The sequence below is a fragment of the Triturus cristatus genome, chromosome 4_1 (assembly GCF_964204655.1).
Source record: "Triturus cristatus chromosome 4_1, aTriCri1.1, whole genome shotgun sequence".
Taxonomy (NCBI): Eukaryota; Metazoa; Chordata; class Amphibia; order Caudata; family Salamandridae; genus Triturus; species Triturus cristatus.
Window position 1 is genome coordinate 603,360,644 of NC_140585.1, and position 72,089 is coordinate 603,432,732.

Below are 72,089 nucleotides of genomic sequence, written 5' to 3' on the forward strand. Positions count from 1 at the left end.
GTGCTCATGCAATCAAGGAGGCACTACCTATACACACATATTATCACTCAGGCACTACCCATGCACTCATGTAATCACCTAGACACTACTCTTCCACTCAAACATTCACTCATGCACTACCCATGCACTCATCCATTCACTCAGGCACTACCCATGCATAATGCAATGCCCCAGGCATTACCCTTGCACTCATACTTTCACTCAGGTATTACTCATCCAATCACCGAAGCACTAGCGCTGCACTCATACAATCACCCAGGGGCTACCCATGTACTCATGCAATCACTCAGGCACACCTCTTGCACCCATTCACTCAGGCACTACCCATGCACTCATTCATTCTCTTAGGCACTACCCATGCACTCATCCAATGACCCAGGCATTACTCTTGCAGTCATCCTTTTACTCAGGCACTACTCATGCACTGATCTAAGCACCCAGACATTACTCTTGCAGTACCTCTGCACTTATGCAATCACCCAGGCACTGCCTATGTACTCATGCAGTCACTCAGAAACTATTCTTGCACTCAACCATTCACTCAGGCACTACCCACGTACTCATGCAATCAAGGAGGCACTACCTATACACACATATAATCACTCAACATTACCCATACAGTCATGCAATCATTCATGGACTACTCTTCCACTCAGCCATTCACTCAGGCACTACCCATGTACTCATCCATTCACTCAGGGACTACCCATGCACTCATGCAATGACCTAGGCATTATCCTTGCACTCATACTAGCACTCACATACTTCTCAAATACTCATGCAATCACCCAGGCACTACCCTTGCACTCATGTAATCACCCAGGCACTACCCATGTACTCAAGCAATCACTCAGGCACTACTCTTGCACTCAACCTTCACTTTCACTCAGGCACTACTCATGCACTCATCCATTCTCTCAGGCACTACCCATGCACTCATCCAATATTCTAGGCATTACTCTTGCAGTCTTCATTTTACTCAGACACTACTCATGCACTCATCCAATTACCCAGACAGTCCACCTGCACTTATGCAATCACCCAGGCACTACCCATGCAATCATACAATCAGTCAGGCACTACTCATGTACTCAACCATTCACTCAGGCACTACCCATCCAGTCATTGATTCACTTAGGCACTACCCATGTGCTCCTCAAATGACCCAGGCATTATTCTTGCACCCATCCTTCCACTCAGGCACTACCTTTGCACTCATTGCAATCATCCAGGCTCTACCCATGCACTCATAAATAACCCAAGCACTACTGTTGATGTCATCAGTGATGTCACTGACCATGTCATGAGTAATGTGATATGTGACGTGATCAGAATAAATTGCATGGGCGCAAGTTATAACGGCTTAATTTGTCTGGTTTTATATGAGTGAATTGTCACCCTAACTATACTCTGAAACCTGTGTTTTTTTAATTGAATATCTAAGGTTTTTTAAATGCTAATTCCTAACTATAACGTCCCTGAAACCTGTGTTTTTTTTCACAGAATATATCATCATCATCATCATCATCAAATAACTTTATTTTCTATCACAAGGATCTTATAAAGTGCGTAGTGCAACACAATATAAAAATAGTACAAGCAATAAAAATCATTTTACAATGTGCAAAGTGCAAAAATAGTTAAAACAGTGCAGAATTAAAAGTCATTATTCAGGAAGTGGCCCAGGATTTGATATGCATAGATTGTAAAACTTGGGAAACAACTCATATAATTCATTTAAAACATTTGATCCATAACGCGTGCCAAAATCTGGTCAATCCAAAAACTACCACCCTGCGAGTGTCAGTAGCTAAAATTCTTATAACCTTGAGGTAATGGCCAGGTCCAAACAGTTTACACAATGGAACAATCCACTTACCCCTCATGCTTCTATAATCAGGACAAAATAATAACAAGTTGACCATTGATTCGAAGCAAGCCTCACATGCGAGACACTGATCATCAGAGGGGGCTTTATTGCACCACTTTTTGCAGAACAGTTTCGTAGGTAGATTTTTAAAACGCAATTGTAGAAATAGTTTCCGTGCCAGTGGTGGAACAATTTTATCGATAGTTTCCTCATAAAATGGAACTAATTTTAAACTCATAAAATCCTGAGTCAGTGTACCCACCAGTTTAGCCATCTCCTTTACCATGATAGCAACCCAATATATCTCTTGGATCCTGCATTTTGGAAAATGGGACAATCTTTCAGGAGTGGACCAATATTCCTCCATCCCAAGTCTCATGAGCAGATTCTTCAAGGAGCTAAACCATGGAATAGAGTTTACCTGGGATTGCTTCAGGAGATCAATCATCACTGCTTTGTAGGGGGAGAGCTCATTAACTGTCCACAGACAGCGGCAAAACATTAACTGCTTGTAGTCCAACTTGTGGGCTAGCAGTTTTTGGCCCAGGTCCAAGAATATAGGAACCAAGGGGTTCAAGTTGGGAGGTTTATAAGTGATCGAAGAAAACGATTTTCTACAGAAGTAAGAGTGTTTGTGTTCCCAATGCCCCACAATTCGTCCCCATAAAGAACCCGCCCCCAATATTTTGGTATTATAAATTTCCAATGCTGGGTACTTTTTCCTAGGCACTGTATTTTTATGGATTTTACCTAAATGAGCAGTTTGTTGAATTAGTGGCAGTTGGACTTTTTCAATGTGTGACTCCCAATTTAGCTTTGAGGTTAAATGGATACCCAAATAATCAAAAGCAGAAACTTGCTCCAGGGGGCCACTTTCTATGTACATAGGTCATTTGATGGCTTGGTATTCCCCTTTGAGAAGATCATATATTTTGTTTTAGCCTCATTTAATACCAGGCCATACTCCTTACAGAACCAAATAGAGTCAATCAACGATAGGTGCAGTCCATGGGGGGATTTAGAGATTAATGGGGCATCAACCGCAAAGAGTAGGGCTGGTAATCTTCTCTCTCCCACCTTCGGAGCATCACATTCACAATACTGACCTCCCACCAGTAGATGCACAAAATGTGGAAAACCTGGTCCAATGTGCTGATGTTAGCACGGAAGCCTGCTTGAAAGTCACTCAGAATATGATGCTCTGAGATTCAATCGCGGACTCATCGCAACACCTGCTTGCAGAAAATGTTCTACAATGAGTCAATTAGGCTTAAAGGCCTATAACTGGCTGAATTGGCTCTATCCTCCATCTTGTAAATAGGGATTATTTCCGCTATGTTCGACGAGGGGGGAATATTCAAGCCTGCTGTGATGGCATTTGTCATCTTAATAATATATGTGACCCAGACGATTAAATCCTCTTTATACAGATCGTTTGGGATTCAGTCAGGGCCACCTGGGTTTCTTCCATGGAGAACACCAGGTCCGCTGCAGCATCGTTCGAGTTTTCCCCCCACACTCCAAGTGGAGCTCCAACCTCAGTACTACGTAGCGCATAGAGACCTCCAAAATGGGTCACCCACTCCTCTGGCTGAACTGTGAACTCCACTTTCGGCTTCCTACTGTTCAGCCAGTAAGCTGCTTGTTTCCAAAAGGATTTAGAGTACTTGGCTATTAATTCCTTCTGTAGGGAGGACCAAAGTGAACCTTCCCATCTCTTCTTGGCTAACTGTAGCACTTTCCTATAGCTTTTTCTACAAGCCACCAAAACAGGGTCATGGGTAGTTTTTGTTGCTCGTACAAGGTTGGCCTTGGCTTTCCTGCAGTCCTGATTGTACTGAACTGCCTGAGGTTCTTGTTTAAGCTGGATCTGACTGTACTCCGGTTTCTGCTCCCTACACGGTTTAGCCAACAGATCCCTGATATCATTGAATAGAGTTTCATGCCTGTTAGTCAGCTTCTCAACTATCATATCTTTAAGGAGTTTTAGCATCTCTTCCACATTCAGGGGTACTATACCTTTAGATAATTCCAGGGCCTATGGATGTTCCTCCACCCAATCCCCTCTAATCGTTCTCAAATTGTTTGTGATGGACAATTCTCCCAGATCCTTCTTTTCCCTGCTGCCCATTTCGGTTGTGTTGTCACCCTGGTTTATCAGGGACAAGATCAGGGCTTTATGGTCGCTATCTAAGCGATTGGCCATTGCCATATCATGAACCAATGGCCAAAGACTAAGAACAACCAGGCAATAATCGATCCTGCTGGCATAGCCATGTCTATTAAAAGTTAGCTTCCCATTTTGGTCGGATTTTGGTCTCCCATCAGTCATTCTCAGGTTGTGTTGCAATGAAAGGGCCAGCACCTGACTATCTCTCTTTGTCCACATAACTGGGGAGAGATCTAACTGTGAGACCTGCCAGACACTGTCCTACTCCTCGGTCAGGCTTTGGGGGGTCAGGGCTAAAGGTTCAAATGTGCAATTAAAATCTCCTGCTACCAGGAAAGGGGCACTATCAATTGATTCGGATAGTACATGATCTAAAACATTGATAGTTTTAGAAACTTCAGAGCCCCAAACCACTCTGTTGTAAACATTATAAATCCTGATTCAGATCTATAGCTAAACTATTGGGGGAATCTACATCGACTGACTTTATTTTTAGGCCAAGAGCATTTCTGACCCAAATCACCAATCCTCCCGATGACCGCCCTTTCTCTTTCCTAGTAGGGTTTAGGCCATAGGTGGAGAACCCACTCCTATAGGGGGTGTGCAGACTCCACGTTTCTTAAAGAGTATTACATTGTGAGAGTCCACAAAGGAGCCCCAATCAGGGTCAGCTAAAAGCATTGTAATCCATGTCACATTCCAGAACAAAATGTTTAATTGTCTTGGGTAAACATTGATATGTATTGGTTGGTACTACTCTCAGCAGGCCCTGCTCAATATTGGGGAGACCGCTGCCCTCCTCTCCTGATAAATCCACATTCAAATGCTTACAATTTCACTTAGTGCTAACAGACACCACCATCCCTCCAGGTACTTGTGCTAGAGACCCAGCCAAATTTTGACCGGGGTGGCTACCCATTCATCTAGGGGCGGCAATCCTCCTCTCTGCAGTCATACCTGTGCTCCTACACCACTTATTTTAGTTGAGGGCCCCTTACTCATTGCAAACCTGGGTAGCCTTAATTGCTCTTTGTCCATTCATGCTGGCGGTCTTTCTCTAATTGTAATGAATGTATTAACAATGGGGATAGGGCGAGAATCAATTGACATTAAAGCATCAACATTGGCCATACAAAATAACGAGACTTTCACTACATCCTTTAATTACCCCAGGACTGTTATTCATTCAGCATATTTAATATCATCTCTTATGATTGAGTAACAGTGCCGGATGTCCCTGAAAAAGTGGGTAGTCTTAGTTATGAGTGAGTCACAGTCTTCATAACCATCTTTGGCAGTCTGGGTACCTCTGTTAGATATATTACATGATTGTTGTCCTGGTGCTGAGACCTAGAATAAACTCTGTCCATTATTATCCTCTTCCCTAATAACCCCCGGACCCAAATATAGTAGGTCCCCCTTCTAATGGTGGGGTTTTACCCTCAACTGTCACCCATACCTTTCCCCTTCCCTGAGATATGTGCTGGGGGGCCATCTGCTTATTGAAATACATGTAACTTCTAGAGCTGTTTTTCTGGCAGATGGGGCGATTTGGAATAGACCTTGGGGGTTGTAGTTGGTCATGTGTGGACTAGGGTAAGTAAATATGCCTCCCACCACCCTTGTTGACCTCGGGCATATAAATGTTGGGTTCTTACAGACTGTAGGCGGAAATTTAAGGCATTCAAATGCACTCAAGGGCAGAGCATTTGTCAATCTTGCCCTTTTCTGCTAGTTCTTTAACTTTCATCTTCAAAACGACTACCTCATCTCTCAGGGACTCAATAGTGGTTTTTAAAGCCTGCAGTACACCAACCAATGCATTTTTTCCATCACCTTGAACAACCATCCCACCTGCATTTCTCTATTGGCCACCGCTGAGAATACCTCAAATCTATGATGGCACTCTATTTGGTGTGCATACACCTCCTCACCGGGGTCCTGCGGGCCACTAGTGGGTAGGGTTGGTTTTGATTGTGTCATATGGTCAGGGGTACTGCTTCTGGTCCTCTTCCCTTTCTTAAGATTCTTAAACATCAAAAGAATTTGTATGGCCAACTTTTTTGCGGTAGGAGGCATGGGAGGGGGTTCAGGCAGGGTTCCAGGGTTGATGTCAAAACTAGTGGAATTTCCATATTGGGCAGGGGACAAGGGAAATTCTGAGCTAACTATCTTATGGCAGTCGGTGAAAAGGGACTCAATCCTATCCATCCATCCACAGACTTACGACAGACAGCACCTGTATCCCTCTTTTTAGAGCGTGGCACACCCTGGACTTTGTCTTGGCCCTTCCTTTTGCCCATAGCCTTCTGAACCCTCAAGGGACACCACTTGTTACAACAGAAGCAAGAACGGAAGTTAAGAAAGAAAACACTTCTGGTATGTATCGGCTCCACACAGTATCAACACAGAATCACAGTATCTTAATGTGTAACCCCGTAGTACTCGTGCCCTCCCTCCACAGATACCCCTCTAGTTCCACAAGTGTCAATTTCCAGTCAGATCAGCGAGGCAAACAATAAAAACAATGCTTGAGGGAGGAACAATGAGTCTACAGCAGGCTCTAGGTGATTGAAACAGTACCTTATTATCAGTTGGCTCCTCCGTGTAGTGAGCAGAAAGTTTGAAGGGTACACAACATCCACATCCACACAACCAAGGGGTGTGGCCCTGCCCTACCTCTTCCTACTCTGATGGGCGCAGACAGTCCCGCCCTTAGCCTGGCCTTAGCCTGGATGGGGTTTGGGCATGGCCACATGCGTCCTGCAGTGCGGGAGCCCCGAGCTGCTTAAGTAGCGCCTCCTGCAGTGCTGGCGACTTGCGGCAATGTTAGCGGCATGAAAGCCGCGAAGTAGGCTCTGGGTTGTGGTTTCCAGCAAGCCCGAGTGGCAATGACAGACTCCCGCACTGCGGAAGCCCAGAGCTGCTTAAGAAGCACCCCCTGGCACGCTGGCAACTTGCGGTAATGTTGACGGTGTGAGAGCCGCGAGGTAGGTTGGGGGTTGTGGTTTATGGCAACCCTGAGTGGCAATGACGGGCTCCGACACTGCAGGAGCCTCGAGCTGCTTAAGAAGCGCCTCTTCGCGAGCTTGCAACTTGCAGCAACGTTGGCGGCATGAGAGCCACTCGGTAGGCTTGTGGATTGTGGTTTCTAGCAACCCCGAGTGGCAATGACTGGTTGAATAAAAATAAATATATATATATATATATATATATATATATATATATATATATTACCTACTGGCGATCGCCAGTAGGTAGTTATAGTTAGGACCTATTTTCCTTAGGAAATCCACAACATTCCATTCCCAATAAGTCTGGCGCCGGTTGACGAATCTTCGCAAAATTTTCAAAACTTTTGGCCAGCTCCGGTCCGCTACTATCCTGCAAGTTTCGTGGTGATTCGTCAAGCGGGGGCTGAGAAAAAAGGTGAGTCCCAAAACGCATTTTCCCCATGCAATTTCCCATAGGACCTGTTGACGCAGCTACAGCCCGAACTGCTGAATGGAATTACACCAAATTTGGCAGAAAGGTAGACCTTGGTTCAGAGTCATGCCTTTTGCTTAAATGGTGTAAATCCGTTCAGTAGTTCCTGAGAAAATCAAAAGTAAAATCACATATATATCTGGGCGGAGCCTAACCACACATCTCATCGTGAGATCTGATTGGCTGTCAGCACTTCATCCAAGAAGTGTTGGCAGCCATCTTGGGACCAATATACATGATAGCACCTCATTAAAAAGCATTGCAGTTAATAGAAGGTTTTAAGACTTTAGTTACATTATAAAGCATTTGTTGATGGTACCATACTCATTTTAGGAATTGTGGTTTGTTCTAAGGTGATTTTACCATGTGAAAAAGCCTTCTGCTGGGATATCATGAATCATGTTTGAGAGAAAACTATTTTCACATGCTTTTCCCACAGAGGTTTGGAAGGTGATCTATAAGCTAAACTGAGAGCATATGTTCTGTAAATTCACATTATCTTTCTTAGTCATGTAAAAAATTAATTCTGACATTCTCAGTAAAACATGTACATCCAACAAGGGCAGAGACTGTCAGTTGATTCCTTTGTGTTCTACTGCAGCTTCCCAGAGTGTTCCAAAGAACAACTAGAGCGCTAACACTCCTACTTATGATAAACGTATGGCACACCTGAAGCCATCTTGATTGGAATAAAGTGGTAACTCTTAAAACATTTAATTTAAAAAGGAACAAAATGAGGGGGTTCATTTTGCCATAAAATGTATGATTAGTGCTGCAGAAAGAAAAATTAGGGTACATTTTGAGTGACTTCTCAAATCCTCTTCTATTTCATTAAAGAATTCTGACATGCAGACTGAAACATGCACTTTCAATACCAGCAGCAGACTTCCCTGGTGAGCAGTAGCTTTACTACAGTGATCTAATGAGGAACTAGAGTGCTACCATTCAAAATTTATGGCACATGTGTCACATCTGAATGCCTTCTTGATGGAACCAAAGTAAACAAGCATTGAAAATGCAATAGGTCTCGCCCTCGTTTAAGTTAAAGCAATTCTGTTTGTAATTAGGTGGCTTTTTAGCTTTGCTTTTATTAGTGTTTTTCAAAATTTCATGTACATAACATGCATATATGTATATGTATGCATGCATTTATATTTGTATTTATATAGATATGCAGATTATATATATGTTTATATATGTATGTATATATATATATATGTAGTAGAGAGTGAGTAGTAGAGAGTAGTAGAGAGTGAGAAGTAGAGAGTAGTTGAGAGTAGTAAAGAGTGAGTAGTAGAGTGAGTAGTAGAGAGTAGTAGAGAGTGAGTTGTAGAGAGTAGTAGAGAGTGAGTATTAGAGAGTGAGTAGTAGAGAGTAGTAGAGAATGAGTAGTAGAGAATGAGTAGTAGAGTGAGTAGTAGAGAGTAGTAGAGAGAGAGTAGTGGAGAGTAAACAACTGAAAGCATTTCCTACTGAGGAGCCTGCAGAAAATGAGGAAATTACTAAACTTCATAACAAATAAATCTCCCAAAATGGCCACCTGAGACAAAAGAGCCCAAATACAGCACAAATATCACCCAGATGTAGCCCACATGTAGCCTAATGACAGAAGTGTGCAAAACACTTATTTTTTGTGTATTTGCAGTTTTATATAGTGCAGACTTGTCTGGTATTGGAGTGCTTTACATGAGCATTGGTTACATCACACAAGAACAAATTCATTTTGGCTTTAGACATGGGGAGATTAAGTGATTTGACCAGAATCACAGAATGTTGAGCTGAAGCAGAAACTCCAACCTGGTTCCCCAGTTGCAAAGTCTACAGCTCTGGAAGTAACACCACATCCTCTCCCCTAGGTGCAACATTTAATCAAGTGGTCAAATTGATAAAAAAAAAAAAATATAACAAATAATTTAAAAGTGCTTTGTCGCTATTTGAAAACTCAGAAAATATATCCTCATTTAAATTTTTTATTAGGCCTGGGCGGTAAAATCTGCTCCGCTTGCTGAATGTGCGGATTTCCGGCAATTCCGTGTTCAGCGGAGAGCGCGGAATTACTGCAAATTTTGCGATCCACGACATAGCCTACGTTTTTTCTTTGTTCGTGCTTTAAAATATGTTTTCGCGCGCGCTGTAGCGACTTACCGGGATCCCGGCGTGTGCCATGAGATTTTGGGAGCCGGCTGCGCGATCCCGCGAGAGTGTGCGATCACCAACATGTCATTTGGACACGCCATCAGACACCCCAAGAGTGTGCGATCGCGAACACGTCATTCGGGCGCGCCATCGGACACCCTGCGGAAGTTTTGTGAAGCTCTCGATGCTGAACACGCAAAATTTGGAGAAGGATAATATCTCAAGCAGCATAAAACCTTCTCGAAAATGATGATTTGGATGGAAAAAACTCCTCAAACTGACATTTTGCTGTGCTTTTTTGTGCAAGAAGTCCTTTTTTTATTACTGTTTTTTTTGGAGAGGAAGGAAGGGCCCCAAAGTCTCCAGCTTCCTGTTCCTGTCCAGCAGGGTCCTCCCAGTGCTTTGTACATGTCTTGTTCACTTTTCAATTGGATTTGGAACTGGAAGGATCACTCTTTGTGTCTGCTGCATCATATATAATTGGATTTGAGGACTTTTGGATTAGAGGTTTTACAAGTAAATTGGTGTTGTTTGATTGAGGCATTTCAGTTACTTCAACTACAATTTTCATACTTTTCATCATTTAAAAATTATTGTGGGTAGCCAGTAGGCCCAGAGGTAGTCCTGGGAGCATGATGAAACAACTGTTCCTTTGGGGTGTGTTGAATTTATTGTAAACATCATGTAGGGCATAGATGGCATGGGTTGAATTGCAAAATTTGTTTTTTGGGGGTATTTCACTTTTTTGGTGTGTGTTAAATAAATGCCTTTGTTGTGTGTGTGTGTGTGGTGTGTTTGTTGTGTAACTTGCACATCTTGTTTAGCCCTGTGGATTTTTGTTTTTGCATTTTATTGGATTAAAGCTGTGTTGTTTAACATGCCTCCTTTGCCTGGCTATTATAGGCCTATTTCAGTTAATTGTTTTCCAGGCCTCATGCTTGTTGCTTGTGACTGTGAGTGTCCATGTGGCTGGTGGCCATTTCTGGTGGTAGTTATATAAGTGTGCTGCTTTTGCCATATAGGCCTGCATGTGTTTCCTTTGTTCCTTTTTGGCCTAGGATTCTTGTTGTTGTGGGCCTGGCCATGTGGCTGGCGGCAATTTTGAAGCCAGGCAGTGTGCTTTTGCCATAGGCCTGCATTGTCTGTCTTCTTTTTTTTGTTGTTGTGGGCCTGGCCGTGTGGCTGGCGGCCATTTTGAAGCCAGGCAGTGTGCTTTTGCCATAGGCCTGCATTGTCTGAGTTGTGGGCCTGGCCATGTGGTTGGTGGCCATCTTGAGGCCATGCAATATGCTTTTGCCATAGGCCTGCAAGCTTGTGGCCTAGTCTGCCAATAGGTCTTTCATCCAGTAGGCCCAGAGGTAGTCAAGGATGCATGATGAAACAACTGTTTCTGTGGGGTCTGTTGATAAACATCATTTAGGGCATGGCTGGCATTGGATTGAATTGCAAAATGTGTTTTTTTGGGGTATTTCACTTTTTTGGTGTGTGTTAAATAAATGCCTTTGTTGTGTGTGTGTGTGGTGTGGTTGTTATGTAGCCCTTTGGATTTCCGTTTTTGCATTTTATTGCATTAAAGCTATGTTGTTTAGCATACCTCATTTGCCTGGCTACTATTATAGGCCTGTTTCAGTCCAGGCCTCCTGCTTGTTGCTTGTGACTGTGAGTGTCCAAGTGGCCATTTCTGGTGGTAGTTATATAAGTGTGCTGCTTTGCCATATAGCTCTGCATGTGTTTCCTTTGTTCCTTTTTGGCCTAGGCTTCTTGTTGTTGTGGGCCTGGCCATGTGGCTGGTGGCCATTTTGAAGTGAGCTGCTTTGGCTATATAGGCCTGCATGTGTTTCTTTTGTTCCTCTTGGCTTACTGCTTCCATCCCCTTTGCCAGATAGAGCTCCCTGAATGACGTGATGCCCAAATTAAAGCCAAACTGGTTCCACTTCCATTCCATTTGTATTTTTGTTTTTCTTCTTCTTCTTTACTATCCTTCCTGACTGTGCACAGTATACCATGAAAGCCCTTGTTTTTATAACTTAAACTGAGTTAAAAAATGTGTTTATTTGTACCAGTATTAATTGAACCACAACAACAAATGCAACATTTCACTGATGTTCCTCTGGCTTTTTTGCATTTAGGTGCACAAAAGACTGAGTAGGAGGTGTCACTGTCATCATCATCACCCATTGTACTGCCAGACAGAAGTCCTGCTGCACACAAAGTCATGTGATGTGTGGCCACAGACATCTCTGCAACTTGTGCAACTGCGTCCTGCTGACATCTGAAGAAGATGGCCCCAAAGAAAGATACCCGGTCCTCCAGTACCAAGAAAGTTGCCAGTGAGAAGAAAGAACTGAAGAAGGAAGTGGCACTTTCCAAGACTGGTGTGCCGCCCTCAAAATCTTTGGGGAAATAAAAAACTACATCTGCATCAGCGGTGTCCGGGGACCAAGCTGGGAGCAGCACCTCCGCATCAGTGGGCCCACCCCACCTACAAAGGCCCAAGCCCATGAGTGTCGCAGAGGTAGCCAGTCTACTTGTGAAAATGCCAACAAGCAGTGATGTTGAAATATCATTATCGCAAAGTAGTACCCAATCAACGCAGGTGGAAACTTAGCAGATAAGTGGTCAACAACAGCCAGAACAACAGATGGAACAACAGCCGCAACAACAGCCTACTATAGTAGTTGTTCCTCCCGAAGTAGGGGCAGTTCAGGAAATCGAGCTTCATGCAGAGGAAGAAGAGCAAGCCACTCCTTCAGAAGATCCATTGTCTTCCAGATCCCCAGCAAGGAAAAGGAGGGTTAGTCCATCAACATCTTCTTCAAGCCCCCTTTCTGATGATCTAGATACCACTTGGAAGCCAGCAGCTCAGTCTGAGAGTGAGGCACACCACCCAACAAGGCTAAGGAAAAGGAAGGTTCCAGAAAGCCTTAGAGTTATGGAGGAAGATATAGAAGAGGAGGATGATGACAAGCCAGTCATCATGAAGATCACTCTCGCCCCAGTGGAGATGGAGCCAGACATTATTATTACCCAATTCCAAATTGCTGTGAGGGAGGTGGCACGGATACCACCAACACAGGTAACACTGACACGACCTCTAGCTTCCATATTTGCATTTGCTAAGGCCCGGCAGGGACCTACATCCAGCTCAACCACCACCTCAGTAGGTAGTGGTACTGTAAGTGCACAGGGTCAAATTCCACGCCCACCCTCCAGTTCATCTGGCATTGAAAGTGGCACCTCCAGCAGCGCCAGAAAGTACACCTCCCCAGTTTGAGACTTCTTTTTGGTTAGCAGTAAGGAGGAGAACGTTGCTATATGCTCAATTTCTCGACATGCTGTTAGTCGGGGTAAACTTGGTACAAACTATGGTACCGGAGGCCAAACAAGTCATCTCAAAAAACATCACATGATCCAGTGCGAGGCGCGTCTACTTAGCGTACAAAAAAATAAAACTGCACCCATTGCTGTTGGTGGGGATGAAGAAGTAGAAGAAGATATGATTGCGGTGGAAGGTGAACAAGAGGGAGACATTTCTAGCCTTGTCCCCAGCAGTGTAGCGGTACCGCCCACATCCTCAGCAACATCTCAGTGGCACCGTAGTAAGAAGACTCAGAGTCAGACTGAGATACCAAGGCAACAGAGTACTGCAATGAAAAAAAGTGTGTTGTTAAGCCTAACTGGGTTCAAGACGTCACCTGCATCAGCTGCACCACAAAGAAAATAATCCAGCCTACCATTGACAGCATGCTTAGGTCGGAGGGGCAGTATGAATGCAACCACCCAACGGCACGTTTGTGCGATGTGAAGCTCATTAAAATGTTGGCACTGACCTTCTCCCTTTTTCTTTTGTGGAAGGGGTGGGTTTCCTTGAATTTGGGAAAGCCATCTGACCTAAATGGAAGATTCCCAGCCGGGCCTATTTCGCCAGAGTTATTGTTCCAGCACTACATCATGGTGTACTGGAATTGCTTGGACAAGCTTTGCAGTGGAGTGCTGTTCACACTATCCACCTGACAACAGACATGTGGACCAGTTGCCAAGCCACTGATTACATGTGCATCACTGTACACTGGATCTATTTTGTGGGGGTTAGAGAAAAGATATCTGAAGCAGGTGTTGTTGACACTGCTGAGATTTTTCATGCTACTCAGAAACATGCAACTGTAGCCATGTTCGCCGTGGAGGAATCTCATACTGCTGCAAATATTTTGGAAGAGTTTAACAGCAAGGTCTTTAGATGGCAACACCCAAGAGGGCTTAACATTGGTTTTCTTGCCACGGATAATGGCAGTAATTTACTTAAGGCCATGGAGGATGGTGCCCATTTCAGGGTCCCGTGTTTGGCGCACTGCATTAACATTATTGTCCAAGACTTTTTGAACAAAGAAGCCATAGTCAGCAACTTACTGACCACCTGCAGAAGAATATGCACACATTTCGCCATTCTTTTAAAGCCCAGAAGCAGGTGAGGATCATTCAACGTGATTATAGAATGCCAGTCAAAGCACTCATGCAGGAGGTGGCAACACATTGGAACTCAAATTATTACATGCTTGACTGTCTGTTTGAGCAATACAGACCAATCAATGAATATGTCATGCAAAGAGGGGATGCTACTGTGAAATGCATGACCCTTCATATGGACTAATGGGGCCTAGTTAAATGCCTGACAGAGATGCTTCTTTCTTTTGAGGTCTTCACACGTGAAATCAGCAAGGAGGACTGTACTATGGGCCAAGCTATCCCATTGTTGCACATGCTAGAGCAACAGCTGAAGGAGGTGTCTGAAGCGTACATAGGTGTGGAGAAAACAAATTAAGCATATGAGTTGGTGGAGAGCTTATCCCGTAGCTTAGCTGATAATACAAGGGTACAAACTCGCATTGTTTCAGAAAAACATTACATTTGTGCCACAATTCTGGATCCACGATACAAATCGGCACTGAACAGTAAGACATTAATTCCTTTTTCAGAAGTGGATGTTGCCCGGTACAAAAATTGGATAGCTGAGGCAGCCAGTGACTTTGAAAATGAACGGCTGGTAATTAAAGGCCCGCTACTCAAACCCACAACAAGTACTGCAGCAGGGCATCCGGCGTCAAGTTCCACTTAAGAGCCTGAGGGCAGTGCGTTTGGCTCAGAGTGGTCACCAACACTATCGACAACAGCAAGAACCGGATCATCAGCCCCAGTAAAATCGGCACAGGATTGATATTTACAGCAATGGCTTGCTAGGTACAGTGCTGATGCAAAGACAAAAGAGGCCAAGCAAAGTGTAGCACCCCTGAACATTGACTGGATGGTCCAGGCCTATCTGGATGACCCAACAGAGGTCTACATTGAGCAAAACCCATTGCGGTATTGGTATGTGAAAGGGGCCAATGGCCAGGGCTCAGCAGGCTGGCTCTAAGCTATCTGGCTTGCCCTATCGCAGGTGTCTCTTCTGAACGTGTTTTCAGTGCTGCTGGTGCTATTGTAACAGTGAAAAGGACCAGTCTCTCACCCAAAAACGTGGAGAGGTTAACCATGATCAAAATGAATCAGCACTTTATACCACTGAATTACACAATATATGATTCAACGCAGGAAGATGAGGACAGCAGCTCAGGTTACGGAAGTAGTGTGTTAGATTATTACCTACTTCCGGTTGAACCCCCAGAGTTTGAGGATGAGCTATACTTCCCTGACAAATAGGCCTGAACTTCTTACTTTCTTCCTTCCTTATTTACTTATATTTGTGTGTGTCTGTCTTTCTGGTTCGAAACTTCGAATCACAACAAATCCATCACCACCGTCTTCTAGTCTTTTTATTGACATATTGGAGGTGCATATGTCTGTATACTGAAGTCCACTACTCCGAGTCCTGCTTCTCCATTCTCCTGACTCACCCTAAATCCATTTCCTTCAAACCAGATAATGATTGGATGTAGAATAATAAAAGTACAAGCAAGAAAATGTTGCCTCGTCGAGTCCCTCCAAAAGGAATGGAACATGATGACTATTATAGCTCTCCTCCTTTCTGAGCCGAGAGAGGCTGCCCCTTAACTTAAGATGAGAAGAAACAGGTAATGAATGATGGCATGCATTGGACACTGACTCTAAGAGTTATTGGTGTCTGTGTTGTTGTTTGTTTTGCATGAAGTGAATTCATTGTGTACTCTATTATTATTGAATCTACACACTAAAAGTAACTCAAGTCAATGTTTCCCTTCTTGTTGTCTAATAACAAAATTGTAATTCTACTGCAGGCCGATCCATTGCATTTTTGAATATGGAATCTGGACTCAACATGTACACTGCACTGCACACTGAGTTGGACAACACCATGATGAATGATGACCAAAGTGACATAATATCTTCACAGTCACTCGGTAGGATCAAAGCTGATTGATGGAATACCTCAGGGCGTTTCATGAGTGGCAGAAAAGGTAAACAAGTCAACAACAACCAAAGCAGACCTACATGTCTGTGTAGTGGTGGAGTCCAGTGTAGTAGTGGTATGAGTGACAGCGGTGCATTGATTTAGTCACTTAATTTGGAAAATGCTATGTTGCTGTATATGTGTTTTGTATGTCTCTGTCAAAATTTAAGCTAAATGGAGGTTGGGTCGCCTCTGACAGTGTTCTTGTCGCACTCCATGGTAATTTATGCATTTTTTTCTCCTTGATTTTTCAATATCCCTTTTGTTTTTCCATCTACAATTACAGGCCGGCCCTTACCCTGCGCTATACTGGGAAAAACAAATCACACTTACCTTACCAATCCGCATCCGCCAGGCAGGCAGTGACGGCACCCAAGATTGATGAACGGAGAGTCCATGGAACTCCCCAATTTGACCAGGATAACATACAGTAACAGTATCAACATCCATCATCTTTTAAATAATTTGATTCATTTTTTTATCTTCAAACATTACGACTGTGTGTTGTTATTATGTTTGCTCTCTGCTCATAATTCATCCCTACAGCTATTTTTTTATTTTCTTTGCTCTCTTTAAAAGTAAGCCTGGTACAACAGAACAGAAACTGTATGTAATTTGGGTCTCTCTGAGGGCAGACAGGCAAGGCAAATTGCATAATATACTGCTGCCCTGTACTGTCTAATTGTCTAGTAGTAGTTAGTAAGTACTACTTATCATTAACCATCAAGTTTTCATCATAATGCATATATTTTTCTCCCTTAACAGATTTATAGATATGGTCGTCTGCCAAGATTGTGTTTTGTAACTTTTGTTGTTTGTCCATGCGTAGTGTTTTTCTTTGTCAAACCTTTCCCCAAAGCCCCCTTCCCAACCTGCATCAAACCCTAAACCTCTTCCCCCGGGCTGTGTGATTTATACTGAGGTGTGACTAAATTAATTGTACAACCATAATTGATCACAGGCTTGCTGGGGCCATGTGGTGAAAGCAACACTAATTCAATTACAGGGCGAGGATCTTCTTCTGCTTGCCCACCCATGCTCAGTATATTTGCAAGTCGATCGATTGGATTCATCAGCATCCTCCTACACAGCACTAAAGGTTACGCTTGTATTGAGTGACTCGACACAACTACAGTTTGTAACTTGTTGTACTAGGCTATCCCTTTCACCATTATGTTTTGTTTACTTTGTTCTACTACTCCTCCCAGAGTCTCTCTCACGCGACTGACTGTCTCATATTCTTTTTTTGCAAATGCTACTGCCAGTGTCTACTACTACCACCACAACCATGGCATCTCCATTCTCTTGGGAAACCAAACCATCATTGCCATGCAGCCATCGCTGTGCCTAACTTAAACATCAATCATAGGTAAGATAAGAAGTTTGGGGGAGGTATAATAATGGACTAGGAGCAGAGACTGACAGTACTAGTAGGACATGTCAATCAGTGAGGGGCACCGCATCTATCTGTTTGTGTGTTACAAAATTGGCAGATTATTTAAATCAAACACTGGCTGTGACCCTGCAGCGGCAAGGAAACCATGTGACGTAAAACAGTAACCCCCGTCAAAACATTAACAACATATGCTATGTTTAAGTATAAATATAATTGAATACCCTAACAAAGATTAACCAGGTAAAAAATCCGACAAAACCCGACCCACCCCTCCCTCTAACCCCAACCAATGTCCAAAACGAGAAAGTCCAACCAATGTCCAAAATTTCCATAAACCTCAACGCTCAATTCTCACCCACCAAAAAAAGGATTAAAAAAGGGGCAATCCAACACGGTCTTAAAGTTATCGGCGGGCTTTTGTGATGTCCTTCTCAGTACCTTAATCTTCTTTTTTAGCTCCGCGAACTGCTCCACTAGACGCGCATTTCGGAGGAGCATGCGGTGCGCATATGCCCTGCAGTTGCATCCACAGGGGGGACAGCAGTGCTGGATGTTGAAGTGCGGCGGCGGGCGGCTGCCTGACCATGGCGCCGTACCACTGTAGGGGCCTGCCGGGTCACAGGGAATTGGAGGAGGCTGCAGCTGCTGCCGCCTCCTCCTCCGGCAGAACCACCAGCCGCCGGTATTCTTTGCAGATGGCCTCCGGCTTCCGGTGCCGGGTCATGGCTGCCAACTCCTTCCTTGTTGGTTTTGCTTGGGAAGGAGGAGCTATATCAAGAAAGAACAAAAGACTATTGTAACAAATACTCTTAGCAAAATAGTAACATAAAATGAATTCAACACATAGTGGCACAGTTGCACTAGCAAGCACAGTACATAACATTTGTGGTATGTATCTATCCTCCCACTTCCTCGGCCTCTAACATTTGCGGGAGTTTCAGGTATTATACTAGCACTATGGACTCGAGTATACAGTGCACCAGTCTTCTTCTTTTCTCTTGTTTAGCGAAATTACGTAACCTTGTTGTAGCCGGCATGCCAGCACAGTCAGCTTGCGCCCAAGACAAACATACTCGAGTCATGACGCAGACTCACATTAGTTTTATTTATTACTGTCTGCAGGTGGGGAAGCTGGTATTTTTCTATTACGGGTGGTACTGGCCATACTCTGTTACATCAAGGGCAACTGCTCAATTTCACTTTCACCCTACCTTGACTTCTACAAAAAGGCAGCTGATATCTAATCCAATGATCATTGCTTATATGGGACGACATGAGGTACTTTGTTTTGATTGATTGTGTAACCAGCCGATTGGCCACCCATGGCAGTCTGGCTGACACAGTCGAAAATAAATTAACATAGGTATGGGTGTTTGTCCTCGGAGTCGAAGGAAGGCGCTTGATAACTACATACATACACAATATATATGCTGTGCTTGCAAACTACGTTGAGTCAAGAGAGTATTTTGAAAATACAACTTATATTCTCCTCAGCTTTGCTACTCTGGCGCGGTTTCTTTTACATTCTCTTCAAACTAAGACTCTTCATCTAGTGACCTCCACCCATGCTAGCTATGATGAATACCATCCAGACATCCATCTATTCAAAGTAAACGTCTATCATTCTTCTTAATCTCTCAACAAACCTTAGTTTGTTTCACCAGCAACAAACAGTTATTCTTTTTTTTAAACCCCCACCCGTGCGTCCTTCCTTCCTTGCTTGCCTTGGCTTTGAGTTTGACCCAAACACCATTGAGGATTCTTGTTATTCACCCATACAGTTTCACCCACCCAGGCAGACATCTTTTCTTTCACCTTCCACCCATCCTTTAACCACCCATGCATCTAATTCCTATCAGCCACCTATGCATGCATCCCACGTATCCTTCTCTGCCAGTCATAAATATTACATCTCCTTCCGCCCTTCTCTTCCTTTTCGTTCAACACATCCATCAAGGTCATCTGATCTGACTTTTAGTCTTCTCCATAAAACTTTCACAGCTGAGTTGAGGTCAGATAGAAGAGGCCATTGGTGACTCAACTTCCGCCGCTAATGCTATTGCTAATACTAAGTAAAGGGTGTCTTCTTCAACCGTTGTTCACGACAACTTCTTACTTACTAAGTCTCAACAGTACAGTGTACACCCTTGCAGGGAGTGTAATGTCAATAAGTAAGGAAAATAACTTGCCAATGCCCGCCACTGCTGCTGGCTCACCCCCTCAGCTCGTGCAGCTGCCGCATCTCCTGCTCCTTCTGAAATGGCCGCGTCGCCATCACCACTGGCCCCAGCACTGGTGGTCGGTAGTACGCTTAGAAAAAACATTACACATTATTTAGATGCCATATACACCTCCCCCTATTTATTCTTTTTCACCAGCAAGATTGAAAAAAACGTTAATACAGACATATACAACATACATCACTAGAACAAATCGGGTACTAAAGTAGAGTAGACACTAGTAGTGTTATATGGTCGCTAGGGTAATTCTAGTCTTTGCTAAGTTAGCCTGAGCCAAGCAACCATTTTAGCTTTGAGTCTTATATTTTTGCACACGTTACCTCGCAGCTTGTTGTGTAAGACGCCTTTGAGCCCACATGAGCTCATACTGCTACTGTCTGAGCGCTGCGTACAAGATCGAAAAACAAGCCACTTTGTTATGGAGTTCTGGTCAGTCCGTATTGCTTAGCCATAACATGCTACACTTTTTGGCACGACTGAGAAATGCTTGCATTATACTAACGCGCACCATTTTTCTCATAACAGGCGGAAGATTCCCGTCTACGAACCAGAGCTTTGCAGAGCTTATGACCAGTACTTCTAGGTTCTAAGATGAGGGGTCCCCCTGAATTCGCTCAGAGATCTTCATTTATAGTTTTATATAAACTATATTCCTACCAAGGGGACGGTGGTTCTTCCACCATAGTTCAGTTATCATGATTTCCCCTTTTGTCTTCCCTGGACTTGTAATTGTAACAATGCTTATTGTTTTAATCTTATGCATTTTGCTGTTGGTGCTGGCTCGTATACTGCATTATAGAACAATGCACAGAGCTTGTTAGTTGAAAATAAACCTTTTGAACTTACATAGACTCTGTGGTATTTGGTGTGGACTTACACAAGTGAGTGAGCGAAAGGGTGTGCATTGCTTCAGCGACTCTGAGAGGTTGGGAGTGTTATGTCCTGGGTTATGTAATCATTGGGTATCTTCAGTGGTTCAGGGAGCTAATGAGACACTATAGCTAGTCGGTCAGGGGATTGTGGGTTTTGGGGTGTGAGGAAGGTCCAACCTCCCATTACCAACGTTCTATTTTCTTGTGCATAGTTCTGTATGTGCAGAATCCCTACAACAGTAGTAGTAGGTCCTATCCTATCAAAAATTTTAAAATATCTGGTTGGGTATTTTGTTGTTGGGAATTGTCGAAACGCCTCATAGTTAAGAAGACTAGAAGAGGACAACCCAAAGGACTGGACGCAGTGGCTAGTGCTATTGGTGAATCTGAGTTTTATTTGAAACCTTTTAAATAAAGAGTGGTCAACTGGGCAACCTTAGCTACAGAAAGACTAATAGTAGTAGCACAGAGAGTCATAGCAGAGGCAGCAGGGATAACAAGAATTTAGAAACAGATAGTCAAGATCGAAGAAAGTTTTGTAAAAAATAGAATTAGGAAACCGTTCAGAAAAAATAAGGTGCAGTAAAAGTTAGGGAAGTATAAATATTAATATTAACAACTGGAGGACTTACTGGGGCCAGCAGCAGAGCCCTCAGTAGAGGAGCAGTCCTGGCCCTGGGAGGCATCTTGTCCTGCTCCCTCTGACTCCGACGACCCCGTCTTCTTGCCCCTGGGCGCTGATCATGAAAGATGTAAGAAAGAAAGAGACAAACATGGATGATTGGTGTGAAACAAATAAAATATTTTTAAAAATGCTCAAAAAAACATTTATGGAAACAACCATTGCAATAAAATTGACCTATCTAGTCTGGTTGACTAGTATTGCAGGATTTGCGGACTGTCTAGTTATTATTTAAGAATACTAATCCAGTGTTCCATTCTGATTCCAGAATACTAACTAAGCCTAAGTACCACCTGACCTAGCCTTCCAGACAGGCCAATTGTTCACTAAGTCTGCATTTCCATTTATTTTAATCCTCAAAAATGCATAGATGGAGGACACATGCATGCATTTTTACATGATGTTCTGCTAGTGATAATAAGCCTATTACCACTCACTAAACAAACTACAAAAGGTTCTACTAAGAACTGGGGTAAGCAGCACTCAGCAGCACCTGACGTGACAGAATGCATCACGCAGACCACTAAACCTATCAATCCACCACTATCTCTTCTTAGTGGCAGGAGGACAAAGGAAGGACTAGAGTCTCTCTAGCATTACCTAACTTAGGTTCTCTAAAGTAAACTCTTACATAATCAGGCCAAGCGAGTGCAAAGTTGTAAGCAAGTAAGATTAGTAGCGCCAAGCACCTGTGTCATAACAATCACAGAAGTTTTTTAAAGCCTAATTTACCTGCAATGTAAGCAGCAGCATTCTTGCTGTTCGGAAAAAAAATACATTCACAATATATACCACAGAGCAGAAGAACACAAACTGGCAATTTGAAATAGCTACTCACCAAGCCCCAGGACCTCCACTCCTAGCAGGTCCAGCAGGTCCTGCTCCTGGTCCAAGATATCGGACCACCGGTGCGTCAGCTGGCTATCGGTTCGCTGGACACTAGAGCAGCGAAACACTGCCCGGCGTACCTTTCCACAACGCTGGCGATGCTCCTGGAGCCCATACCCGGACCCAGGCCTGCCGCCTGATGCTAGGGTTAAGGGGCGGTGGCGCTGCACAAAAAAACAAGTGCAGCCACCTCTGCCTCGCTAAAGATGTCCCTAGCCTGCACCTCGTCTAGGCACCGCCTTCCGCAGGGAAGGCGGTTGCGGCTTCGGCTACGAGTAGTAGCCTTGCCCTTGCCCTTGTTGCCCTTGCTCTCTCCCTTGGCCATGGTTCTGGGACTCGGGGTGGAAAAGAAAAGGGAGGAATTAGAAAAGTAAGTAAAAGAAATGAAAAAAGCAAGTTATAGAACAAGAGTGAAAAGGAGTAGAAAAAGTTAAAAAAAAGTAGAAAAAACTCAAAATATACAATCAGTAAAGTAGAGAGATAGATAATAAATAAAAAAGATTTAAAAAAGTGTACAGAAACAAAGGATTGCAACGATAAAGGGAGGATAGAAAAGCAGGCCCAGAACCATAGCAATAGAGTGAAAAGCGAGATGGCCTTGCCCATTGCGACCGCAGGGGCAAGTTTGACCGATATACGTGTTCCCGAACAGGAAATACCCATCGCGAAAGGGTGGGAGCACGCAATACGTGACCCGGAACAGGATGAAAAAGAAGATGGCCGCTCCCATTGGCGACAGCAAGGGCAAGTTCGCGAGATATTTCCCAGCGAGCACGTAAGTGGCGTTCCCGAACAGGAAAAAAGCATTGCAAACAGGCGCAACAGGCAGTTCTGCATACTCATGGAATTCCGTTAAGCTCGCGTCGATTTTTTACCGTTTCGCGGAACTTTGCGTAACACAACTACGCAAATTCCGCCCACCCCTATTTTTTAGAAAACTAACCATAATTTCGATGCAAAGAAGACCCTTTCATCTATATCATTTCTAAAGGAAATGCTCTAGGTATCACAGTTTTGATTACATCAAGCTGACGTCAGGCGTGCCACACTTTTGTAATAAATATAGAATGTTAGCAATCTAGTTGTTTATTAGGATACTGTTGAGAGGCAAGGGCCAGGGGCATGGACTCAGAAAATTGAAGGCATGTAGGAGGGTGCAGAGGCAACAATTTGAGCACACTGGGCAGGCAGGAAGGGCAGTGGCAGCACAACAGACTATGGAGGGCAGTGGAAAGGGGGGCTGGGGCAACAAACCAACAATACAGGACAGGCTAGAGAGGCTGTGGCAATATAATAGAGCATTGTGGGCAGAAGGAAGAGGCAGTGGTAGTACAACCATACATGCCAACAGACCCGATTCAGCCAGGAAACACCCAATCTTTTTAGCCCAAATTTGATCTGTCTCCTGTGTACAATCTCCTCTTTTTCAATGGGGAAAATCAATAACCCAGTTTTTTTTCAAAATCTCCCTCTTACCAAGTTCAGAATGTTAGCAACTATGTTACATTGCATGATGGAAGGCAGGAGGAATTGGGGTAGGGACATGGACTCGGATAACAAAGGACAGGAGGGACATGGGGAGGTGTACCAAACTAACCTGACAGGGCAGGCATCAGGGTTTGCTACACCACACAGGGCATGCGGGATGGGAGTGCAGCACAACAATCCATAGAAAGCAATAGGGAGGGGACAGGACCATGTGCATGGACAACAGAGAACAGAGGGGAAAGAGGCAATGGCAACTAGCTGACTATAATGGACAGACAGGAGAGAAAGCTGCAACATAACAGACCATAAAGGGCAGGAGGAAGGGGCATTACAGTGGAACCGACAAGCCAGGAGGGATGGCATAGGGGTCTGCACATGGAAAACAGAGGGCAGGGGGCAAGGGGGCAGGAGCAGCAAGCTGACCATAGAGGTCAGGCATGATGGGCACTAGAAGCAAGACACACCATGGAGAGCAACAGTGAGACTATAATGGCATACACACAGACCATGGGGGGAAGGTGGGAGGGGGTCAGGGGCAGTTGGCTCACCACACATGGAAGGTGGGAGGGGCCCTGGCAGCACAGACGACCATGCATGGCAAGCGGGAGGGTTAGTGGCAGCACAATGGCCATGATGGGAAAGAAGGAGGGAGCAGGGGCATGCACAAAGGACCATGGAGGATAGAAGGGAGGGGTAGGAGCTGGGCACAGACAAGAGAGCTCAGGGGAAGGAGCCTCACAACAGACCACACAGGGCAGGCAGGGGGAGCAGTTGTAGCACAACAGACCAGGGAGGGCAGAAGGGTGTGGCAGTAAAATGGACCATGGAGGACAGGAGGCAGGGGATAGGGGCATGGAATGTGAACAGGCAGGGTGGAGGTGGCAGGGGCAGGTTACAGTCATCTGACAATGCTAGGCAGGTAGGAGGGGAGTGGCAGCTCAATAGAACACTCAGAGTAGATAGGAGGGGCAGGTCCATGGAACATGGTAGGCAAAAAGGATGGAACAGGGGCATGCACACAGACATCGGAGGGCAGGGGGAAGGAGAGTAGGGGCAGCAGGCTAAGCACAGAGGCTAAGCAGGAGGTCAATGATGGGGCATAGAATTGGGCAATGGAGGGCAGGGGGAATGGACTGGGACATCATGCTAAGTGGAGGGCAATGGCAGCACATCAGACCATGCATGGCAGGAGGGAGGAGGCTAGTGCATGGATTCAGACAACAGAGGACAGGCAGGAGGTGGATGGGGCAGCAAGCAAACTGTTCAGCGAAGGTGGGACGGCCAGTCGCAGAACAACGGCCATACAGGGCTGTAATAAGGGAGCAGAAACATGGGCCTGGACAATGGATGGCTAGGAGGAGGGGAGGCAGGAGCAGAAAGCTTGGGTGGGGGCAGCAAAAGGCCAGGCTAGACCCTGCTTCCAACCCCCACTATCCATTGTGATAGGCATCTTACTTTACGTTAAAAAAACTAGACATTTGCTGAATAAAACAAAGATTACAGGGACCTTATAGTTAGACTCAGATTTCACTCATACACAACCAGAGAAATTCAGCAATTATAGTTACCTGAGCTAACTATAACTTACGCCCCCGCAATGTACTGCTAATGACCTCAGACATTACATCATTCATGACTTGGTCAGTTACATCACTCATGACATTACTCATGACATCTCAAAAGAGCTGTGAATGGAATACAACAATAATCGCTAGAACTTTATTTAGGGATAGTGTGTTAATATTAACACCCCCATTTTTTCTTTTCTTTTGTGTAAGAACCATTATAATACGCAATGTGCCCAGATCAATATGGCCGATAGCCTTTCACTTTAAAGTAATGTGTAGTCCATTGTTTATGTTGATGTTTGCAATCCTAAGTATGTTTATTATGAATAAGTCATGTTGACGAACATACAGGTATGGCGGTCATGGGGCAAGATATGCTGAAATGACATTGTGTTCATATTAACATTTGTTTTCTTTTCTTTATTGTATCAATTGCTGAATTTTCACATCGTGAAAAGGCCAATAGGGCCACCAGCTTTTTGGATTAAAGTAATATGTAGTCCTTTGTTAGTATTGGTAACTGGAGGCATTTGTACATTTAAATAAGCAAGCTACATTGACGTCTTGTACCATTATCAAGGTTCGGACGAGCCAAAACGCGTGGATCACGTCCTTTGCAGATTTAATACTTCCAAACTACAACCCGAGTGCTCATTCCTTCCTTGTAAGAGTGAGAGGAGATTAAATACATATATATAAAATTCACTGAAAAAAACAAGCACGTTTCAGGGATGTTATAGTTAGAAATTAGCATTTAAAAAACCCAAGATATTCACTGAAAAAACCACAGGTTTCAGGGACGTTATAGTTAGTCTGACATTTCACTCATACAAAACCAGAGAAATTCAGCCATCATAGTTAGCAGAGCTATCTATAACTCATGCCCCCGCAATGCACTGCTGATGATGTCACATAATACATCCCTCATGACATGGTCTGTGACATCACTGATGACATCACTGATGACATCTCAAATGACATCACTGATGATATCACTGATGACATTATCCAGTGACTGTGAGTGTTTCTAAAAAAGATTAAGAAAGTGATATATATATGATGATTCAGTCAGTGTGTGACTTGCTGTATAAGTGAGTGATTATACGTGTCTGGTTGAATGTATGGTGAGGGACTAATCAGTCTGTCAGTTGGTGTGTAAGTGGCTGGATTGGTTGGTGAATAGGTACATAAGTGTCTATATGGGTTATTGATTGATTGTCTGAGTACCTGTATGGGTGCCTGAGTGTATGTGTGCTATGTGACTACCTGCATGGATGTGTGAGTGGGTGATTCACTGGCTGCATGGCTTCATGAGTGCATCTGCAAGGGGCTGTATGGGTGAGTGAGTGTGCATATGTCTTAGTGGTATATGTGTGAGTAACCGCATATGTGAATGGTAGTATATGTGAGTGTTGGAGTATATAAGTGACTGTATGTGAAAGGGAGTGATTGTGAGAGTGGATATATGGATGAGTGTGTGCTTGTGTCAGTGATTGTATAAGAGCGTAAGTATGTGTTAGTATCTGTGAATAAGTGAGGTGGTGTGTCTATACCTGTATAGGTGAGTAAATGGCATTGTGATTGACTCTTTGGGTGACTGACTAGGTTCGTGAGTAACAGTATGGGTGAGTGGTGATGTGTGAGTGTCTGTATGGGTATATGAATGCATATATTAGTGGCTGTATTTATGAGTAGATGGGTATGTACTATCTTGTATTGGTGAGTCTTTGGTTTCAAGAATGGCAGTCTGTATTTTAGAGTGGGTGTATAAAAGGTTATATTATGGTGTGAGTAGGTGCATCAGAGATTAAATGGATGATGCCATTAGTGATGTCATCAGTGATGTCATTTCAATCAATCAATCAGTGACATTTATAGAGCGCACTACATACCCATAGGGTCTCAAGGCGCTGGGGGTGGGGGGGGTGCCGCTACTGCTCGAACAGCCATGTCTTCAGCTTCTTCCTGAAGGAGAGGTGGTCTTGGGTCAGGCGCAGGTCGGTCGGGAGGGAGTTCCAGGTCTTGGCGGCCAGGTAGGAGAAGGACCTTCCTCCTGTAGTCGCTCTTCGGATGCGGGGGACGGCGGCGAGGGCGAGGTTGGCTGATCGGAGGTGGCGTTTGGGAGCGTAGAAGTTGACTCGGCTGTTGAGGTAGCTCGGGCCTTGGTCGTGTAGGGCTTTGTGTGCGTGGGTGAGGAGGCGGAAGGTGATTCTTTTGTTGACGGGGAGCCAGTGAAGGTCTCTCAGATGTCCGGAGATGTGGCTGGTTCGTGGGATGTCGAGGATGAGTCTGGCTGAGGCGTTCTGGATCCGCTGGAGTCTCTTCTGGAGCTTGGCGGTGGTACCGGCGTAGAGGGCGTTGCCGTAGTCCAGTCGGCTGGTGACGAGGGCCTGGGTGACGGTCCTCCTGGTCTCGTTGGGGATCCACCAGAAGATCTTCCGTAGCATGCGTAGGATGTTGAAGCACGCCGAGGAGACGGCGTTGACTTGCCTGGTCATGGAGAGGGAGGAGTCCAGGATGAAGCCCAGGTTGCGTGCATGGTCTGTCGGTTTGAGTGCGGTGCCCAGGGCGGGAGGCCACCAGGAGTCGTCCCAGGCGGAGGGTGAGGAGCCCAGGATGAGGACCTCCGTCTTGTCCGAGTTCAGCTTCAGGCGGCTGGTCGTCATCCACTCGGCTACGTCCTTCATCCCTTCGTGTAGGTTGGCTCTGGCGGCGGCGGGGTCGTTGGTCAGGGAGAGGATCAGCTGGGTGTCGTCGGCGTAGGAGATTATGTTGAGGTTGTGTTGCCGTGCGATGGCCGCGAGGGGGCTCATGTAGACGTTGAAGAGGGTGGGGCTCAGCGAGGATCCTTGAGGGACGCCGCAGATGACATCGGTGGCCTCTGACTTGTACGGTGGTAGACAGACTCTCTGTGTTCTTCCGTCGAGGAAGGAGATGATCCATTCCAGCGCCTTGTCCTGGATTCCGGCATTTAAGATGTCATCAGTGATGTCGCTGACCATGTCATGAGTAATGTTATATGTGAATATGTGATGTCATCAGCTCTGCATCACGGGCCGTGTGTTATATATAGATATATATATATATATATCTATATATATATATAGATATATATATATATATATTCACTTAAAAAACCATAGGTTTCACACATGTTATAGTTAGGTGGATATTTCACTCGTAAAAAAACAATGAAATTCCCCCGTTATAGTTAGTTCAGATAACTATAACTCGCGCGCCCGCAATCCTCTGCTCATGACGTCACATATTACATCACTCATGACATGGTCAGTGGCATCACTCTTGACATCACTGATGACATCATCCTTGTGATAGAGTGGCGGTCGCGCGAGTTATAGTTATCTGAACTAACTATAACGGGGGAATTTCATTGGTTTTTTACGAGTGAAATATCCACCTAACTATATCATGTGTGAAACCTATGGTTTTTTCAGTGAATTTGCAAGGTTTTTTAAATGCTAATTCCTAACTATAATGTGTGTGAAACCTATGGTTTTTTCAGTGAATTTGTATGGTTTTTTAAATGCTAAGTTATGTATGTATTATTATTTTTTATATATATTTATTTTTCAATAACCTACGTATTAATTATTTTTTTTGTATGGTTTTTCACCGTGCGCGCAAGGTGCGCGCACCCCCGCGATTTAAAAAACAAAAAACGTAAATGTTTTTTTCTGCCTTCGGGGTCCTTCAGGGACCCCCTGACAAAGGCTAGGAGGTAAGGAACTCTCTACCCTGCCCCCTTTTCACATTCACACCTTCCTTTTCCACTCTCGCACTGAAAACCAACAAAATGGCGGCCGACACGTCCTGATTTTGACCGATTCGAACGTTGACTGACATGTAACAACCAATCAGAATTACGCTCGCGCACATTAGGGTGCGCGCACGGTGCGCGCACCGTGCGGGTCTATAGATATGTATGTGCTTTTTACTGCAATTTTCTCTGGAACTACTGAACAGATTGACTCCATATATGCAAAAGGCACATCCCTGACCTGAGGACTACCTCTCTGCCAAATTTCAAGTAATTCTGTTCAGCCGTTCGGGCTGTACCTTCGACTAAAGGTCCTATGGGAAAATGCATGGGGAAAACGCGTTTTGGGACCCCCCTTTCACAAATCCCCCCGAGACTTTCAGGGTAGGAGCTGAGCGGAGCGCCCCATTAGTTTTGAAAATTTCGCGAAGATTCGTCAACCGGCGCCAAAGTTATTCAAAATAGAATTTTGAGATTTCCTATGGAAACATGGTCCTAACTATAACTATCTACTGGTGACCGCCAGTAGATAATATATATATATATTCACTGAAAAAACCAAAGGTTTCAGGGGCGTTATAGTTAGGAATTGGCATTTAAAAAACCCAGGAAATTCACTGAAAAAACCATAGGTTTCAGGGGCGTTATAGTTAGCTGGACATTTCCCTCATACAAAACCCTAGGAATTCTCCTGTTATAGTTAGTTCAGCTAACTATAACTCGCGCCCCCGCAATGAACTGCTGATGATGTCACCTATTACATCACTCATGACATGGTCAGTGACATCACTGATGACATCTCAAATGACATCACTGATGACATCACTGATGACGTCATCCATGTGATAAATTAGTGCATCTTCTCACACCCTAATATAACCTCTGATACACCGACTCAAAATTTCAGACGGCCATTTTGACTACCATAGATACTCCAATACCAATAACTACTCACCCACTCATTGACTTTTAGGTCTACATACATGTCCACTCACTCACCTCTACAGTCACTCATACTTACAGTCACTCTATGCATTTATACACCTATATAGACACTCACACACCGCCAATCATCCATTGAGGTACTGACACATCTAGTAAGTCATGCAAATAATTAATCACAGTCCAATTTACTCACCTATACAGTTAAACACACTCAAGTTCACTAACAAATTCTGTGCCTTCCTGCAGAAAAAACAAACAGCACATGACACAGATATGCTTGCACTATGGCGTATACAGCCACTCCCAAAATCTCACACACTCAGATATAGATAGTTATATACTCTTACACACATATACACTGCGTTTCACATATGTAGTTACTGACACATGTACAACTGAGATATACATTCAATCACTAACACATCCATACATACACTCACCCAACCATACAGTCCATCACAGATGCACTCTTAAAACCATGCACCAAGTGAATCACCCACTCACACATCTAGTCACAGAGTCACACACACCCTACCCACACAAACACTTAGGCACCCATACAGATACTCAGACAACTAATCAATAACCCATATAGACACTCATATAGCTATTTACAAAACCATGCAGCCACTTATACACCAACACACAGACACATACAGACATTCACACAGTTTAGTCACTAGTCTGCAGTAAGATACATTTAATGACTCACTTATAGAGTCAGTTACACACCTAGAAAATCATCCATTCACACACTTGTACACCCACTTATTCTTCAACAGGCCTTTTCTTATATATATTAAACATAATAAAACTGTTCAGAAACACATACTCAATGGATGATGTCATCAGTGATGTCATTTGAGATGTCATGAGTGATGTCATCAGTGATGTCACTGACCATGTCATGATTGATGTAATATGTGACGTCATCAGCAGTGCATTGCGGGGGCGCGAGTTATAGTTAGCTGAACTGACTATAACAGGGGAATTTCTAGGGTTTTGTGTGAGGGAAATGTCCAGCTAACTATAACGCCCCTGAAACCTATGGTTTTTTCAGTGAATTTCAAAGGTTTTTTAAATGCTAATTCCTATCTATAACTTATCTCTGAAGATATCATGAAAAGCATTCATTTTTAAAAATTGGGTGCACATTAGTTTTGTGGAAAAGCATCTTTGTGATTGGTTAAGAAAAAGCAGTTTCAACGTGGAGTATATATCATAGGATAAAATTTGCTCAGCTCAACCACAACTGCTACTTGCATTTGGAAGGCACTGTTCGAACTTAAAACAATCGTCAACTTTTAACCTGCACGTGTCGTTAAATGTTCATGAAAATGTTACAAAAATATATTGTAAAGTTTTAAAAAATTGATGAACTTTTAACCTGCACGTATTGTAGAACGTTCTAGCAAGTGTGTTGATAGAATACGTTGCACTTCTGACTTCTATGTGTTGTTGAATATTTAAAAAAACGGTTCATATGGAAAATTAAAAAGACACCAACAGAGAAGTTTTGAAACCTAAAAGAATCAAGGCACTATTCAAATTTATTCTTTACATGTATTTATGTGTGCAGCAACAAAATTATAGACACAACAGCACTAGGAAGAGGAAGAAGCAGGGAGTGGGGGGATGGGGGGAGATGGGCAGAATGGCACACATGCACAATTAAGTACAACACACATATAGACTAACAATGGCCAAAATGAAACACACCAACAAGGAGCACAAGTCACACAACCTGCCAACATCACAACACTGAACGAGCATAGAAGTGAAAACCACGCTGCATTCATACAGGATGTGTACAAAGGTTAGTCGTTGGTGTTGTGGGATGTCTGCGACCGTGGTCATCATGGATGAGATGCCCAGCATGTGGCACATGGTCGAGTTCACTGTGATTTATGTTGCCAAATGGCTGCTCCTCCCTCCCACGATCCCCCACACTTTTGTACGATGAGCTGTTGTATCTCGTGCACTTGTATGGCACGCCATTGTAATGCCTATTTGTGCATGTCCTGCTACATTCCAACTACAACATCACAGTGCCGTTTGAAGGTGGTGCATGCCACTTTACAACATCGACTGCTGCGGCTCTTGTAACAGGCCACACCAGAACACAGAGACACACTTACCGCACTTCCTGTACATGGACATGTCCGAGACACCCCGTTCCCCTTGACAGATAGGCACACCCCTGCACTGACCTGTGAACAACAGACCAGCACACGCCAGTTGTGCATGCAGGAGGATGCGTACGTAGCTACACAACCAGGCTCACTGCCAACGCTGAGGTGACAGCACACTGTGATGTTGCAGGGCTCGTGCCTATCATGCTAAGACAATGACCACAGGGACACACTTACTAAGATGTGGGTTTGGGGGGCATTGGCGGTCCTGGAGTTGTTGAGATGAGTCTTCTGGCCCTCATGGGTATCCCTGTATCATGCTCATTGACTCTATGGCACCTGTGGGTGTTCTGGTGTGGCTCTTGGCTGTGTTCCCTTTCATGGTGCAGGTAGTTGTCCTGCTTAACACCAGCAGAAAGCAGGTGTAAAATCCCTGGTGCCGGAATTTGTTTCGCATTGCAATTGGTGTGAAAGTTGTGATGTGATTTTTTTCGTGTGGACAACAATATACGAACTGAGCAGTGTATCTCGTCTAGATCCAGCACCTGAAGCACTATTCCCAATCAATATAAATACAATGAGATTTCTTAACCCCTTCGATGCGTGTGACGGAGCGGTTCCGTTATGCGCGTCGGTCATGCTGTGCGCATGACGGAACCACTCCGTCACGGAACCTTCAGCACGGCGCGGTAATCCACACAGCGCTGAAGGGGTTAATAGATTTTGTGTGTACACTGTAAGTGCAGCCAATACCTCAGTGCAATACAATACAGGATTTTAGTATTTAGAATAAATCGCAAAGGTGCACCTCGTGTCTTTTTGCATGGGAACGGCTACTCTCCATTTCATTATCAGCACTTTAACGGAAGTAAAGTTGAGATAAATCTAACACACTATTCAGAAGTTGGTGCAAACTGCAGATATCACCAGTATTCCAGCGATAAGTGCCCCAAAATTTAACACCATGGTGGACTCCATCAAATAACAGTAATAAGAACAAGAAAGAGTCACACAGCAGTTAAGAGAACAGACAAAAACGTTATTAATTTTTTTTTCAAACTTTATTTTTTATAATGATAAATATATAAACGAAAAACTATTTTCAAACTTTATTTTTTTATTAACATATATATGAACAATAAACTAATAAACAAAATGTAACAACAATAACAAAAAACAACAAGGCGGAACACTATTGTGGGGACAATGGATGTCGATGACAGACCTGGAAAATAAGAAAGATTGTTAAAAAAAAACCAACATGGTATTCTTAACAAAATACCACAAGAAACAAATCACAGATATATAAAATGCATACAGCTAACAAAATTTTATACGTTTAACTTACAAAAACTGTAAATGTTGCCGCTTTAAAATATTTACCGAATCTGAAGAAAATGTTTTGCAGAAGGCACCACACCAACAACGTTTTTCTTCAGTGGTGAGGAAATTTTTTACTTTTTCCAAGGAGCAAACAAAGACCAATGCCACCTTCTTCACTCGCAAGATTTGCCAAAGAGTTCTGTTACAAGGGGATCCTAACAAAAAATACTCGTGCGGCACAGCAAGTATGATGAAACACCTAAGGACCCTTCATCCAAACAATCTTGCACGAGAAGAGTGCAAACAGATGAGAAACACTCCTGTTCTGTATCTGTAAAAAAGATTCACAAATAAATGTATGCTAATAACTTTCAAATTTATACTATTCCATTACTGTACAAACACATTTTATATAAAAACTGACTAAGAAACTATAGCCCTGAACCACAAGTGTGACGATCGTTAAAACACATGCTGGCACATGCATCAACAAAGACTTTTGCGATTCCTTACTTGCGATTTTTAAGGAATCGCAATTAAGGAATTGCAAAAGCCTATGCATGTAGGAATCGCTATAAAAATAGCGATTCCTACAAATTCCTTAATTGCGACTCGCAAATTGCGACTCGCAATTAAGGAATGCCGTCCCATTCATTCCTATGGGCCTCCAGGCCCATAGGAATAAATTGGAGATTGCATGAGCAAATTGCGAGTACCAGTATGTACTCGCAAATTGCTCATGCAATTTCAAGGGTGCAAGGGTGTCAAAATGACACCCTATTGCACCCCTGAAATTGATCTGTGCACATATGTTGCACACACACATGCTCTAAGGGCATGTGTGTGCGCAACATGAAACTTTGAAAAATGCACAAAAGTGCATTTTTCAAAGTTTTTGCAAATTACCATGAAGTTCAACTTCATGGTAATTTGCTCCCCCTATTAGCGAAATCGCTAATTTTTTAACTTTAATGCATTGCATATAAGGAATCTCAATTTGGGATTCCTTAAATGCAATCGCAATTTAAGGAATCGCTATTTAGAGATTCCTTGAATTGCGATTTTTGCATTTGGGATGATGCATCCCAAATGCAAAAATACCGGTCGCAAAGGGGCAGATTCTGCTAATCTGCCCGTTTGCGAACAGTTTTCTCATTGATGCATGTGGCCCTACATGCATAGTGCATACTACTTTGAAGCAGTTCATGCCCTAAAGCCTACCTCACTAAAAGACTACATGCTAACTGACTAAATGATTACAGTACTATAAGGAGACACACTGGGTGAGTGACAGGGTGTTTGCTAGAAGAGTATGAATACTAACTAGGGAATTGAAGGTGTGAAACACAACTGTGTAGGTGATTAGAGGACTGCATCCATACTGCATAGGCATTTAAAGCAGTCCATGTGCTAAGGCCTGGCTCACTGCATGACTACTTGGGTACTGTCTGAATGATTAGAGTACAGCAAGGAGAGTGCCTAGGTGAATTTATAAGTGCTAGGCTTTTCGCACAGGGAATGGATTAGTACTAGGTACTGAATGGGTCAATAGAGGAGTGCAAAGGCAGTGTCAAGTGCTGGACTGTATGGATACTGACTAGGAAATTGAAAGTGTGAATGACAAGTGTCTAGGTGGTTAGAAGACTGCATGCATAGTGCATAGGGGTTTGAAGCAGTCCATGTGCTAAGGCCTGGCTCAGTGTATGAATACCTAGGCACTGACTGAATGATTAGAGTACTGCAAAGATAGCATCTCGGTGAATTTATAAGTGTTTGGGTTTTAGCACAGTGAATGGAGTAGTACATGGTGCTGAATGGGTCACTAGAGGACTGCAAAGGGAGTGACAGGGTATTTCCTGGAAGTGTATGGATACTGATTCGGGAATTGAATGTGAGAAAGACAATTGTGTAGGTGGTTAGAGGACTGCATGCATAGTGGATAAGGGTTTGAAGCAGTCCATATACTAAGGCCTGGGTCACTGGATGAGTACTTGGGTACTGACTGAATGATTAGAGTACTGCAAGGAGAGTGCCTGGTTGAATTTATTAGGGTTTGGCGCTGTGAATGGATTAGTACATGATGCTGAATGGGTCACTAGAGGAGTGCAACGGCAGTGACAGGGTGTTTGCTGGAAGTGAACGGATACTGACTGAGGAATTGAAGGTGTGAAAGACAAGTGTGTAGGTGGTTAGAGGACTGCATGCATAGTGGATATGGGTTTGACGTAGTCCATGTGCTAAGACCTGGCTCAGTGCATGAATACTTAGGCAGTGACTGAATCATTAGAGTACTGGAAAGAGAGTGTCTAGGTGAATTTATAAGTGTTTGAGTTTTGGCACAGTCAATGGATTAGTACATGCTGTTGAATGGGTCTCTAGAGGACTGCAAAGAAAGTGACAGGATGTTTCCCGGAAGTGTATGGATACTGACTAGGGAATTGAAGGTGTAAAAGACAAGTGTATAGTATGTCAGAACACTTTTATTTGAAGCAATCTATTTGGTACTTAGAAACTGACTAAATAATCAGACTACTTCTACGACAGTGCTTAGGTAAAACTTTTAAATTTTCAGTTCTGCTACAGTGAACAGAATAGTACATGGTACTGCACCTTAGTGTCAAACCCTGACTCATTTTATCAATGCATAAGCAAAGACTAGCTTCTAATGCTACTAAAACTTGACAACATGAGAGGTTTTAAATTAGTTATCTGTCAGCAAATACACGATGTTACCAAATGCTTCTCTCACAGTGGTTCTCAAATGCACACAGACTCACAGTGTGATTCTAGACAACAACCACTATACCTAGGAGTTTACCAAAAAGCATTCACTACTGTGGAAGTGGTAAGCGAACTGCACACAATCTTCATATTTCAGGACTGCACTTTTATGTCAAAGCCTGACTCATATAATCAAAGCATAAGCAAAGACTGGCTTCTAATGCTACTAAAACGTCACAACATGACCGGTTTTAAAACAGGTATATGTCAGCAAATACATGATGTTACCAAATGCTTCTCTCACAATCCTTACCCAAATGCACACAGACTCACAGTGTGATTTTAGACAAGCAACACTATCCTAGGAGTTTACCAAAACTCATTCACTGCTCTGGAAGAGTTAATGGTACTGCACACAATCTACATATTTAAGTACACCACATCAGTGTCAAAGCATGACTCATTTAATCAACGCATAAGCAAAGACTGGATTCTAATCCAACTAAAACTTCACAACATGACAGGTTTTAAACCAGTTATCTGTCAGCAAATACATGATGTTACCAAATGCTTCTCTCACAGTTATCCCAAATACACACTAACTCACAGTGTGATTCTAGACAAGCACCACTATCCCTATGAGTTTACCAAAACTCATTCACTACAGTGCAAGTGGTAAGGGAACTGCACACAATCTACATATTTCACAACTGCAATTTACTGTCAGTGCCTGACTCATATAATGAAAGCATAAGCCATAACTGTCTTCTAATGCTACTAAAACTTGACAACATGCCATGTTTTACAACACTTATCTGTCAGCAAATACACGATGTTACCAAACACTTCTCTCACAGTGGTTCCCAAATACACACAGACTCACAGTGTGATTCTAGACAAACAACACTAGCCCTAGCAGCTTACCAAAACTCATTCACTACAGTGGAAGTGGTAAGGGAACTGCACACAATCTACATATTTCACGACTGCACTTTAGTGTCAATGCCTGACTGATTTAATCAACGCATAAGCAAAGACTGGCTTCTAATGCTACTAAAACTTGACAACATGACATGTTTTAAAACAATTTTCTCTCAGCAAATACACTATGCTGCCAAACGCTTCTCTCACAGTGGTTCCCAAATGCACAAAGACTCACAGTGTGATTCTAGACAAGCACCAGTATCCATAGGAGTTTACCAAAACTCATTCACTACACTGGAAGTGATAAGGGAACTGCACACAATCTACATATTTCACAACTGATCTTTAGTGTCAATGCCTGACTCATTTAATCAACACATAAGCAAAGACTGGCTTCTAATGCTACTAAAACTTGACAACATGACAGGTTTTAAAATAGTTTTCTCTCAGCAAATACACTATGCTGCCAAACGCTTCTCTCACAGTGGTTCCCAAATGCACACAGACTCACAGTGTGATTCTAGACAAGCACCAGTATTCCTAGGAGTTTACCAAAACTCATTCACTACACTGGAAGTGATAAGGGAACTGCACACAATCTACATATTTCACGACTGCACTCTAGTGTCAATGCCTGACTCATTTAATCAACACATAAGCAAAGACTGGCTTCTAATGCTACTAAAACTTGACAACATGACAGGTTTTAAAACAGTTATCTGTCAGCAAATACACAATGTTACCAAATGCTTCTCTCACAATCCTTACCCAAATGCACACAGACTCACAGTGTGATTTTAGACAAGCAACACTATCCTAGGAGTTTACCAACACTCATTCACTAGTCTGGAAGAGTTAATGGTACTGCACACAATCTACATATTTAAGTACAGCACATCAGTGTCAAAGCATGACTCATTTAATCAACATATAAGCAAAGACTGGATTCTAATGCTACTAAAACTTCACAACATGACAGATTTTAAAACAGTTATCTGTCAGCAAATACATGATGTTACCAAATGATTCTCTCACACTGATCCCAAATACACACTAACTCACAGTGTGATTTTAGACAAGCACCACTATCCCTATGAGCTTACCAAAACTCATTCACTACAGTGCAAGTGGTAAGGGAACTGCACACAATCTACATATTTCACGACAGCAATTTACTGTCAATGCCTCACTCATTTAATGAAAGCAGAAGCCATAACTGTCTTCTAATGCTACTAAAACTTGACAACCTGACTGGTTTTAAAACAGTTGTCTGTCAGCAAATTCACGATATTATCAAATGCTTCTCTCACAGTGGTTCCCAAATGCACACAGACTCACTGTGTGATTCTAGACAAACAACACTATCCCTTGCACTATACCAAAACACATTTCTTCATCTAGAAGTAGTACTACATTTTAGTATAGAAACATAACATAACTCATTTCACAAATTCATAAACAATGACTGGTTTCTAATTCTACCAAAATATAAAACCTGCACAGTTATCTGTCTACAAGTACATGAAAAACACAAATGCCTATCACAGAATGGTTTCTACATGCACACATATTGTAGAGAAAAAATACTCCCTACACTTTAGCAGGAAAAATACATTAGTCTGATTAAAATCAAAATAGTCTACATACATCCCCTCACAATTAAATAACTCATCTTTCAAGTTCTTTTGTAGATTAAGGAGTATATCAATCACTCACCATATTTTATTTTACAGAATCTCTGCACTGTGCACCTCTCAGCAAAAGCAAAGAATGGAAAGGTTTCCCTTTCATTTTCCACACATATACATGTAAACATCAAATCACAATCCTTCGCATATAAACTCAAAAGCAAACACACATTTCTATTGGTTAAACATTTCAACCCTTTCCAACTGAAATACATTTCAACCCTTCACCCAATCTGCCTTCTGCCTGTTACCATAGAAACAGGTCATGGAACAATGCACTAAGCTCACAGGTCACAAGTTCAGCACACAATGTTCCTACACAAGACAGGAAGTGTGCTTTTCTTTTCAACATATCAGCTTATCATATATAATGTATCTTACAATCTGTTTTTGTTAACCAATAACACTCATACCTTTAAAAAACAAAAATATACATCCTACCTTTCAGTGTAGAAAGTTGTTATACAACCAATGATTTCTTGCCGTTTTTCAAAAAACGTTGCTGTGGATCCGCGCACCCACCGCGAGAGAATCCGTGCTTCCAACGCGATAAATTGCGAGTACTGTGCGCGCATTTCGCCGCTTTTATTTATTTTTTTTAAAAGGGGGCCCCAGGGGGTCCTTCTGGGACCCCCTATGTAGATCTAGAGGGTCAGAGTATTTCCACTCTGCCCCCTTTATATCTTTTACACACTTATTCCCCTTCCATCTTAAGCCTCGCTTCTACCGAGGCAGAAAATGGCCGCCAACAGTTCCTGGTTTCGAATGTAGAGAGATGCTCGACAGCCAACTAGCATTAAGCGCGCGATCGGGAGGGTGCGCGCTCCGTTTGGGGAGCATGCGCTTACGGTGCGGGTACGGTCCGCGGATCCTCCGCGGCCATAGATATCACTAACTTTTTTACCCTAATTTTCTCAGGAACTACTGAACAGATTCACACCAAATATGCAAAAGGCACAAGTCCGAACTGAGGACTACCTCTTTGCCAAATTTGGTGTCATTCCGTTCAGCGGTTCGTGCTGTAGCTGCGACAACAGATCCTATGGGAAATTGCATGGGGAAAACGCGTTTTGGGGCCCCCTTTTTTCTCGGCCCCCGCTTCACGGATCACCGCAAAACTTTCAGGGTAGGAGCGGAGCGGAGCTGGCCAAAAGTTTGGAGAATTTCGCGAAGATTCGTCAATCGCCGCCAAAGATATTCCCAATAGAATGTTGCGGATTTCCTATGGAAAATAGGTCCTAACTATAACTATCTACTGGCGACCGCCAGTAGATAATATATATATATATATATATATATATATATATATATATATATATATATATATATATCCAATCCAACAGGTCGCCCCAACAGAGTGTGGCCTCGTGCACTACAATAACCAGAAGGCCGTGGGGACGGCCACGCCCACTGAGGCAGGTGTTTGGAATATATATAATGTGCACAAGAAACGTTGCCTTTTCTTTCCTTGCATAGCCACTGAAGAAGGGAAAAGGGAATCCTGAAACACGTTTGGCGAACAAATCGATGCTGATGCTTGTACCTCCTAAGCTGCCTGTTTGCAAGTTGCCAATAAATGCAAGTGAACTATTTATTTGCCTGAGGCCACACTCTGTTGGGGCGACCTGTTGGATTGGATTTATTAACGGCCTTTGCCCGGCCGTAAAGTGAAGCCCACCGCGTACGTGCGAGCCCGGTCCGGCTCCTACATGGCGCTAGTCAGCGCGGGAGGAAGGCATGTCAGCGCCAGTACAGGACTGGAGCTGGCGTGATGTTCACATTGACATCTTCAAAGCGTGGCAGGCATCTCGGCAGGACAGTGCACCAACCCACATGGGTAATTAACTTTGTTTTATTTTGGAAAGGAAAAGCAAACCCACCTGGGAAAAACCTTGTGCACTACAATAACCAGAAGGCCGTGAGGACGGCCACGCCCACTGAGGCAGGTGTTTGGAATATATATAATGTGCACAAGAAACGTTGCCTTTTCTTTCCTTGCATCGCCACTGAAGAAGGGAAAAGGGAATCCTGAAACGCGTTTGGCGAACAAATCGATGCTGATGCTTGTACCTCCTAAGCTGCCTGTTTGCAAGTTGCCAATAAATGCAAGTGAACTATTTATCTGCCTGAGGCCACACTCTGTTGGGGCGACCTGTTGGATTGGTTATATATATATATATATATATTCACTGAAAAAAACATGGGTTTCACACACGTTATAGTTAGGAATTAGCATTTAAAAAACCTTAGAAATTCAATGAAAAACCAAAGGTTTCACACATGTTATAGTTAGCTGGACATTTCACTCGTAAAAAACCAATGAAATTCCCCCGTTATAGTTAGTTCAGCTAACTATAACTCGCGCGCCCGCAATGCACTACTGATGACGTCACATATTACATCACTCATGACATGGTCAGTGACATCACTCATGACATCACTGATGACATCTCAAATGACATCACTGATGACATCATCCAGTGAATGTGTGTTTTTCTGAAAATTAAATATGTTTTATATATGTATATCTCAAGGTCGATGGAAGAATAAATGAGTATATAAGTGTCTAAATTGATGATTTGTTTCTGAAAAATTGATTGTATAACTGACTGATTAAGTGTATCTTTTTGAATACATGGCTTAGTGAGTAATGTTTAAATGTGTAAATACCTGTATCAGTCTCTCACTTTGTATATAAGTGGCTGCATGGGTTGGTGAGTAGCTACATGAGTGTCTATATAGGTTAATAGTTGGTTTTTTGAGTATCAGTATGAGTGTCTGAGTGTCTTCATGGTGCGGTGGGGGGTATTACGTAGTGCATAGATGCATGAATGAGTGACTCACTGTTTGTATGTGTTGAAGACAGCATGTGTGCAGGACTGTATGGGTGGATGAGTGTGTGCATGGGTGTGTTAGTGAGTGAATGACTGTCTCAATAGTGTCTTCATAAGTAACTACATATGTTTTAAACTAATATATGTGAGTATTGGTGTTTATAAGTGAGTATATGTGAGAGTGAGAGATTGGTAGACTTCCTGTATGAATAAGTATGTGTTTCTATAAGTGATTGTTTAAAAGACTAAGTATGTGTAAGTTTCTGTAAAAGTAAGTGTGGTGGTGTGTGTATAACTGTATATGCAAGTAAATGGATGTTTGATTCTTTATTAGCATGAGTGACTATGTGTGAGTAACTCTATGGATGAGTGGCATTGTGTAACAGGATGTATAGGTGTATGAGTACATATGATGTGTGAGTACATGTATGAGTGACTGTATAGGATTGTTGGTGGATGAGTGGATGTGTATGTGGATCTTAGAATTACTGAATAGGTTGTTGTAACTGTTATTGGTATGTCCATTTTTTTGAAAATTTTAGTCTCTATTTTTGAATGTTTGTATCAAAGGTTATATTAGGGTGAGAGGAGGTCTACCACTCTGTCACAAGGATAATGTCATCAGTGATGTCATTTGAGATGTCATCAGTGATGTCATGAGTGATGTCACTGACCATGTCATGAGTGATGTAATATGTGACGTCATCAGTAGTGCATTGCGGGCGCGCGAGTTATAGTTAGCTGAACTAACTATAACGGGGGAATTTCATTGGTTTTTTACGAGTGAAATGTCCAGCTAACTATAACATGTGTGAAACCTTTGGTTTTTTCATTGAATTTCTAAGGTTTTTTAAATGCTAATTCCTAACTATAACGTGTGTGAAACCCATGGTTTTTTCAGTGAATTTCAAAGGTTTTTTAAATGCTAATTCCTAACTATAACGTGTGTGAAACCCATGGTTTTTTCAGTGAATTTGCAAGGTTTTTTAAATGCTAATTTATTTTTTTTTCTTCTTTTTTTTTTACATATTTTTATTTTAATTTTCTATCCTTTTTTAAAGACTATGGTTAAATTTTTAAAATTCTACAATATGTTTTTTTTTTACATTTTTTATAAAATAAACAGGTAAAATTTATTAGCAATACATTTTTTCCTTTTTTTTAAATTTTTTTTTAGTGCGCGTACGGTAAGCTTACGGTAAGCGTACGGTTTACGCAATGTCCGTAATTTATCTACGCTGTTTGCGTATAGTTACGCAATTTGCGTAGTCGTGCGTACTCCGCGGGGGGCGCGTACGCGTGTACGCTACACGCGCACGTTACGCGGAAGTGTCGGGGAGTGACTGTTATGCGCATGCGCGCGAGCGCGTGTCTTTTTTACCCGCATGCGTACTTTTGCCGTAAGCGTACCGTAAGCGTACGGTAGGTCATGTAATCATGAAACACAACTTTTGATTGGTTGAAACTACTTTCAGTTCTAGAACTCTCCTACACCACACCCATTCCCCTCATTTCTGCTTGTGATCCCTTAGGAGAAGGAGCTGGGTTGTCTTTGTGATACGATGGCAGAACAGCAGAGCTCTTCTGAGAGTGAGGCTAGCAGCACTACCTTGAGGCAGAGAGCGAGGAAACAAAAGACCTCTTACGTATGGGAGTATTTTACTTTTCCAGAAGGCCAGCAAAAGGTAAATGCACCCTTAGTGACTTGCAAGCTGTGTAAGCGTGTACTTTCAAGAGGTAATCCTGCCAGGAAGTATTCCTTTGGGAATCACACCATGATGAGACACCTTAAGGATGTACACAGAAGGACACATGCTCGACTTACTGAAGGTAACCCTTCAGTAAGTCAACCAAGCACATCCACAGCAGCTCAGCCTGGACCATCATCTGCAGGGCCGAGTCCTTCTTCTGCAGGTCAGGTGAGCCCTTCATCTGTGGGGGGAGCATCTCCTTTTTCTGGTCCTCTGGAAATTAACCCTCGGTTTGCGAGGGTTGAAGTACGGTGCGCAACTTGTCACGATCTAATTACTTATAGGCAGACCAGTATGTCCCTAGTGAACAGTAAAATAGATCAGCACACTTGTCGTACCGTCTAATATTCCCAATCTTTCTTTCCTCTGTCCCTGCATGAACACAACGGCTCTTTTAAGAGCCAACCTTACCTTTCATCTATTTTTTATATATTTTTTTAAAAACTTTTTTTTTTTTTTTTTACCGTACGTGTAATTTTTTTTTTTTTTTTTTAAAAACACTAAAAATCAATTATCATTTTACAAGGTCCTTGAGAGACTACAATTAAAAACTGAAAATGTGATTGTAGAGAAGTGGAAAAAAGGGACCATGACATTATTGACTTACCATACCCACTCAAAAAAAGATTTATTCATTTAATTTTTTTTTTAATTGCTTTAAAAATGGTTCTAGTTTTCGAAAATGTTCTATCTCAATCTGAAAAAAAAGAAAAAAGTATTAATATTTAATAAAACATTTTATAATACAGTACACATATTTACATATTTTTCAAAAAATATTTTTGCCTTTTTTTTGCTGTTTTCAGAAAATATTGCATTTCACTATAAATTGTGAAAGCAATTGCATTCATCATTTAACAGCAGGCAAAAAAAAATTAACAATCTCAAAGATTGTTTTAAAAAAGCCCACAATCTCTTTTTGCATAAACATAACTTTTTAGAAATGCATAATATTCTTAAAAAATATCATCTAATATCAATACTTATTTCTTTAAAATACCGTCTGATATTTTTGTTTCAGAAGTATAATCACAATAATATATCTCAAATAACTCCACAATACATCTGGTTCCATTTCCTTTAGACCAAATAGTAATTTTAAAATTCTTTTTTTGTTTAATTTCCAATGGTAATCCAATAAAAATCTAAAGTTTAAATTGTACAGATGTCACCAATTCTCTGTAACATTTTGGTTTCCGAAAGATTAATTAATAATTAAATAAGTCCACAATAGAATTGTTTACTTTTCCGCATGGCCAAATAGTAATTTTAAAAATCTTTTTTGAAAAAATTTCCAATGGCAATCCAATAACATTCCAAAATTTAAATTGTGCAGATGTTACCGATTTTTTCTAAATTTTTGGTTTTCCAAAGTTTCCTTAAAAAATGGAAAAATTCCACATTACAATTGGTTACCTTTCCATTAGGCCAAATGATAATTTGTTAAATCTTTTTATTTGTAAATTCCAAATGGTAATCCAATAAAATGGTAAAATTGTTTTGTCCAGATGTTGTCAAATCTCTCTAAAATTTAGGTTTCAGGAAGATTAGATAGGAATTTGCTAAATCAAAAGGCAAACGTTGCTTAAAAATCAATTGGGAATCATTACACAGTGTCCAGCCTTTTTCACATTTAAGATAAACTGTGTAATGACCAGAAGTTACAGTAGGTCCATCATGGAAAATTATTGCAACTGTTACAAAAGTTTTTCCTGAAATTGATAATTGCTGTCCTGTAAACTTCTTTATTAAAGTATCCAATTTTGAACCATCAGCTCTACATCGTTGCATCATTAAAATTACATACTGTCTGTATTCCTTTAAAATTAATGTTGAAAACATGTCAGATTTACACTCACCGCATTGCATGCTATGATTAGCATCTTTAACTAATTTTGCAAAAGTGACTGTTTTACTATCTGGCAATGTTAAATAAATAAACCTTTCAGAATCAACATTAGAGCCACATATATTATAACAGTTTTCACAACTATGTTCCCATTTATAAGAGAGACCAAACATATTTTCAATGGGAACCCCTTCTTCTTCCAGTACCTGAAGAAAATAAATCAAGAATTCCTGTGCGTCTTGCTGTACATTTTGAGAAAACTGTGTTCGTCCTGAACATACATCTAAAACTTTTCTAATTTCAGTAGCACTTTCTATTTGAGTTTTATCATTACTCAGCTTTTCAAAAAGGAGACTCAGCACAGAACAGAATCTTTTTCCCTGATTTACTATTATCTGCTCTTGCAAACTTTCCAGATAAAATGCAACATTCAGCACTACATTAGCATAGCAGTTGACACCAGAGCTATTTTCAAAATAACATCCTACAACCTGTTCTTCATTTTCCTTATTCTTTTTGCTTGCAATTACATCACTCCTCTTTTTTTTCCTCCTCTCTACATCTTCATTACAGATATTCTCATTTCTCCTTTTACGAGAAACTACACGTTTCTCCAACACAGGATACTGACCTAAATGAGGAGCATAGCTTCTTCTTAATCTATTATACTCCTTTACACAATTTGCATCAGCACTAACTTTTGAGTCATCAAAGTCTATCATGAATAAACCTGATAATGTTTTCACTCGTGACAAAGCAACATATGCCATACCTTCTTTGAACACAGTTGAACCAATGTTCACAAATGCACAATCTACAGTCAATCCTTGAGACTTGTGAATAGTTACAGCATATGCTAGCGAAAACGGAAACTGCTTCCTACGTACATATAAGTCTTTCACAAGCATGAAACGAACTGAACAACGACAAATGTCTTTAACTTCTTCTATCTGATCAAATTTTATTTTTAAACATTCAATTCCATCTTTTTTCTGATAATTAATAAAACCCACAACTCTTCCCATAGCTCCATTAACTAAACCTTTTTCAACATCCAAATTTCTCCTTAAAAATACTCTACAGTTCATGCAAACATATAGATTTTTTTCTAATCCAGCTGTTTTGGAAATGTTCTTCTCTAGTGAATCCAATTTTTTTTCAGTGTGCCTGTTAATGTGACAGTAATTCTTCCATCCTCAATTTTGTCCACTGCTTCCAATTTCCTGATATCTTCCTTTTCCAATTTCAAAAGCTCCTCATTGAATATTGAGCATTCACGTAGAGTCGGCATTAAGCAGATGACACTTTTGTTTTCTGCAATGTTCTTGTATATCTTCTCTGCAACTATTTCTTCCTTTGGAAATAAATTATGTAGCAGCCGACTCTGTAATGCTTTTTTGCCAGCTTCTGTGAGTAGTCCAATCCTGATATCTTTCAGAATACTTCCATATTCTTCATCGTTTGCTTACCTCATATTAGTTGTAAGTTCCTTGTACTCAAAGAAGGACCAAATATTTGTATTACCGATGCTTCCCAATGACTTCTTCGTGTCTTCATGTGTCACAGTATTAAACACTGGTTGTCCTTTAACTGGAGTAAGTTGCAAAAGATCTCCAAAAACTATGACGTGTTTTCCTCCAAATAACATGTCATAGTCTGTCTTCAGAATTTGCTGCATTCTTAAATGCACAAAGGCAAGCATTAAGTTTGATACCATGCTCACCTCATCAATAATGAGAACTTGCATCTTCTTCAATACTCTTGAAACTTCCAAGCATGCTTCTCCAGTTAGCTTGTTGTATTGTATTTTGTTCTCATGCTCCACTGGTAACATTAGCAAACGATGTAAAGTGATTCCTTTTATGTTATATGCTGCTAACCCAGTTGGAGCAGTAACCACACAAGACAAAGTAGAATCCGTTTTTTGCTGTAGGTAGCTTCTGATGACTTTTATTAGGAAACTTTTTCCAGTTCCAGCTTGTCCACTTACATACATCCTGATTGGATGAAATGATGTGCATGAGCACTCTTTTTTTTCATGTAGAAATCCGTGATCAATTTTGTTTCTGATCTCTTCATAAATTTGTTGCTGCTCTTCGTTCAGTTGTCTTTCCAAATTTTGTAAGTCTATAAATTCTCCTTGAGCTTGATTCATAGCCGTTTCCACTTCATTCATGGCTATTGATGCTTCATTTTCAACAATTGGTTGTCCTAGGGGATCTTGACTGAGTGTTCCTGAACTTTGGCTGTCCTGAGAACTGTCTCTAGCTATTTCTGCTGCAATTGTAGTTTCCTGTTCAATTTCTTCATTTAACATTTGCAGATAAGTTGTGAATGTATTGCATTGTATGCTGTCTTTGCAAGCATTAAAAGAATCTTCATAGCTTTGAAATTCTCCCAGTAGTTCATCCTCTGTACGCCATGGTTTAAACAGCTGTAAAAGAGCCAAGTAGTAAAATTCCTTTTTGTCAGTAGTGTCGCAACTCAGCTTCCGGTGATTTATCAAACTTCCTTTTGTTTGCTTCACCAAACATCCTTCCTCACCAATGACTTTATATTTTCCATTGTTGATGTCTTCTGCGGCTTTCCGTGAATAAATGTGGTTCTGCAGCACTTCATAGAGACACATGTTCTCCAGATGATGACTTCTCTTGGGATAATATGTGTCCAACATGTTTGATTTCAAAATATCTGTACTTTCTGGGTCATTCTCGGCCAAATATTCAATTTCTCCAACAGATTTCAGTACCCGATTTCTCATTGCTGCAAGGCCTAAACTTGCCCAAATTTTTCTTCTTGATTTCGAGTAGAGACTTGCAGAAGATAACCTATCTGAACATTCGTAGGATCCAATTTCTCGATGCGATAACATCTTCAAACTGAAACTGTACAGCTTCTTACTGACAGTTTTCTCGTGAGAAATCTCTTCCCACATTTCCTTCAATTCTGTTTTTTCTGATTTCGTAATGTAAGACGTTACATATCGAGCAACAGCAATGGAATTGTCAGCTACATACTGTATATCCATGTTAGCGTTCCACATGGATAAAATCACTGGGTTGTAGTCATTTATATTTTTTGATTCTTCTTTTCTTTTAAGGTTGTAGGTGATTTTCTTGTGATAGTATGTCTCACAGATGACATAAAACTGTTAACTCTTCCATTTGAAAGAACAGGTCTAGGAAATCCAAATCGACATTTAGTGTAGTATTTATCTTTGCTCTTGTATTTCCGTCGACAGTATTTTCCACACCGATGACTTTGGAAACGTAAAACTTGCTCCTTTAACTTTTTCTCTTCTGTGCTTTTTGGTATAGCACATGTTGCATATTCTTCAATGTAAGATAACACTGCTTCATCAGCATCTGTTCCAAACTTTGGGGCATCCTTAATCCACAACAGCATATGAATATGAGGAGCACCTCTTGCCTGGTACTCTTTTCTCCAAAAGAAATCCACTACTTCTCCTAGAGGTGGATTTTTTTTATTGCAGATGAAGGACATCATAGCCTCAAATCTATGATTGAAATATCTGCAAACATTAACCGGATCCAATGAGCACAGTTCTCCTGCTGTCTTGTATTCGATGTTTTTAATGTTTGAATTTGCCTCTCGTAGAAAATCCAGTAAATCATCCCAAGCGTACTCCGCACAGCTTAGGGTAAGGAACCATGTTGGTGTTCCTAAATTCCGTAACATGCATTTTAATTCACCATGGCGTCGGTACCAATATTCATTTGTCCCACGCTGACAAGCCATCAGATTGATCAGTTGTGTTTCCAAATGATCATCTCGGTGCTGCACTTTCTCCATAAAATCCTTAGCAGACACATTTTGTAAATGTACTCCACTTTTTAAAATGTGATTTACTGCATAAGACAGTGCAGACAAGTTGCTTTCAAATAAAAGATGGAACAAATAAGGAATACTTTGTCGAAATCTGGGATCTTCAGCATATAGTCTTGTAGTCCGATACTCAGAAGCTGGAATCTGTTCCGGACGTTCATCGTATCGTCCTCCTTTTCCTTTAGGAAACAGCTGGGGAAAACATCGAGCTTCCAAGCTCTCCTCCCATACACTCACGGGAGTTCCTTTTGCTTTCTTCATCTGAAACAGATCAATATTGTCTCCCATAACTTCTTTTGAATGAAGAGGATGTATACTAAAATGTTCATAAATTTCTTCTTCCTTTGACTTGTCCACTTTTTCAATTTGTCCAGTTGGTGTTTCTGTGTCTTCTTGTAAATCTTCTTCTTCTTCTTCTTCTATATAAATTGATTCATACCATTTGTTATTCCTTTTCAAATACAAATTTGCTCTTTGTACTTTCCGTACATCTACCAGCTCCTGCCAAATCTTCTTATTCTTTGTAGGTACACCATTAACCAGAATAATTAATGGTTCAGTTTCCAAAGTATCCGCATCAATAGTTTCCATATTTTTTTTCAAATCCAAGGGCAAATACACCACTCTACCTTTTAAACCTCTCAGTAAATCTGAAGGAGGTAATTTACCAGTTTTGGGCTCCATACGTACTATGGTCTGGAACGGATGAACACATTGAATGAGTATAGACTCATATGTATTTAATTCAGAAAGTTCAGCAGGAATAGCATCCAATTCTAAATTATTATGTACAGCTCTGGTCGGCATTCTATTTTCCTCTAACTTGTTGTAACAGTATTTACAAATACGCTGAACTTCACCCAATTCAAAACAATTTTCAAGAAATATATATGTGGCAAAATCCTTCCACTTATAATTATCTTCATTTTCACTCTTTCTGTAGAGATCAACATACCTGGTTTGTTTTCTATAATGAGTTCTGCGGCAACAAATACAAGTAACATTTGGTCTTTCATTAGAGATTATTGCAAATTTTGTTATGTGATCATTAAATGTCTTACTTACAGAGGGTTCTACATTCTCTTCCACTTCTTCCTCATTTACTGTGTCCTTCTCTGCACTGTTTTGTTCAGGACCAAAGTAACAAAACTGAATTTCATCAACAACCTTCTCTACATCTGATACCGTTCCACGGAACAGAGCCCTATTCAATTCATCTAACTTTATTGCTGGACTTTTAGCAAAATACAACCGTCTCACAAACTTTCTCATTTCAGTATGAAGAACAGCCAGCATCCTAAAATGATGGAAAACACTATTACACACTTTTCTAGATAGACAAGCCAGAGAATGACCCTGCAAACCAGTATTCTCTCTCACTCTGCATGGATCCAAACTTTGAAGCACCTTAATCTTCTGTTTTACACTTTTTTTGCTATATTCTCTTAGAAACTCACGAAATTTATCAATAGATTCCTGACGCACAGTGCAAATACTACTACAATTCCAAGTGTACACTGGGGCTTTAGGACGTCTCCCCATAGCCTCATCCGCCATCACTTGTACCTCATCTCTTGGAACCATTATCTCCTTCTCCATTATGCAACCATTTTTCACTTCATAAGCACGACCTCTGGTGTCAACTGCATGCAGCAAACTATTACTTTGAAAATAACTCTCTTCATTAAAAAAAGGTTCACTACTTGAACTATGCATCCATTTTCCTAAAAACACTTTACAAAAGATTGTTCTGTTCACTACTCTTTTCCTTTTGCTATGTGATTTCAGTACATTAACCATTTTGTCTAATGTACGCATCCTATTCAAAATTAAAATGAATAGTTTCCTTTTTAATTCTAATGCCTTTGCTGCAATGGCTTCAATTTCTTTTTTTCTCTTATAAAACTTTGCCTTTTGCTTATATTTCTTCACATCCTTTATCAAATTGGACATAACTCTTCTCTGAAACATTTTTCTACGTATCTCTTTAAACGCTGTTTTTCTGTTTAAGTTTATCTTTTTAGTTGCAGAAGGTATATTTGCATTAACTAAATTCTCAATTTTTTCCTGTGCTTTTCGATTGAAATCATTCTTTGCAGTACAGACATTTTGTACATTTTTCCTTTTTTTGAATATGTTCCTTAGAAAATTTTTTGTCTGCTTACCAGAAGATTTTTTCTTCTTCCCAACATGAGCATCTTCAACTAACTTAGGTCCTCCAGTTGTCTTCAAATATAGGTTTTTTTTGTGGTCTTTTTTTACTCTGGATTTTGTAGGCATCTTAAATTTTGTTCACTGCTCTTCAGCAATACCTGAAAAAAACTAAAAAAAAATTCCTTTATTTTAATTAAATATATTACTACATTTGTTTTCACATTAGTCACAAAACGAAATTTCTTTGCCAATTTGAAAGCACACTTACTGCTCTTTTTTTGGCAAGTGATAATCACTTTTACAGACTGACACATTATGAATCCACTTTTCAGATTTTTTAAAAAGCACATGTCCAAACTGCTTTTTCAGACCAGCACCATTTGTAACCTGGGTGACTGCCTACACTCCAGCAAGGGCAACCAGCCTTAGTGATGCTGAATGTATTTGCATTACTGACTGAAACCTCAAACCCCACTCGCTTGTGAATACTGTGCATGATTCCACATGGTAAGCAGCTGGGTGTGTGCTAAGAGTCTGCTTCTGCACCAAAAAACTGGCTCCCCCTTTCCATCTAATGCAACTGTGAAATCACCAGAGCAATACGCAATAAATCTCTGCCTGTAATTCCTATTTGCACACAGAGTCATGTTTTCACATTAGTCACAAAACGAAATTTCTTTGCCAATTTGAAAGCACACTTACTGCTCTTTTTTTTGGCAAGTGATAAACACTTTTACAGACTGACACATTATGAATCCACTTTTCAGATTTTTTAAAAAGCACATGTCCAAACTGCTTTTTCAGACCAGCACCATGTGTAACCTGGTTGACTGCCTACACTCCAGCAAGGGCAACCAGCCTTAGTGATGCTGAATGTATTTGCATTACTGACTGAAACCTCAAACCCCACTCGCTTGTGAATACTGTGCATGATTCCACATAGTAAGCAGCTAGGTGTGTGCTAAGAGTCTGCTTCTGCACCAAAAAATGGCTCCCCCTTTCCATCTAATGCAACTGTGAAATCACCAGAGCAATACGCAATAAATCTCTGCCTGTAATTCCTATTTGCACACAGAGTCATGTTTTCACATTAGTCACAAAACGAAATTTCTTTGCCAATTTGAAAGCACACTTACTGCTCTTTTTTTTTGCAAGTGATAAACATTTTTACAGACTGACACATTATGAATCCACTTTTCAGATTTTTTAAAAAGCACATGTCCAAACTGCTTTTTCAGACCAGCACCATGTGTAACCTGGGTGACTGCCTACACTCCAGCAAGGGCAACCAGCCTTAGTGATGCTGAATGTATTTGCATTACTGACTGAAACCTCAAACCCCACTCGCTTGTGAATACTGTGCATGATTCCACATGGTAAGCAGCTGGGTGTGTGCTGAGAGTCTGCTTCTGCACCAAAAAATGGCTCCCCCTTTCCATCTAATGCAACTGTGAAATCACCAGAGCAATACGCAATAAATCTCTGCCTGTAATTCCTATTTGCACACAGAGTCATGTTTTCACATTAGTCACAAAACGAAATTTCTTTGCCAATTTGAAAGCACACTTACTGCTCTTTTTTTTGGCAAGTGATAAACACTTTTACAGACTGACACACTATGAATCCACTTTTCAGATTTTTTAAAAAGCACATGTCCAAACTGCTTTTTCAGACCAGCACCATTTGTAACCTGGGTGACTGCCTACACTCCAGCAAGGGCAACCAGCCTTAGTGATGCTGAATGTATTTGCATTACTGACTGAAACCTCAAACCCCACTCGCTTGTGAATACTGTGCATGATTCCACATAGTAAGCAGCTAGGTGTGTGCTAAGAGTCTGCTTCTGCACCAAAAAATGGCTCCCCCTTTCCATCTAATGCAACTGTGAAATCACCAGAGCAATACGCAATAAATCTCTGCCTGTAATTCCTATTTGCACACAGAGTCATGTTTTCACATTAGTCACAAAACGAAATTTCTTTGCCAATTTGAAAGCACACTTACTGCTCTTTTTTTTTGCAAGTGATAAACATTTTTACAGACTGACACATTATGAATCCACTTTTCAGATTTTTTAAAAAGCACATGTCCAAACTGCTTTTTCAGACCAGCACCATTTGTAACCTGGGTGACTGCCTACACTCCAGCAAGGGCAACCAGCCTTAGTGATGCTGAATGTATTTGCATTACTGACTGAAACCTCAAACCCCACTCGCTTGTGAATACTGTGCATGATTCCACATAGTAAGCAGCTAGGTGTGTGCTAAGAGTCTGCTTCTGCACCAAAAAATGGCTCCCCCTTTCCATCTAATGCAACTGTGAAATCACCAGAGCAATACGCAATAAATCTCTGCCTGTAATTCCTATTTGCACACAGAGTCATGTTTTCACATTAGTCACAAAACGAAATTTCTTTGCCAATTTGAAAGCACACTTACTGCTCTTTTTTTTGGCAAGTGATAAACACTTTTACAGACTGACACATTATGAATCCACTTTTCAGATTTTTTAAAAAGCACATGTCCAAACTGCTTTTTCAGACCAGCACCATGTGTAACCTGGTTGACTGCCTACACTCCAGCAAGGGCAACCAGCCTTAGTGATGCTGAATGTATTTGCATTACTGACTGAAACCTCAAACCCCACTCGCTTGTGAATACTGTGCATGATTCCACATAGTAAGCAGCTAGGTGTGTGCTAAGAGTCTGCTTCTGCACCAAAAAATGGCTCCCCCTTTCCATCTAATGCAACTGTGAAATCACCAGAGCAATACCCAATAAATCTCTGCCTGTAATTCCTATTTGCACACAGAGTCATGTTTTCACATTAGTCACAAAACGAAATGTCTTTGCCAATTTGAAAGCACACTTACTGCTCTTTTTTTTTGCAAGTGATAAACATTTTTACAGACTGACACATTATGAATCCACTTTTCAGATTTTTTGAAAAGCACATGTCCAAACTGCTTTTTCAGACCAGCACCATTTGTAACCTGGGTGACTGCCTACACTCCAGCAAGGGCAACCAGCCTTAGGGATGCTGAATGTATTTGCATTACTGAGTCCAACCTCAAACCCTTAAACTATTCTTTTATTATACCAGTACACCTTAATTTATTGTGAAAACATAGTCCATATTATTTTACTTGTTCCTCACATTTAAATTTCTCCCAAAACAGAAAATAATAAACACAACTTCAACAAAAAGAATTGCATTTCTATTATTCATTTCTTAATTTACCATATACATCCCCTCTCAAACTCTAAACTCACCTTTAAAATTAGTTAGTTGTGAAAGAAATGTGGCACTCAAACAGCAGATTATCAGAGCCAGGATCTCTGTTCTTTACACCTCTCTCCTCTCAGCAGAACCAGATAATGGCAAACTTTCCCTCTCTTTTTCCACACATATACATGTTAGTTTCAAATCTCGGTGCTTGCCCCTTTTTTTCAAATGTAATCACACATTTCTATTGGTTGAAAACCAACCCTTTTCCAAAAGTACCCTTCCCCCAACTTGACTTCTGCCTAGTACCCTTCCCCCAACTTGACTTCTGCCTGCTACCATAGCAACAGTTCATGGAACACTGCTGTGTGGAGTTAGGTCAGAAGTTCACCAAACAATGTTTCAATTCCACAGAGCAAGAGTGCTTGACTTTTCAAACCTAACAGCAAATACATAGTACTGTTCTTTGGTAACACATTTTTCTGTACCAATACAAAACATGCTTCTATTAATTTACACATACAGCCTAGTTTTTATTCTAGAATGGTATGAAACAGCCAATCAGTTCTTTTTTTAAAAAAAAAAATATGTATGCCTCCATTTCCAAACTGTCTTTCTTTTCATATTGCCATTCTACTGAAAGACACCTCCTGAGTGCATCCAGTTCTCCTTTGAAGATGTTCACAGTGTGGATTGTAGGGCACAGCTATGTCTTCTGGAGTGAAAAGTATGCAGAGAAAACAGATATGGTGAGAGACCTTGCTTTGCCAAATGTAGACATTAAATGGATTGGTCAGAGAGGGTTAAAGTGGCACCAATTGATGCCATTGGTGAAATCCTTCATGCACATCCAACACCCTGACCTCATAATAGTGCACTGTGGTGGCAATGACCTAGGCACTTTGACTGGGGTAGGTCTGGAAATGCTTATGAAGGACACCTTTGCACAACTGTTTTCACTTTTCCCTAAAACTGCCTTTGTGTTTTCTAACATATGCCAAAGGCAAAAATGGAACTGGTCCAATCATTTCTGTCCGCAGATTGACAAAGCAAGAAAGCACGTCAACAAATCTGTTTCTGCTTTCCTCCGTGACTATGGTATGGGTTCCATTTACCACAACAACTTGCGTTACGACATGCAAGACATTTATAGAAAAGATGGTGTGCACTTCAATGATGAAGGGAACAGAGTCTTCCTCTTGAACCTTAGACTCTGCAGCGGTACTTACTTGTAGGTACCACTAAAAAATCACTTCATAAACACAACGTCTCTTTTTAGAGCCCCCTAATATCTAAACACTTAAATCTGATTTTCATTTCTTTTTTTATTTTTTTTTCTACCGTACGCTTACGGTAAGCTTACCGTACGCGTACCCTGCGATTTTTTTTAAAATCAATAAATGTTTTCTTTGTACTTTTCTGTCCTTCTTTGACCCCCTTACAAGTGTTAGAGGGTCTGTAACTCTCCTCCTTGCCCCCTTTTCAAGATATCACTCTTTTTTTTCTGAGTGAAACACACGAAATGGCGGCCGCCGCTTCCTGGTTTCGACCGATTCGAATGTTTACTAAGATCTAAGAGCCAATCAGAATCGCGCACGCCACCGTACGCGTACGGTAAGCGTACCGTAAGCGCACCGTAAGCTGGCTCAGATATATATATTGATTTAAAGGCTATTTTCTCAGAATCTACTGAACAGATTTACACCAAACCTACAAAAGGCACTTCCTTGACCTGAGGACTACCTCTCTGCCAAATTTCTAGTAATTCTGTTCAGACGTTCGGGCTGTAGCCCTGTCTAAAGGTCCTATGGAAAAATGCATGGGAAAAACGCGTTTTGGGACCCCCCTTTTATCTCAGCCCCCGCTTGACGAATCCCCCCGAGACTTTCAGGGAAGGAGCGGAGCGTAGCGCCCCACCTATTTTGAAAAATTCGCGAGGATTCGTCGACCGGCGCCAAAGTTATTCAAAATAGAATGTTGCGGATTTCCTATGGAAACGTGGTCCTAACTATAACTACCTACTGGCGACCGCCAGTAGGTAATATATATATATATATATATATATATATATATATATATATATATATATGTATAAATATATATATATCAACGAATGCTCGCTCTACGCCTCCATGCCACTCCGCTGGAACAAAGCGAGAAAGGACCCAGATAGGTGCTTGATTCGTTTATTTTACAAGCAACACTCCACCATGACGCGTTTCGGCAGCTCCTCTGCCTTGATCACATGACAGCGCTTACACGGAAGGAATTAATTTTTAAAGTGCAATTGCAAGGTCACATGGTAAAATGAACATGGAAAACAGATTATATAATTACAACAATGTGTAATTTGGAAGAAAGACATCAGGCTTTACAATTCTATCGCTGAGTGCCTGTCATTATAAAATGACCTAATTGTCATGTCAGCTATTGATATAATATTTCAATGCTCCATACCTGTAGAGTCTCTTCAAAAGTTAAGTAATGGCTTAAATGCCGGAGACCTACGTGTTTTCCATTTTTGTTAACGTAAATTGTTTTGCATAGGACCTATGTGATAAAAAGTAAATATACCCGTGTATCCAATAAATGTTAAAAAAAGATTTAAGAACAAGTAAGAGAACCGGTGTTAAAAAATTTATTAAAGTGTCAGTGCATAAAAAGTGTATAAGAAAAGTGTATAAAGGGACTGGTTGTTAATATGTAACCTCCCAGTGTGTGTAATTATAATAATAACAAGGATATTTTCTAGTGTCACAGACTGTAATTGTCTGAGCTATATATTCTGACTATAGATATCGCAGACTGAAGTTACCTATATACCGTGTGCTCAATTGTCATATCAACTTTTATCTCATGAACAGACTATATATGTAATATAGGGGATTAGATAGCTGCCGGTCGTTCCTAGCCCTTTTATGAGTATAAGTGGCTAACAAACATTCATAAGTACATGTATAGAATATATTAAATACATAAATATATAAATAAATATAAATTGATAAATTCTTAAAACACACACATATTGTTTGTAAAAACCTCCCCCAACAAAGTAGGTAAAATACCAACATTGTGACATATCATTGTTGTCTGTGCAAAAATAAATCAGTTAAAAAGGCCTTAGATCGTGGGACATATGAACAATTTGGCGCTGAAGGGAGAGATATGAAATTCATACAATGATAGTAAAATATGTCAAGCGTAAAATACAGGTATGTTAAAAAGAGATTTTTTTATACATAAATATTAAAATATACGATATTAAAAAAATCTTCCATATGAATATACAATCCTAACATACAATACTACTATTCCTTTGAATCCTATTTATCCCTAGCAATAACTATAAAAAGAAAGGAATGCCAATTTAAAACTGATGCAAGTATTTCTAGTCAAGGTATGTGTGCAGATCCTCGCTACTATTAAGACCCCCCGGATGTTTGGTATCTAGTTCTAAAATGTAGCGTGTTTCAAGGCGCCTGAGTTTTTGTTCACGATCCCCACCTCTGCCAAGTGGAGGTATCGTATCAATGACATAGTACTGAAGATGTTTTAAATTATTGCCATGTTGCATCTTGAAATGCCTTGCTACAGGATAGCTTGGGTTGCTATTGGTGATGGCTCTAATGAGCTGCAATATGTGCTTATGGACTTGTAACTTAGTGCTACCTATATACAATAGGTTACAGGAGCACTGTAACACATATACTGCAAAGTCAGTACGACAAGTCAAGTGTTGTTTAATTTCTCGTGTCGTACCATTAAACGCTGTCTGATAAGTAGTTCTGTTTGAAGCATAGTTACATGCTTTACAGACAGAGCATTTAAAGAAACCCTTCCTGGCCACCAACCAACCAAACTTCTCACTTTCCTCAGGGTTTTTCTTTACTAGAGCATTCGCCATTGTAGCCGCTCTTCTGTATGTAATGGCAGGTTGTTTGGGCAAAAGTGTACTAATTATTGGGTCATCATGAACTATTGGCCAATTCCTTCTTATTATAGTTCTTAGCTGTTGCTCCTGCTTTGAATAGGTAAGGATAAGTCTAGTAGGCTCAGCTAGAGTCTCTTCCTTATCCTTGCTTTTTTTCACATTTTGTATGAGCTCATGTCTCAGAAGTCTTTTTGATTTGTCAATCGCAGTTTCAATAGATGCATTTGTATACCCCCTATCAAGGAATCGCTGTCTACATTCCTGTTGTTTCATATTGCAGTCCTCTTCCTCACTACAAATTCTACGGATTCGAAGCATTTCCCCATAGGGAATGCTGTGTATCAAATGCGGAGGGTGCGCACTCGAAGCATGTAACAGTGTTGCCTGCTGTTTCCTTACGATGTAGTGAAGTGTTCATGCTATTATTTGTTATGTTGACCTGAACATCTAGGAAGGTTATACTTGTGTTACTTATGCTAGAAGTGAACTGTAAGTTGACATCATTGTCATTCAACGATTTGACAAATTCAATGGCTTTATCCTGGGTTCCGTGCCATACAATGAATAGGTCATCTATATAACGTAACCAGCATATAATATTCTCTGTGTATGTCTGCTCATACGTTTTCATAAGGACCAGCTCCTCCCACCAGCCCATGAACAGACAAGCATAGCTGGGGGAGAAGCTGGCCCCCATAGCTACGCCTTGAATTTGCTGGAACATCTGGTGTTTGAACATAAAGAAATTATTCTCAAGGCAGAAACCCAACATATCCATTATCATCTTGTTATGCTGTGCATAGTATAATGGTCTATTTGCCAAAAAATTATCAACTGCTTTTAGTCCATCCTGATTCCTGATACATGTGTATAGTGAGGATGCATCTAAGGCCAGGAGAAAATACCCTTCTTGCCATTGGATATTGGCGATTTTCCTGATGAAATCCACAGTGTCCTGCACAAATGATTTCAATTTTTTCACATGTTCTTGAAGAAAAAAGTCAATGTAACGTGACATGTGCTCTAGTGGCCCATTGATGGCAGCTATTATTGGTCTTCCGGGGGGCTTGTGAATGTTTTTATGAACCTTAGGGATAAAGTACATAGATGGAGTTTTTGGATGTTCTGTTTTTAAATATTTGAACTCTTCCATACTCAGAAGTCCCACACTCTTCCAGGCTAGTAATTTGGAATAGAATTGATTTATCATGGCTTTATACTTCAATACCGTGCTTCTACGGTAACATTGCACATCATTTAGTTGCAAGTAGGCTTCTTCCAAGTATTCTTTCATTGGCCATAGTACAATATTTCCCCCTTTATATGAGTTTCTGATAACTATTTTGTTTTCCTTTTTTAATTTTGTCATCAGTTTGTTGTATTGTCTTTCATGATTGGTTACTTTCCTTTTTTGTTTATTGATGTTAATGTTCAATTTCTTGATTTGTGCCACGACCTGTTCATTAAAGACATCGATGGAATCACGAGGCATGATGGGCATAAATTTAGACTTCACCTTAAAGGGAGTAGTCGGTTTTGTGTTGATATTGATTTCCAATGATAGATCTTTGGTAAAAGATTCAGAAGAAAGGCTTTGGCTTGATCTGTTTATGGATGTATCTGATTCCTTTGCCAATTCCTGCAGATTTCTCAGGGCCTCTAAGTCTGCAACCAGGAGCTCACAGGTGTCACTTGTGTTAATCGCCATATCCGTGCTTTCCCCTCTAGACCGAGATTTTAGTTCATGAAACTTTTTGAGTTTCAGCTTATGGATACATTTATAAACATCCACACGGGTCGTCGGATAATCAAAGTCAGACTGAGGACAATATGGTAATCCTAGGGATAGTAACTGCTTTTCAGCCTGGGTCAGATTGATATCAGCCAGATTGATTATTGTTTTGGCCGTCGATGTAATAGAAGGAGGATTGTTTACTGCCTGTTTCTCCATCCTCCCCGCCGTCCTCTCCCCCTGTTTGGATGCTTGTTGTAAGTGGCGTTCCCTTGCTTTTCTCCTTTGTCTTCTAGACGTTGTTCGTCGTTTTTTGCCGGTTGGTTGTGTGGCCTTAGTGTTTCCCGTCTGGTAGTCGAGTTCCTCCCCCAAGGTTGGTTTAATGGCATTCGAATGTGTTCGATCTATTCTTCCTTCTGCTTCTGACTCGCTCTCCACAGCCGAGCTTAGATCAGAAGCTGTTTTATCATGGATATTGGGTGCTGGAGCGGTCTTGTGAGATTGTCCATGTTGACCTGCCGCCGTTGATCTATATACATCAAATTTGCGTGAGAAAGTAAAGATCTGTCCGCTTGTATAGTCATCTTTGACCCTTTGGAACTTGAAAGCCTTGCGTTGTTTGATTTTGTCTTCCTCCTTTCCTAGTCCGTTAACCATTTCCTCGTGTAATTTAGTTTGGTGGGGATCCCCTAATGCCTTTATTTCTAATTCCAGGGCGTCTATTTTAAGTTGTAAAGCCTCGCGGTCTATGACAGCATATTTAACCAATATTTGGACCAATCTCCTTGATGATTCCAAGTTGGTTTCTGCCCACTCGGCCATCATTAGGGGGTTCGGGGTATCATAACTGGGGGCTATCATGATGCGCAATCCCCTCGGTATTCTGCACACATCCAAATATCCCTGCAGGGATTTTGATTCCCACCATTTTGACTGTTCTTGCCGCATAAGTTTCTACATTATGCGATATTTGTCTTTTATTCCTTGTTCACTAGTTGTTTCCTTGTTGGTCCCCCTGAATGTTTGGGACTGTGATGTCGAGGGTGTGTCTGAAAACATCCCTTCTGCAGCCGATTCTCAACTGCGTAGCGCTGCGGTGGACATGATATGCTTGCAATGCGTGATCCTATAAAGTGACGCGTAATGGAGCCTGCCCTCTTTGGATTTTAGTCAGGAACAGGTTCCCCGGGTGCACGCCTCCCCACCTGTGCTTAGTTACAACGGGGTTCCGTACCTGCTTTGTTAGCAACACATACCGCCGTCACCTCCTCGCTGGACGATAATCCACTCGAGACCTCAGACTCGGCGCTGTCCCGCTCGTATCAGGCAAACTTCCAACCGCTGTTGATCCACAGGGGGCTCCGTGTTTCCGTTGCCGGACTCACTACGATTACTTCCGGGTTGCTGTACTCCTCGAAGCCTCTGGGATGGTCAGCTGACCCAGAAGTCTGTAACTTTCCCGTCCACGGAGCCAACTCAAGGGGAGGGGGTCCAGAACACCGGGGAAAGTCAAAGCCGGTGAAAATATCAACGAATGCTCGCTCTACGCCTCCATGCCACTCCGCTGGAACAAAGCGAGAAAGGACCCAGATAGGTGCTTGATTAGTTTATTTTACAAGCAACACTCCACTATGACGCGTTTCGGCAGCTCCTCTGCCTTGATCACATGACAGCGCTTACACGGAAGGAATTAATTTTTAAAGTGCAATTGCAAGGTCACATGGCACAATGAACATGGAAAACAGATTATATAATTACAACAATGTGTAATTTGGAAGAAAGACATCAGGCTTTACAATTCTATCGCTTAGCGCCTGTCATTATAAAATGACCTAATTGTCATGTCAGCTATTGATATAATATTTCAATGCTCCATACCTGTAGAGTCTCTTCAAAAGTTAAGTTAAGTAATGGCTTATATATATATACACTGCTCTTCATCTGAAACATGGGAACTAGCCCGGGTTGCCTCCTCTTTTCTTCTTTCTAACTATAACATCCCTGAAACCTGTGTTTTTTTCAGTGAATTTCTGAGGTTTTTTAAATGCTAATTTCTAACTATAATGTCCCTGAAACCTCAGTTTTTTTCAGTGAATATATATATATATATATATATAAACATACATACATACATACATACATACATCTAATATGATTATGAAATTGGAAGGGTCCTAACTTTCGCAAAGAAGTACGATGCACCGCAGAATGCACTACAAATATCCAATAGATCCAAGATACCTGCTCCAAAGGACATATCTGAATCAGAGGCAGACACAGATTTATCAGAAGTTGAAAATTCCAAAAGAGGTGCCGGGACTGTCACTAGCCATGAGCCAAATTTTCCACAGGAATACCAACTGATAAAAGAATCGTGAAGAAGATATCCTCAAAGAACCCACCCACCGGAGCAAAACATCAGAAAAGCAGATGAGGAGGGAAGAACAGAAAAAGGAAACTTTCCACCGTGGGTGACAAGGAGCAAGAGGGGCACCAACAAGAAGTAATCCCTCTTGCAGTGGTAAATCTGTTGTCGTGTACATTGTCCAAGATAGAAATCCAGGTCTTACAAAAGGGTCTCACCTTATGTCCCATGACCGAGTGGGACTACGTTCAGACACGGATTGATCTTTATAACTTTGTGCACAAATTAAAATTGAAAAAAACTTTTGTTCAACACCCAAGACGCCCTGAGCCTGAACCAACAGTGTCACATGCCCCAACCGACATCCGCGCAGGGCATGATTTGGAGGCACTACAAACTCAACATACGTTACATGATTATAACCGAGACGCTGTGCCAAACAACAATGTTGATGATATGGATAGAATTGAGAATCTGGGAATTGAACAAAGAAGTGGCAGAAGTAAGTTTATAACTAAATCCAAATGTATCCCCAAATGCCATTTGATGCAATCAACTGTTTAGATGAGAATATGATTAAAGATCTCAACACATTACGGACAGGCCACGTACAACCAAGTGGCAAAAGAAAGTATAATTTGACTAAAACCCAGAGGACAGCTATAAAAGCATTGAGGGATGATTCCTCTATAGTCATAAAATAGTCTGACAAGGGCGACAATATCGTCATAATGTCAAAAGAGGCATATAAAGAGGAAGTACTGCGCCTGATAGGTGATGAGAGGAGTTATAAAAGAGTAAAGAGAGACATTTTCAACACGAGTGTCCTGGTTTTTTATGATTTACTTGACAAATGGAAATCTAGTGGCATCCAGGAGGAGGACAAGTATCAATATACGAAGGTGGATTTTTCCTTACTCCCCAAGTCCTACCACCCGCCAAAAGTCCATAAAGACATGGTTAAACCACCGGGACGACCAATTGTTTCCAGTAAGGGAAGCTTACTGGAAAAAGCATCAATCTATGCGGATCATTTCCTTTTCCATTGGGGAAGGATTTGTGTTTCTTCACCCAGGATACAACTGACTTTATCCGGCGGATACAGGACATGCGGCGGGAACCAGATTTCCTTTTCATCACGATGGACATCACATGTTTATACAAGTGCATAACCCATGATCAGGGCATGTTGTCCCTTGAATACTTTTTGAAAACTAGGCCTCTTAAATTCCTCACCCACAGTAAAATGATATTTGAGATTGTTGAATTCTGTTTGTACAACAACATATTTCTTTTTCTAGGATAGCTCTACCTGCAGACACAGGGAACCGCAATGGGCACATGCTTCGCCTCAACCTATGTAAATCTTTTTGTAGGCTAGGGGGAGAAGCACGTGGCCTTGGCAGAGGACAATGAGAGGTAGGTTGAGAAGATAACCCTTTGGGTAAGATATATAGATGACCTCTTCATTGTCTGAAAGGGTACTGTTGCAGAATCAGAGGAATATATCAGAATTCTCAACAATAATGAGTTCAATCTAAAGTTTACCAGCAACATTAGCAATGAAGAGCTACTTGTTTTAGATCTTTTGGTGTTTGTGACAGACGATAATATCTGTACTAAGTTATACAGGAAGCTGACAGCGGGCAACACTGTATTACATTCCAAAAGTCAGCACTCACGTAGCCTGATCCATAGCATCCCTTACGCGGAACTGCTGCAATTAAAGAGAATCTGTACACATGTAGAAGATTACACAGTAGCAGCAGGGGAATCCCTTAGCAGGTTTAGAAAGAGGGGGTACCAGAATTAGATACTACATAACACCACAATGAAGGTTCAATCTATAGAAAGACAGACACTTCTAACGTATAAAACAACTGATGTGCCAGGTACTGGTAACAACACAGAAGCCATTAGGCTGATTCTTGGCTTTTCAGCTGAATCTAAAAAAATCAGGGGTTTGGTGCAAAGGAATTGGAAAGTTATACAGGCAGATAATGTCATTGGAAGACTGTTACCCAGTAGACCAGATATTACATATCGAAAAAACGTGTCATTAAAAGACAGGCTGGTACAGAGTAATTTTTCGGAGGAAGTATCAACTAGGAGATCTACACCTCGTGTAAGGCCTGTAAAAATAGTGTCAGGGTGAAAGAATATGCGGTCCCCGGCAAAAAAGTAAAACACGTGATAAATGAATTGATGAATTGTCACTCTAGTTTTGTAGTGTATTGTCTGATCTGCCCGTGTGGGCTCCAGTATATTAGCAGCACAATCCATCCAGCAGAGAAGCGCATACTGGAGCAAAAACGGGCAATTACCAATCACAACAGTGCATACCCAGTGGCCAGACAATTTGCCGTTGCCCATGACTCCAGGAGTGACAAACTACATTACTTCTGCCTAGACCATGTTCGGATCAAAGAGAGAAGCGGGGATAGGGTAAAACAGCTACGGCAGATAGAAGCAAGATATATTATCGAGCTAAGAACCCGTACTCCCTGGGGGCTTAACAGCGAGGAGAAGCTTTGGTCGTTTGTGGGTTAATAGGGTGTGACAGGACATTGGGCCCATTGAGGTCATTATGGCTCAGATACACTGTAGATTTCACGTTTATGATATGGGTTTATATGTTGTGGCAGGACATTGGCCCATTCAGGGCATTATAGTTCAGATATCTGGCAAATGCTTTTTCTGTAGTATGAGGCAACAAGCCATCTTCTTTCTGTGTAACCATTTTTCTTTTGCTAATCTCTCTTAATTTATGTAGGGATATGCAAATGCTTGGATAAGTGGTTGGCATGTTTTTCTTTGTATGAATTGAAGGGCATGCTTGGGCATGCAGGGCGTAATTCATGTGTGGTAAAAGATTGAATATGTATATAAAAAATACACAATTTAAAAATGTCTTTTGCTCTATAAAATAGGGTAATCAACTTATTTTATGAAACCATCGATGCCATGATTTTGCATCAGTAAGATATTTAGTAAACAAATTGATCACATGCCAATTGAGTATGTTGAGTTGATAAATAGCACACAGTCTAAGATGGCCGACACAGGAGAACTGAAAGTAGCCACTCATGTCTGAGTCCCTTTTCTATTTTTGCAGTGAAATCTTGGTGACGAATGAAAAGTTGTGTTATTTAAATGTGTGAAATTATCATGGTAACTAACATTGATGAAGGCCAGGTGGCCGAAACACGTTTGTGTTAGTTTGATTACTTGGAGCAAGCCGGAATAAATATAATTAATTTTTACGAGTACGCAGCCATGTGTGTCTCTGGACATTGGTTCTTGAAGAAATATATATACAGACACAATCCTGGCCCACCGCTCTCCCGATGAGACCTTCCAGGTACGGTCAACCAGAAGTAAGATTTTGCAATATCAAAAGTGCTTTATTCCAAAATCATGGCTCACAGTCTATTCCAGGCCAGTGCCTGACATGACGCATTTCAACCGCAGGAGCGCGGTCTTGATCACATATATATATATATTTCTTCCTTTTTATATACATATTGAAGAAGGAGGCGGCATGGAGCTTCGGTCAAGAGCAAGAACAAAGGACAACAAGCACAGCAAATGAATGAATCAGCCATTACAGTCATCAACCTATCCGATTTAAGATTAACTGACACAGAGACTAAAACATTTTCACTAGGTTTATCCTTTTGCCAGAAAACCAACTTTAACTACGCATAAATGCGAATTGACTTTTTTTAATTAATTAGAAAATTTAAGTTGAAAAAATAGTTCAACAATCGATCGAGCAGTAAGGCACCAACACAACAGCAAAATTCAGAGGATGTGCCTTTGAACCTAGTGGTAGATGATTTAAGTTTGCTCAGGGATCTGGAGAAATGGTAAAGGGGGAATGATGACTATGGCATAGCAATATCCTTTAGAGACACAGCAGATATACTGGGTTTAGACATCTTTAGGAGTAGTAAAGCAGGATTAAAAAGAAAATCAACCTTTGTACCCAACCTCCCCTGGGACTCAATTGATGTGTTTTCGGACTGGGTGATCAAGGATTTCAGAAATCACTATCCATAGAATCAAGTAAAACATTTAGCAAAAGCATGAAGAAAGAAGAAAGAGACTATTCAAAAGTTATGGACAAGTTGAGATCCAGGAAGGACATTGTAGTCCGCCAGTCAGACAGAGGTGGTAATGTAGTCCTGTGGCCATTCTGCAAATACAATGAAGAAGCAAAATCTCAGTTAAGGGACACTGCATGTTATCAAAGGGTACCACAGAGTAACCTCCTAGAGGTCAAAAACAAGTATCACAAAGAACTATCCAGGTGGAGGGAAATGGGACTGATCACGGAGGGGGAGTACCGATATTTAAAGGGGAATGACCCCATATTACCAGTTTTGTATTTAATAACTAAAATACATAAAGACGCTCTGCAAACCCTGCTTGGTAGGCCAATAATATCGGCCATGGGTAGTTTGTATGAGACCACATTGAGGTACATAGATAATTTTTTGCAAGACATCCTGAAATCCCTCCCGTCCTACATCAGGACATGAGGGATTTTCTGCGTAAATTACATCATATTTCCTGGGAGAAATCTGACCTTTTGATAATATTAGATGTGCCCGCGTTATATGTGGGGATTGTGCATAAAGATGGTCTCCAGGCATTGAGACACTTCCTTGGCACCAGACCAATCAATTTATATCAGCACTCTTGAGATGTTGCTAACAATGGAAGAATTGTGCCTTGAAAACAACTTTTTCCTGTTTGGGAGTGATACCTATAGGCAGATAAGGGATACGGCCATGGGCACCTGCTTGGCCCCCAGCTATGCAAATTTTCACAAGGGCTGGTGGGAAGTAGCAGGTGCTTAGGGTCAAACTTGAAACAGAATGGAAGGAACATATTGTGGTCTGGTGTAGTTTCATAGACGATTTGTTCATAAATTGGAGGGGCTCCCTTGAGAGGGCCAATGCATTTGTTTCTGCTTTGAATGTAAATCTGTTGAACTTGAGATTCACAAGTACCATCAGTGAATCTCAGGTACACTTCTTGGACCTGGAAGTTTTCATAAAGGAGGACACGATGCAGACATGCACTTTCATAAAAACCACTGCAGGGAATTCAATCTTGCATTCCAATAGCTTCCACCCACAGAAATTAAAGTACAGTATACCTTATGCAGAACAACTTCGCATAAAAAGGAACTGTAGTGAGCTGATTTCTCTAAAACTAGCACAGACTGAACTACCTCAAAGATTCACAGATAGAGGTTACAGCCAACAGGTTTTAAATCAAGTCTGGAACAAAGTGGAGGGACTCCCCAGAGAATCGATCCTTTTTAAGGACCATATGGAGATAGACAGGCTGGAATGAAGAAGGAAGAAACTAGAATGATAACGGGATACCATACCTATCATGCAAAAGTGAGAGATTGCATGAATAGGCATTGGCACCTAGTTAAAGAAGATTCCACACTCAGAAATCTAGCCCTATGTAGGCCTCTCATATCTTTCAGAAGGGCGAAATCCATGGGGCAACAACTAGTAGTAAACAGCCGAGAGGTGGTTGAGACAGAGGGGTGGTTGAAAGCCAATCCAGGTTTCAACAAATGCCAGAAATTTAAGGCGTGCTAACACGATATAAATAGAAAAGAAATTCAATCGCCATTGTTGAAGAAACCCTGGAAAATTCCTCGCTTTTTCAATTGTAGGAGTGACCATGTAGTGTATATCCTTCATTGCACTTGTACCAATGTATATGTGGGCAGCACAATCCACATGGTACACGTTAGAATCCTCCAACACCTGAGGGCAGTAAAAAACAAAGATAAGACTTACCCTGTGGCCTGACATATGAATAAGGTCCATGGAGGGAATATGAATGAACTCTCTTATTATGTGATAGTTTCAGTCCCAAAGAATAGATGAGGGGGAAATCGTGAGATAAAGCTCAGACAACTTGAATCACGTTATATAATGATGCTTGACAATAAGACCCCTTGAGGTCTGAATTTAGAGGAAGATCTGTATCAATCAATCAATCAATGACACTTGTAGAGCGTGCTACATACCCGTAGGGTCTCAAGGCGCTGGGGGGGGGGGGTGCCGCTACTGCTCGAACAGCCAGGTCTTCAGCTTCTTCCTGAAGGAGAGGTGGTCTTGGGTCAGGCGCAGGTCGGTCGGGAGGGAGTTCCAGGTCTTGGCGGCCAGGTGGGAGAAGGACCTTCCTCCTGTGGTCGCTCTTCGGATGCGGGGGACGGCGGCGAGGGCGTGGTTGGCTGATCGGAGGTGGCGTTTGGGAGCGTAGAAGTTGATCCGGCTGTTGAGGTAGCTCGGGCCTTGGTCGTGTAGGGCTTTGTGTGCGTGGGTGAGGAGGCGGAAGGTGATTCTTTTGTTGACGGGGAGCCAGTGAAGGTCTCTCAGATGTCCGGAGATGTGGCTGGTTCGTGGGATGTCGAGGATGAGTCTGGCTGAGGCGTTCTGGATCCGCTGGAGTCTCTTCTGGAGCTTGGCGGTGGTACCGGCGTAGAGGGCGTTGCCGTAGTCCAGTCGGCTGGTGACGAGGGCCTGGGTGACGGTCTTCCTGGTCTCGGTGGGGATCCACCAGAAGATCTTCCGTAGCATGCGTAGGATGTTGAAGCACGCCGAGGAGACGTTGTTGACTTGCCTGGTCATGGAGAGGGAGGAGTCCAGGATGAAGCCCAGGTTGCGTGCATGGTCTGTCGGTTTGGGTGCGGTGCCCAGGGCGGGAGGCCACCAGGAGTCGTCCCAGGCGGAGGGTGAAGAGCCGAGGATGAGGACCTCCGTCTTGTCAGAGTTCAGTTTCAGGCGGCTGGTCGTCATCCACTCGGCTACCTCTTTCATCCCTTCGTGCAGGTTGGCTCTGGCGGAGGCGGGGTCTTTGGTCAGGGAGAGGATCAGCTGGGTGTCGTCGGCGTAGGAGATTATGCTGAGGTTGTGTTTGCGTGCGATGGCCGCGAGGGGGCTCGTGTAGACGTTGAAGAGGGTGGGGCTCAGAGATGATCCTTGAGGGACGCCGCAGATGACTTCGGAGGCCTCTGACTTGTACGGTGGTAGGCGGACTCTCTGTGTTCTTCCGTTGAGGAAGGAGATGATCCATTCCAGCGCCTTGTCCTGGATTCCGATGTTGCTGAGGCGCTGTACTAGGGTGCAGTGGCAGACAGTGTCGAATGCCGCGGAGAGGTCTAGGAGGATGAGGGCTGCTGTTTCTCCATTGTCCATCAGGGCTCGGATGTCATCGGTGGCGGCGATGAGGGCGGTCTCGGTGCTGTGATTGGCTCGGAAGCCGGACTGTGAGGGGTCGAGGGATCCATTTGTCTCGAGGAAGGCGGCCATCTGCTTGTTGACGGTCTTCTCGATGACTTTGGCTGGAAACGGGAGGAGCGAGATGGGGCGGTAGTTCTTGAGTTCGGTGGGGTCCGCTGTTGGTTTCTTGAGTAGAGCGCTGAGTTCGGCGTGCTTCCAGCTCTCAGGGAAGGTGGCGGTGTCGAAGGATGTGTTGATGATGTCTCGCAGGTGGGGTGCGATGACCGCGTCGGCCTTGTTGAAGACGTGGTGAGGGCAGGGGTCGGTCGGTGATCCGGAGTGGATGGAGTTCATCGTGCGGATGGTGTCTTCGGTGCTGATCGGGGTCCAGGCGTGGAGGGTGGTGGTGGGGGGTGGTTGTTCGGTCATGGTGTGCGTTGGTTGGTTGTTGAAGCTGTTGTGTATGTCCGCGATCTTGTTGTGGAAGTATGAAGCGAGGGAGTTGCAGAGGTCTTGCGATGGGGTGATGTCGTTGTTTCCTGCGCTGGGGTTGGAGAGCTCTTTCACGATGTTGAAGAGTTCCTTGCAGTTGTGTGCGTTGTTGTCCAACCTGTCCTTGAATGCTGTTTTCTTTAATGAAAAAATCAGCAAATGTGGCCAGACTTCACTAAGATAGGGAAAGAACTTATAAGTTAATTCAATACTTTTAAGGAATTTTGTGAAATTGATAGGCATTTTGCTTTAAGTTCCTGCCCCCCCCACCCTTGGCATTGTGAGCAGTATCATCAATTTGAAGAATGATCAATAGAGAATATGAATGTTTAATGTTGGGTTAATGCCATTTGCCAGGATTATTAATGTGACTGGGTATCAAATTTTGTATTGTGTTGGAAGACATGAATTGGCACTTCAAATATTTGTACTGGTTTTGGCACTTGCACTTTACATGACAAAATCACTGGCACTGTATGCTGTTATCCCAAAAGGCAAGAGATAGGATCTATCTCCCTTTGTTGCAGAATCTTGAAGAAAACTAGCCGTCTGATATTAGGTGTAACAACCTGTGTTTGTTATGTTTACATGAGAATATGAATAAGCCACTTGCACTTTCATATTCATGCAATATTGCACCTTTGAACTTGCACTTTGAGCCTAGAGTTTGTATATCAGCACTTACTATATTTGACTAAGACTTAAGTAGAGCAAGACAGGTTCATACAACATTGCACAATTGCACAAGCACTTTAGTAATAGAATAACTGCAATTGGATCATGTAAATATATCGCCGAGGGCGATTGCCAAGTAGTAGTGCCTTTGCACTTTAAGTAACGCCTCACGTACTTTATTACAAGCCACTGGCAGACTCTAACTTGAACAGGCTAGCTGTATAAACCTTCTGTTCTCTCTCTTGGTGAGAGTCTTGGTCTCTTGTAGTATTGTTTAGATTGACAGTCATGTCTGTAATTGCTGTGCATTTGTACAATGAGGCAGGAAGAGAAAACCTGCATACATGCCAAAGACATAGAGGACCAATCGATAACCAAGAGGCACAGCTTGGTTGCGCTTTGTTTGGTGGAATATTGTGATAAATACAGGTTCAAACATTGGGTAGCACAAAAACATTTCTTACGTTCCATATGTATAAAAAAAAGAATTAGCGAAAAAAGAGAAAATAGAAAAGATATATAAAAAAAGAAAATGGACTAAGGAATAATGAGTAAATTGAGAAACGAAAAAGTAACAGAATGTGAAAGAGATTGTCCACGTTGGTTTAACCATCACTGTTCTAGATTAAATGGGGACTTGAAGGAAGAACTAAAAAGTAAAGCTAGGAATAGAGAAAAAATCTGTAGTCTTTGGAATAGCTATAATCAAACTTTAAAGTCAAGAAAAACTGAAATTAGGGAGAATACTTGGGATAATCTGATCGAAGCAGCCGAGACTAAGAACTCTAGCCTCGACAGAGGTAGCGCAAAATGCTACCGACCAATATCCCTTCTTGATTCCACCTCTAAACTAATGGGCAGAGTTTTACTAGCCAGGTTGGAATATTGGAATGTTGGGCAAAAGACAAAAACATCTTAACCGATGCCCAGTATGGCTTTAGAAGTGGTATTTGGAATGGTTGAGCAGTGAGTCAACCTTGAGCTGCTTATAGGGAAATAAACACTTGCCAAAGAAGGTCTACTCCATCTCTGTTTTGTCGACTTCTCCAGTGCATTTGACCTGGTAAACCACTCTAAGTTATGGCAAACATTAGCAGAGATGAGTGCCCGGCATGATATCATAAATTTCCTATCACAGATATATGCCCATTTAACCTCGAAAATACGCTATGGCCAGAAGGGGGAATGCACAACGCACTTTAGAGTGATTAGAGGAATTGGACAAGGTTGCGTCCTTGCCCCCCTTTT